Source organism: Gastrolobium bilobum, unplaced genomic scaffold (genome assembly GCF_033153095.1).
Source record: "Gastrolobium bilobum isolate Gb01-03AN ecotype WA unplaced genomic scaffold, APGP_CSIRO_Gbil_v1 utg2195, whole genome shotgun sequence".
NCBI classification, from domain to species: domain Eukaryota; kingdom Viridiplantae; phylum Streptophyta; class Magnoliopsida; order Fabales; family Fabaceae; genus Gastrolobium; species Gastrolobium bilobum.
Genome location: NW_026895782.1, coordinates 716,708 through 767,214, shown reverse-complemented (window position 1 = coordinate 767,214; position 50,507 = coordinate 716,708). Strand labels below are relative to the sequence as shown.

Here is a 50,507-nt window from a genome sequence, read left to right as displayed (position 1 = left end):
AGGACCAAAATAATATAATTCTAAACAATCAAACTGTAAATTATTACATATTTTTAATAATCAAATAATCAAGAATTTTGAGAGCTCAAAATGAATATTAAGTAATGTGAAGGGAACAACACATGTTACTCTTAATTATGTGTTGGGGTGCCACTTTTATTTTTTTGTCGGTTGGGGGTAGGTGCCACTTTCATAAAAAATAGGAAAGCTGGATGAAAGGGTCATCAACGTGCTGCCGGAGCCCGAGATTCGTGCAAAGTTAATCAAATATTATATGCGTTGTAACGGTTGCTTAATTTTGTTGACTTGATTAGTTTATGGCGGAATCTTTTTTGAAGGCTACCAATTTGGTTTATTTTGCATTGTCTATTGATTCAAGGAAACTTTTTTTTTTTTTTTTTTTGATAACATGATTCAAGGAAACTTACATGATATATGACGGGCATCTTCTTGGAACCTACCTAGCCTGTCCTTCAGCAAAGACCTGAAACAGATCAACTATAGCCACTCTCACTCCTCATCCAATGGCTTAAAAAAGGTCAAAATTTTGATATATATTACATCACATGCAGAAGGAGGATCAAGGAGATAAGCAAGGAAGAAGAGAGAAAGGAAAAAGGGAAAGTGAAAAACTATTATTCAACCTTCTGAGTCAATAGTCATACAACCATTTATGGTGATGTGTTGTCCGAAAGGAAAGTAACTCAAACCAGTAACTAACTTGGTTACAACTCAACTATACTAACTGAACAGTAACTAACTCAACTAAAACTACTAAACCATAGTTATTAATTTATTAACTATAATACTCCTCCTTAAGATGGAGAGTGAATGTCATGAATTCCCATCTTGGATAACCGTGGCAGTAATTTTGTTGAGGGCAAAGCTTTAGTGAAAAGATCAGCAAGCTGAGAATGTGTCCGTATAGGCATTAATTTTACTAAACCAGAAGAGACTTGATCTCTAATAAAATGACAATCAATCTCTATATGCTTCGTACGCTCATGAAATGTGGGATTAGAGGCTATATGTACAGCAGCCTGATTATCACAAAACAGTAGGGCAGGAGAATGAAGATTGCAGTCAAAATCTTGTAGTAATTGCCTTAGCCAACGTACTTCTGCAGCAGTTGCAGCCATGGCGCGGTACTCTGCCTCTGCAGATGACCTGGAAATAGTGGACTGCTTCTTTGTTTTCCAGGAAATCAAAGACTCACCCAGAAAAACACAATAGCCAGTGATTGATTTTCGTGAATCAACACAAGTTCCCCAATCCGCATCACTAAATGCCTTGAGTTGAATAGAAGAAGAAGATGGAAAGAAAATACCTTGTCCAGGTTTGCCCTTTAAGTATTTGAGTAAATGATATGCTGTCTGCAAGTGTGTAGTCCGAGAGTGAGAGACGAATTGACTCAGCTTATGGACAGCAAAAGTAATATCTGGCCTTGAGAGAGTGAGATATAGAAGTCTGCCCACTAAGCGATGGTACTGGAAAGAATCTTCCAAATGTTCACCCTCGATATTATTTAATTGTATGCGTGGATCCATGGGGGTCTGAACTGGTTTATAAGCCAGATAGCCAGTGTCTTCTAGGAGCTGCAATGTGTAATGGCGTTGAGAAAGACTGATTCCTTTCTGGGCTCGAGCCAGTTCAAGACCTAGGAAATATTTTAGAGTTCCTAGATCCTTGAGTTTAAATTGAGTGTGAAGGAAGGATTTCAGGGCAGCAATGGCATCTAAGGAAGGACCAGTGATGATTATGTCATCTACATAGACTAATAAGTCAACAAAGGAGGGACCATGACCCTTGGTGAATAAGGAGTAATCTGACTTGGACTGTGTGAATCCATGTTGCAAAAGGGCTGTGGAGAACTTATTGTGCCATTGTCTGGATGCTTGACGTAGTCCATAGATTGTCTTATGTAATCTGCATACAGGTTTTGTTCCTTGAGCAATGTTCTCCCCCTGAATTGAATAGTCAAGAGGCAGTTCCATATACACTTCTTCAATTAACTCACCATTGAGAAACGCATTGTTGATATCTAATTGATGGAGATGCCATTTTTGTATAGAAGCAACTGCAAGAAGAGTCTTAACAGTGGCAAGCTTTGCCACCGGTGAAAAGGTATCAACGAAGTCTATTCCTTCTTGTTGTGTAAATCCTTTGGCCACTAGACGAGCTTTACGTCTATCAATTGAACCATCAGCTTTAAGCTTTAGCTTGTAGATCCACTTACAGCCGATTGCATTCTTGCCAGGTGGTAATGCAACTATAGACCATGTCTTGTTAGCTTGAGCTCAGCATCCATAGCTTCACGCCCTTGAGGGAATTGGACTGCCTGATGATAAAAGTGAGGCTCATAGTGAGATGAAACATTTAAAATGAAATTTCGGTGATGTGGAGATAACTGATCATAGGATATGACTGATGACAGAGGATATAATGTCTCTGCTGCATCAGTGATAGTGTGAGTTAAGAGACTGCAATGATAGTCTTGCAGATATTGTGGAGCCTTAGATATCCTAGTGGATCTCCGAGTAATTATGGGTGTAGCAGGATTACCAGCTGTGTTTTGATGGAGCTGTGCTGGACCGGTTGTGAATGGAACCTGTTCCTGTTGAAAATCAAGATTCTTACAAGGTAAAACCAAGTCAGGAAATAAATCAACCTATGAAGAAACTTGGTCAACACCTTGAAAAAGGAAAACTTCTTCATGAAAAACCACATCACGTGATGTGAACAGCTGATGAGTGTTCAAATCATACAGCTTATAGGCTTTCATACCTGGTGGATATCCCAAAAAAACACAAGCTCGAGCTCTAGGATGAAACTTAATGCGATTAGCTGATAAAGTGGATGCAAAAGCAAGACATCCAAATACACGTAATATAGAGTAGTCAACAGGCCTGTCATATAGGAGCTCATATGGAGATTTGAAGTTAAGCACCGGTGAAACAGTGCAATTAATGAGAAATACAGCCGTGGACACACATGCTGACCAGAAGCATAAAGGAACTTTTGATTGAAAATACAAGGCACGTGCCACATTCATAATGTGTTGATGTTTCCTTTCAACCATTGAATTCTGTTGTGGTCTTTCTAGACAGGAAAATTGATGCATAACACTATTATACCTCATTATTTAAATGTAATTAGTTTTTAAATTAGACTCTCATGTAATTAGACTTAGGTTAGTCATTCTAATAGCTGTCATGACTTAGACAGTTAGTTACTATAGTTAGACGGTTAGTTACTATAGTTAGACGGTTAGTTACTATAGTTAGTTCTTAGAGTTACTTGTTTTACCTTGGTTAGTTTTTGAGTTACTTGCTTTGTTCACAGCTTGTATATAAGCTGATGTTTTACCTTCTATTCATAACTTTCGTATTCACTTCATTACTAAAATAATGAAATCCTATTCAGTATTCTCGCATTCTGTTATGGTATCAGAGCTCTTAGAGCTCTGATATTCGCCATTTTTTTTGGTTATCTCTTTCTTCTTCGTGTTCCATTAATTCCATATAAAGATTCTTGATCCTTTTCTGATAATCACAGAGAAGTAACAATGGCGAATCAGAGCTCTCATCAAGAAGAGAATAGTTCAAACACCACGCATGTGACAGAGAACCCTGGTGCTGGTGCTGTGCATGCATCATCCGAGAATCTTTCAGATCCAAATAGTGCTTACTACCTCCACCCGAACGAGAATCCGTCTCTTGTGTTAGTATCTACACTCATGAATGGAAGAAACTACCATGGATGGGCCAGAGCAATGACCATGGCGTTGATTTCCAAAAATAAGCTCCAATTTGTCAATGGATCTATTTCAATGCCAGATCAGACAGATCGAAGGTATGCTGCTTGGGAGAGATGCAACACCATGGTTCTTTCATGGTTGCATCAATCCATTACTGATTCTATTTCACAATCGATCCTATGGATGGATCGAGCCGTAGATGTTTGGAAGGACCTCAAGGAGAGGTTTTCTCAATCTGACATTTTTAGGATTTCTGATCTGCATGATGAAATTTTTCGTTTGCATCAAGGAGGAAATTCAGTTTCGGACTTCTATACTCAACTCAAGATTTTATGGGATGAGTTAGAATCCTTGCAACCAACACCTACTTGTAAGTGTGTTAAGCCTTGTTGCACAATTTCCTCTCAAGTAAGGAACATCAAGGATAGAGATTATTCCATCCGATTTCTCAAGGGACTTAATGAGCAGTTTACTCATGTAAAATCCCAAATTATGCTAATGGATCCTTTACCTTCAATAAATCGAGTCTTTTCCCTGATTACTCAACAAGAGAGGCAGATACATTTGGAGAATGTGGTTCCTGGTTCTGTAGTTGATGGAAGTTCAAAAGTATTTTTTAGTCCAGTGGAACATCAATCAGGAAGGGGACGTTTCATTGCTAGAAGTAGAGGACGTGGTCACAATGGTTACAATAATGGTCGTGGAAGATCCTACTCACCTCGTTTGTGCACTCACTGTGGTAGAACAAATCATACTGTGGATACATGCTTTGAAAAGCATGGATATCCACCTGGTTTCAGGGTTAAAGGCACAACAGCACCTAATACTCATAGGGCAAACTCAGTCAACACTACTGGTCCTCTTGAAGAAGTTTATTTGAATGGTGATTCTGGTAATGCTTCTCTTCTTCAAGGAAACAAAGAAAATTTCACTCAGGATCAGTATAATGCAATCCTTGAGATGATACAGCAGTCTATGCCACCTAGACAGCAAGAGCAAATAACACATCCTCATGCCAGCAACCTTGTGCAGACCAAAGCACTTAATGCAGAATCCAACATCCAATCACCCATTCCTGATAACCTGATGTCATCTTCAGGTAATAGCATGGTCCAGTGGATCCTGGACACAGGAGCTACTGACCATATCACTAATTCCTTCGAAAATTTGACCCTTGTCAAAAAGATTGATCCCATAGCTATTTCATTACCAAATGGGAACCAGGTTTACTCATATTTTTCAGGAACTGTTTTGCTTTCTCAAACATTAACCTTGTCAAATGTTCTGTTTGTTGAGAATTTCAATGTCAACTTGATATCAGTAACCAAACTAGCCAAAGATACTAATAGCTACCTTACTTTTCAGCCACTTACTTGCATAATACAACAACACCCTTCAATGGAGATGATTGGTTCAGCTGAGCTAGTTGGAGGGTTGTACATCCTTGCTCAAGTTCTTGATTCGAAGAAGGCATCACTACAACATAGAAACATAGTCAATACAGTATCTGGTCAAACTTTTCCTGATTTGTGGCATTTAAGACTAGGCCATTGTTCATCTTCTGTAATAAAGTCCATGATGACTCAATTTCCTTTCATATCTTGTAAGAATTGATACTCCTTGTGAAATATGCCATTATGCTAAGCAAAAGAAATTACCTTTTCCTTCAAGTTCTACTGTTACTGATAGAGCTTTTGATTTAGTCCACATTGACATTTGGGGTCCATATTCTATTCCCTCAATTCATGGTCATAAATACCTTCTAACCATTGTTGATGATCACACACGATACACATGGGGTGTGATGATGAAACTGAAATCTGAAACTAGAAACCATATTCATGCTTTTGTAACACTGATAGAGAATCAATTTGGTATAACCATTAAGGCCTTTCGTAGTGACAATGGCCCTGAGTTTTCCATGTCAGCATTTTTTGCCCAAAAAGGAATCTTGCATCAAACATCCTGTGTTGAATCTCCACAACAAAATGGTGTTGTGGAGAGAAAACATCAGCATATCCTCAACACAGCCAGGGCCTTATTGTTTCAAGGAAATGTTCCTAAAAACCTATGGTGTTTTTGTATTCAACATGCTATTCATGTTATTAACAGGCTTAACTCTCCCATTTTGCATAACAAGTCATCATATGAGTTATTATACAATAAGCCACCAGTCTTAATTCATCTTAAAACATTTGGTTGTCTATCTTTTGCTTCTACACTTCGAATTCATCGCACAAAGTTTGATGCAAGATCCCGAAAATGTGTGTACTTGGGGCACCAGCATGGGACCAAAGGTTATATCATGTATGACTTAAAGTCCAAAGAGATTTTTATTTCAAGACATGTTGTGTTTTATGAAAACAACTTTCCTCTCTTCGAAAATCAAGAATGTGACCACACAAGCTCTGAGCCTGCCCCTTTAATCTTACCCACACCTACACCTACCATATATGACTTACCACCAAAAGTGTCTTTTCCACCTGCTCTTCCTGTCCGTTCCCCTTTAATCACAGTTGACCCTATTCCTGCACAGTCTACTTCATCTGTGATCCTGCCATCCTTTCCACAACCATTAGCCCCACCCCACATTAATACTGATGCTGATCTTTCCCCAAATCTTCGAAGATCTACAAGAGCAAGGATGCAGCCACGACATTTAAGTGATTTTCACTGTAATTTCTCCAAAGTTTTAGCTGACAACCACTCATCTTCAGGTACACATTTACCTTTACTTAAAAATCCATCATCTTTTGTTTCATATACACACTGTTCTTCTTCTTATACTGCCTTGTGTCATAATCTGAGTTCATTTGTTGAGCCACGTACATATAACCAAGCTGTCCAATCCAAGGAATGGATTCTGGCAATGAATGAAGAAATTGAAGCTCTCAAGCGTAATCAGACTTGGTCCATTGTTCCTCTTCCCAAAGGCAAACATCCAATTGGATGCAAGTGGGTCTATAAGGTGAAACACAATCCAGATGGCACTGTTTCTAGGCACAAAGCCAGATTAGTAGCCAAGGGCTACAACCAAATGGAGGGGGTGGATTATTTTGAGACTTTTTCTCCAGTAGCCAAGCTCACCACAGTCAGATTATTACTCTCCATTGTTGTTGCTAAGGACTGGTTCCTTGAGCAAATTGATATTAACAATGCCTTTCTTCATGGAGATTTATCAGAGGAGGTGTATATGAAGATTCCTGAAGGCATTGAGTCAGCCAAAGGGAACCAAGTTTGCAAGTTACATAAGTCCCTGTATGGATTAAAACAGTCCAGCCGCCAATGGAATGCCAAGCTGACTTTAGAGCTGTGTAACCTTGGTTTTACTCAATCAAGTGCTGATTACTCTCTCTTCACTAAGGCAGATGGTGATGTTTTTACATGTCTCTTAGTTTATGTAGATGACATGATTCTGGCTGGCAATAATATGGATCAGATCAATTCAATCAAACAGCACTTGGACACCCTATTTCGTATTAAAGACCTTGGTCCTTTACATTTTTTCCTTGGTATGGAAATTGCTAGATCCAAGAATGGTTTGATTTTGAATCAAAGGAAATATGTCCTCGAGCTACTATCTGAAGCTGGAATGCTTCATGCCAAACCAGCTTCTTCTCCCATGGAGCCTTCTTTACACTTGCAACAAAATCAAGGAGATTTATTTCCTGACCCTGCTGTTTATAGAAGATTGGTGGGACGTTTATTGTATCTCACAAATACCAGACCTGATATATCTTTTGCTGTGCAACAGTTAAGTCAGTTTGTAGCTAAGCCAATGAATGATCATTATGTTGCTGCTACTCGGGTTTTAAGATATTTAAAAGCTTCTCCAGCCAAAGGCTTACTGTTTTCTTCTCAGAATCCACTGGCTCTGGCTGCCTTTGCCGATGCTGATTGGGCAACTTGCCCTGATACAAGGAAATCTACCACTGGTTTTTGTGTTTTCCTTGGTACATCTCTCATCTCTTGGAAATCCAAGAAGCAAAGCACTGTCTCACGTTCATCTGCAGAGGCTGAGTACCGTGCTTTGGCAACTGTAACCTGTGAAATTCAATGGCTCACCTATCTTCTCAATGATCTGCAAGTCTCTACTTCTCAATCAGTCAACCTTTATTGTGATAATCAGAGTGCAATCTATTTGGCTCATAATCCCTCCTTCCATGACCGAAGTAAACACACAGAGTTGGATTGCCATGTTACTAGGGAAAAGGTGGTGGCTGGTCTGATTCGATTGTTGCCTATTCATACCTCTCAGCAACTTGCTGATATATTCACAAAGGCCCTCAATCCAGCTTCTTTCCATGATTTTCTTTTCAAGTTGGGGTTGTATGATCTCCACCCACCAACTTGAGGGGGGGTATTATACCTCATTATTTAAATGTAATTAGTTTTTAAATTAGACTCTCATGTAATTAGACTTAGGTTAGTCATTCTAATAGCTGTCATGACTTAGACAGTTAGTTACTATAGTTAGACGGTTAGTTACTATAGTTAGACGGTTAGTTACTATAGTTAGTTCTTAGAGTTACTTGTTTTACCTTGGTTAGTTTTTGAGTTACTTGCTTTGTTCACAGCTTGTATATAAGCTGATGTTTTACCTTCTATTCATAACTTTCGTATTCACTTCATTACTAAAATAATGAAATCCTATTCAGTATTCTCGCATTCTGTTAAACACCATGCTCATTAAGAAAATCAGTAAAAGCAAGCTCATTTGCATTATCTGATCGTAACATTTTTATTTTCTTGCTAAATTGGGTGGATACTAAGTTAAAAAACTTAGGTAAAATAGCATTCACATCAGACTTGTGTTTAAGCAGGAAAATCCATGTAAAACGAGTGCAATCATCCACCAATGTCAAAAAATAGCGAAAACCAGAATAATCAGCAGTGGAGCAGGGTCCCCAAATGTCTAAATGAATAAGATCAAAAGGATTCTCTGAAATATGTGCTTGAGAAATAAAAGGCAATTTTCGCTGTTTGGCTAATGGACAAATGTAGCATGGCCTTTTATTGTTATTGGACTGTATATCAGAACATTGGAGTTTATCTTTCATGTGTACAAGACACCTATAAGATAAATGTCCTAATTGATGATGCCAAGTATGAACAGAAACATTATTAATAGCAGTATGAACCAATGCAGTACTAACAGGAGTCCTAGTATATAGAACATATAAACCTTCCAACTTGCTACCCTTGCCAATCATCTTGTTGGACTTCTCCTCCTGGATAGCAAATGCATTAGCAGAGAAAGTAATTGTAAATTGGGACTCAGTGGATAATGCACTAACAGACATCAAATTGAACTTGAATTGAGGAACATATAGAACATCTCTGAAAACCAATTGTGAATTAAAACGAACATCACCAACCAAGAAAAGTGGTATACTAGGGTGATTGGGTAATGTGACAGAGCAACCATGAACTGGCCGAAGAGACAAAAAATGATGAGCATGAGCAGAGATGTGTTTGGAAGCTCCTGAATCAACTATCCAAATTTCTTTATCAGAAAAAATTGGATTGGTGGAAATGGAAAAGCAGGTACCTGTGTTGAAAGCAGTAGCAGGACCAACAACTGCATCAGAGACCTTGTTAATAGATGCCATGTGATTGGAAAGCAAGCTCAGGAGTTGACCAAAACTATTGGAATCAATATTTTGCAGAACACTATTCAGTGGATTAAAAGCTTGCATGTGATGTGTTGTATCAACAGTTGAATTATGTGTTGTAGCCATATTGGAAGAGAATGATGTCTTCTTCTGTCTAGGCTTGAAGCCTGGGGGATATCCATGAAGCTTATAACACTTATCCACAGTATGTCCATGAAACTGGCAATGAGTGCAAAAAGGACGTTCCTTCTTGAAGCCTTTGTTCGGACCTTCAAGTTTGGCAGCAAAGGTCATTGTGTTGGTGGATTCAACACCAGAGCCATGAGGTAAGATTTGTCGTTGATGTTCTTCTTGCATCACCAACGAAAATACTTTGTTGATCGGAGGAAGTGGATCATTGAGGAGTATTTGGTCTCGAATCTGAGCATAGGAATCATTCAATCCCATGAGAAAAGCCATCGTATACTCCATTTGAAAATACTCCAATAATTTTCGAACACCACCACAGGTGCATGAGCCACATGTACAGGGAGGACGAAAAGTACTCAACTCTTCCCAGATAGACTTCAATCGAGTGAAATATGCACCAACAGCTTGTTGTTCTTGACTCAAATTAGCCAAGTCTCGTCGAAGCATGAAAATCTTTGGTCCATTTCGTTGTTGAAAACGATCTTTAAGATCGTTCCAAATTTCTGAAGCAGAATCAGAAATAAGAATACTAGCAGAAATTTCCTTGGAGACAGAGTTAAGAATCCAAGAAATTACCATATCATTGTTGCGAGTCCAAGATCTGAGAAGAGCCGGATCAGGTCCATCAGGTTTGGGAATGGTACCATTCACAAAACCTAATTTGTTCTTGACAGAAAGAGCTATGGTCATGGCACGACTCCAGGATGAGTAGTTGTCGCCAGTGAGAGGCTGAGAGACCAAAACCAGACCAAAACCCAATCACAGAGTGATTTAAGTTCCCACTTCAAACAAAGGTATATAGGCTTTTCTATCCCAGTCTAATCCCATACCACAATATATGGTCTGTTCAATATAGTCCTACGTGCAAAAATTACCAAAGAAAAAATATCAAGGCACGGGAAATCCCATCCCATCCCATCTTCCAATTTATAAGCATAGTTCCTCCTTTTCTTTCCTCTCCCTTTCCCTCCAAGCCCCAAACACATCTTTAACTGCGTACATATCTCATGAATAATCCACGGATAAATAAAGATTGTATGGAAACAGTCTATATAAACAGAATCTGCAATGATTTAATTATATCCGTCACAAGGCTTCATCATCTGAGGTCAATCAGGGAGCTTTTTGAAGGCATTGGAACATTGACCTCTCTTAACAGTTTTGGATACATTTTATTGTAATTTGAAAGGCACCCTCCCGGCTGCAGGTAAAACGCATTCTTCATTTGAACTATTAAATAACTTTGTATAATGCACACTCAGAGCATTCATCAGATATCTAGACTAGACTATTATTTCTCATTTTAATCTACAATCAACGCGATGTCGGTTTTTTTCTTTTTCTTTCTTTCTTTCTTTTAACTTTGTCGAAAATTTTCATTTTTCAGATTGGTTTATGCACAAGAAACTAGTAGTATCTAGGATATGACAAAATGCTATGGCAAAAGGCATTGAATCCAACTTAATTGAACTGATGCCATACATGGTTTGCAAATTGTAAGTGACAGACTTACCAGTCAGTCCCAAATAACATGTTAACCAATCAAAATATGTAGAGTATCCCCATTAGTTGTACAAATAAATACAAGAAGAAACGCACATGATTCCATAGATATCATCTTCTCAGGCTCACCCGACTCAAATGCAAAGCAAGCGCATCCCTTATCTTCAGTGCACTCTCTTCTCTCATTCCATCAAAAGCATGAAGATCCCCTTCCTTCTCCACACAACTCACCCCCTTATCTGGCAATGGCTCGTTGCACTTAACAAGAAAATTATGCAACAAACAACCAGTAACAATCACAAACGGCAAAAACTCAACACACTCTTGTTTCCATTTTCTCGAAAATGACAGAAGCTGCCACCTAGCACGAAGCCTTCCGAACGCATCACCAACCAACCCCATTGCATGACTATGTGCACAATTGAAAGCCCTTTCAACAGAACCAAAACTATCTTCCTCATTAACCCTATTATAGGGTGTTAAAAGCCAAGGCAAAAGGGGAAAACAAGAATCTCCCAAAACATACTGAGGAATCAAACTATCATCGCTGAGCTTATAAGATGGACCCTGCAACAATTCCTTCGAGTTCTCAACTCCAATATAAAGCTTACTCTGGTACAAAACGGTATCAGGCTTCATCGTACTAGGCCACCCAGCTGAAACATCCAAAAACCTACCTTCAGAGTCCACCAATGCTTGAACCATCAAGAACCCATTTTTACCCAATAAATCGCCATCAATTGCAAACCTAGCCAACCCCAGAACCCCAAAACAATTGGGAAGTGAACTCCAACCAAAACCCACCACAACCCTCTCCGAATCAGTCCGAAGCTCGAACAAATGCCCCAAATTATCAGTGACAGCTTTGCAAACCGCGAAGAACGCACGGCATGCGTCGGCCGGAGCCATCCCGAACCGCCGAGCCGTGGCTGAATAGCCGGCCCCGTGGGCCAATCTGAAAATTGCGGCGGCTAGGGCACAATCGGGGGCGATTAGGGGAAGCGCAGAGGCCAGAGAGGGAGAGAGAAGATCGAGGAGGTGGTAGTAGGAAGGCTTTGACATGCGGAACGCGTCGAGCCATTGGGAATCGGAAACGGAGGTGGAGGAAAGGAAACGGCGGAACCAGCACTCACGTTGAGGCGGAGAGAGAGAGAGTGGGTCTAAGGGTTTGGGGAGGAGAGAAAGGACTCTAGAGAGAGAGTGAGAAGTTGATGAGATTAGGGTTTCGAGAATGAGAGATTGGGAAGGAAGAAGAGCAATGTCGTTGTGAGAGAGGAAGGAATCTGCAGTGTCTTTAACTCTGGAAATTATGGCAACGAGGTTTTGGTGGTTCAAATGGTTTAGATTATGCAACTTCTTGGGCTTGCGCTTTGTGCCCCTTGCGCCAACCATTGCAGATTTGGAGCGAAGAGAGTGATGAGAAACAAAAGAAATGTTTTTGTTTATTTTTTGGTTCTTTTTTCATGTCATTTCATAGCTTTCGTTTAAAATATTCGATTTTTTAAAATATGAGTGATTTGAGTTTCTTGTTAAATTGGTCTGATTTGGTGTGTGGCACTGCACATCCAGTTTCCACACGTTCGATGTATGCCTGCGGGAGTTTTGCTAGGAAAAGTAGACATTATCAAGGGTTGTCTCATGTCTGGCCATTTTCCATTGCAGAAATGTACATGTATACAACTTCTCTGTAAAGATTTCTCGAAAGTTTGATGAGGGACTCTGCTGAAGTAGCAAGTATTGGGGTTTCAAACTGAGATTTGACTTTCTAGTAAAAAGGGGTTTACCAGATCGAAAGAATCCTGTAGCAAACGGGATTGATTCCATTGATGGAAGGGAAGAGAAAGAAAAAAAAAACAGAGAGAAAAGAAAATCAATGGTAATGAATAAAGTTTTTAAAAGTTTTGTTCTGTCTATTGAAAAGAAAATGTACATGTATGCACTGCACATTCTTGTTGTTGATGACAACTATATAAATAGTAAACACATTTATAGACGTGTACGAAGTTTATAATAGTTTTTATTCAAGTTTTCCCTGCTCTAGTTCGTTAATCCAATTAGACCCATCAACTTATTCTGGGTTGATTAACCTGGTTAGGCCCATCAAATTATAGTCCAAGGATTGGCCTAGGCCATGATCCTGGATTATAGGATTTTTCCCTGCTCTACAATCAGTAGGGGGCTAGGGTGGGCCTCTGTCCCTCTCTAAAATTTGAGAATTTTTTTTTATAATATATGTAAAAAAATTTGATGATGAAATTATTGTGTTGTATATGTTTTTCCCTTCAATTTCTCATGTTTTTGCCCACACTCTTACCCATATTTTTCCTTGAGAACATCAGATCATCTTCTCCCCCCTTTTCGTGTTTCATCCATCACCAACCTCCTTCTTCAGCTTTTCGATTTTGGCAGTGTAAATTCTAGAGCCAGGCAAAATCAACTTCCACCTTCCTAAGATCATTACATGTATGTATAGTCATAAACTAACTTTTAGATGGGTTGAAACTTGAAACCGTGAAAAAAAATATAATGCTTTTTTTTTATAGGTATAGGTATTGTAACGAATGGATGTTCACAGATATATTAGTATATAATATATTATCAATTGATTATCAATTGATTATCAATTGCAAGAATTAAATAGCAAGTTCATGATAATATTGTTGAATTACTTACTTTGAGCATGACTTTAGACCCAAAAAAACAGGTACATGTCATTTAATAGTGATGATATTTGCAAACTTGTTGATAAATTTTATTCTAGAAATTTCACATAACAGAAAAAATTGCATTTGAAGATGGATCTACAACATTTTGAGCTTAACATTCCTAAACATCCAGATTTGATTATTTTATCAACTACATCTGAATTATGTCAAGGGCTATCAAGAACTGAAAAGTCCATCATTTACCCTCTTATTGATAGAGTGATTAGACTTGTACTTACTCTTTCAGTTTTTACATCAACTACTAAAAGATCTTTCTCAGCTATGAAGATAATCAAGACCAGCCTTCGAAATAGAATAGAAGACCAATTTCTTGATGATTCTTTGATTACATACATTGAAAAAGAAATTATTTTGAGTTTTAGCACGGATTCAATTATAGATGAGTTTAATAATATGAAAACACGTAGAGCAAGAGTCAAGTGAAGTGATATTAATTTCTGTAATAGATTTCTTTCAATTTTTTATATATTAAATTTGTATTGTATTTCAAATACTTTTATTTATGATATAATATTTTTTATTTTCGCTCCCTCTTATTAAAATTCCCGTGTCCTACACTTTCTAGTATTTTTTACTTTGGTGAGAATAGCAAACACACAACAGTTGCCGTAAAAATGTAGTAGTGGATTTTTTCAAGACACATAGCAGTTAACAACGAAAATGAAAAAAAAAAAAAAAAAAACTAAAAAACTGCAGTGTTATGTCATTTAAAATGACAAATACTTTTTTCATACATGTATGACATAAAAATTATCTTCTAGAATATTAAAAAATATCAAACCCCTAATCTAATCAGATTGTCATGAATCATGATATCATACAATGATACAATGGGTTTAGTTCAAAATGTAAATATGGTATAATCCAATTTAATTTAAATATATTTTTATTGAATCGGTTTTCCAATTTTCTTTAATATTTTTTAATACATAATTCATTAAAATATAGAAATTCATCAAAATAAATTAAGTATAATTCTGAATTAATTCATTAAAATATACTAAATACAAGTTGAAATACATTCACCAAAATACGAATCTAAAATATATATATATACAATTCAAGACTAATTGTCAAATTATAATAAGAGATGAAATAAAATTTAATTGGAGGTACAAGAAAAAAGTTCCAAAAAAAGTAGATAATATGAAGATTTTTTAAGTAAAATACCATTTCAAATGACTAAAGAGTGACACTTACAAATATTCTATATTATGGTAGTGAGATATTATTTTTATTTTACATAAGATAATTATTTCATGTTATTTCACTTTGAAAATTTTATCTATTTTTTTTATTATTCTTTAATGATAGACTCTACATGACTTCTTTCTATAATATGAGAGAATTATTTTCATATAAAATGAGAGTAATATTTTTTATTATATTATTGATAAATAATATGAGATCTATCATTATTATTGATTTCCCGTAGGTGATTTTTGAAATTTTGAAGAGTAATGTCTGGTTGCGTCATTGACTGACTAATTGATCTGACTAGTTATCTCCGTCCAATTGGTCAAAAATCCTTTTTTTTTCATAAGCATGAGTTGGAAAAATATATATTAAAGAAAAGAAATTTGATGTTTGTCATTTTAAATGACATAAGTTATGTCATTTTAAGATAGATAAACACAAGAAAATATTTTTATTTAAAATTTAAATTAAAAAGAAAACCACTCACTTATCCTCGTGATTTCCACAAACACTTTTTCCTAAAAAAAAAAAAAACATTTATCGTCTAGTTGGTTTCAACCAAATTGCGTGTGTTTCCATCCGTTTCTAGTGCGGAATAAACAACGCCTTCTCTTTAATTTACGGTTTCAGTTAAAAGCATAAACTGATATATCATTTAAAATTATAAACATTGTATATATAAAAATGTATGAGATATATATATATTTTTTTTTCACGTGATTTCATATAAATCTCACATATTTTTATTTTGTAATAAATATATTTTATTTTTTACAATACGAAAAATATTAAACCCTCACGTTATATAGGTTAACTTTTTTCTTTAAAATCAATTCAACCAAATCCGAAAATACCTCTACTAATAACTTTTTGCAAAATATATAGGCTATTTAGGGGAAAGGATTTTGATAACTATTGATCGAAAAATTAACTACTCAAATTGCGGTAAAGCTTTTGGAGGTAAAATAGTAAATTAAGTAGTAATTCTAATTTTTTTTATTTATAAATTTTCACAACTAATAATATTTTATTTGATAGAATAAAAAATGTTGGAATTTTCGGTATTTTAAACAAAACTAATAGTGTTTTTAATATTTAGACCTCATATTATTAATCAATAACACACAACATATAGTACTTGTAAGATATAACTGTAAGTAAACAAAAACCTCAAATTTTACTTTAATGTCAAGCTTTAAGTTTTATTCTTAAAAATATACTTAGTGGGATTGAGAGATATCATATGGCCTCAATAGTCAGCATTATATCAAAGATTAATCTCTCACTCCAAGTTTAATAAAATTATCAAATCATAATCAAACAATAACTCTTAAAATAAAAGAAGATGCCATATTTACCATTAACTCTTTCATAACCGTGTGATAAAACCAAATCATGCTTGTCATTTGATACAAATTTTTTTTCTCTTTTTTCCATCATTTCCCCTTCTACTTCTCTCACATTTCTCTTTTTATCATGTTCTATTGGCCACTATTCAATGGTTATAAAATAAATAATAAGAGATGATATATTTATGATAAGTAAAATTTTCCCCTAAAATAAATTAGTTAATTTAAAATCTCTAAAACATCTTAATAAAAAAAACACAGATGAGCTAAAAAAAAAAAAAGAATGGTTATATTTACAGTTCCATTTTTCTACAGTTGTGAGTTGTGACAAAAAGATTTAATTGCTACAAACACATATTCACTAGATCCACCAACGAATTCTGATAAAAAATATGTATGTAGCAAATAAAGTATTTCTGCGAAAAAGACAGAAATACATTTATCTTATATTTATCACCATTTTATGTTTACCACTTGTTTGATTTTCGACGAATCAATTTGACGTTAATTTTAAATTAATTCAATGATAATCAAACATCAGATAATAAGTGTGATAAAGTATAACCTTCCAAAAAAAAAAAAAAATACAGATAAAAAAAAAATCTCAAATTTATAAAAAATAAAAATATCATTATGAAATACCCAACTCTTACTTAACACTAAGTCACTAACCATTCTTGATTTTATTTAACTTTTTAATAAATAAAAAAAAACGACCCTTGGGAAACTTGGTCAGAAAGAAACTTGTTAATAATTTATATCAAAATAAGACTACTTTTTTTTTTTTTTTTTTTTCCGAAACTTGTTGATTACGTAGTATGTGCGGTTTTCTGAAATTATATATACTTCTACATACATAGGACTCCTTGCATTTGCATAGAGATAAGTCACGACCCCCGAATCTCCGTAGTACTAGTAGTAGTCCAAACCCATTTGTGTGTGTGTGAGTGTGAGTGTGAGTGTGTGAGTGATGGCGAAATTGAAGGTTGGGGGTACATGGGCAGGGGTAATAGAGGTAGAGCTTGAGACATGGACGATACCAATGTTGAGGGAAGAGGTTGCCAAACGATCAAACTGCAACGCTGACTCCATCAACTTGATATGTGCCGGAAAGATTCTCAGAGACGGTGACGGTGATGTTGATGGTGATGATGGTGTTGTTGCACAACAAAGCTTGACCCAATTGGGTATTAAGAACAACGCCAAGATTCTCGCCACTCGTATCTGTCTCGAAGAAGGCAAATCCATCAAAAGGGAGATCGTCGCCGAGGAGGAACGCTCTCTCAGGCTTTCCAGGATCAAGTACTCAATTCTCTCTTTTAACTATTTTAATTTTCCCCCTATATCAATTTTCAGAAATTATTATGATCATCAATAATTAAAATAAAAAATTATTTAGTATAATTTCGTATTTTGTTTAAAATTTTTATAATCACCTTGGCAATCATACAGATTGTGGCAAATTGGGACTGTGCGATTCTCGTGATTTGAACTTCTATAATTTGGGAGTTGAGTGAAGTTGTGCAGGCTGAATAAATTTGAGTTTACTTGATTTTGAATTATTTTTAATTAATAATTTTTTCCTCATTAATTTATTTGTTTTGTCTATTTTAAGTAAGGATAATAAAATGAAATAGATTTCATTTATTTTAAGAATACTGTAAATAGAAATTAATTTTCCAATACTATTTTTTATTATGAACTCCAGACATGAGAATTGATTTCTAAATTAAGTCAATTCAGTTTGATTAAAATCGAGTGAATTTCTTATTGTATTTATTAAACATGATGTTCCTTATTCCTTAATTTGGAATTTCACCGCTGACCTACCTTCTTTGAATATGACATTTTTTCATAAATTCAATTTTATTTTGATTTTTAAGTTTTTTGAACTCACCGATTTTTTTCAAGCTAATCCATGATATATAATATAATGATTCGTTAATTATGGGGAGCTGATAATCTCAAACAAAGTTTTATTTGTACTCCAAGTCCAACAATGATCAATCTCTTACAGTCTCAGTCTTTACCAGTTTCATAGCCTAATAGCTTTGATAAGCAAAAAGAAAATTTGATTTTTCCTTCATTTTGATGCTTTGTCTGAATCTCTTTTTTATCTAAAGCTTACTTCCATCTGATGCAAACAGGGCAGCTGCCACTGCAATGGCTGAAAGGCATGCAGATGGTTCATTACCTGTTGAAGACTTCAACGTAGAAATTGAAGATCAAAGTGGAAAAAAAGTTCATTTAGGTTCTGAGACTGATCAGAGGTATTTATCCTTGTGGCATTTTCATGCTTTTAGATGCAGGCAGTTAAGAGCCTAGGTTCTGTTTTCACTGTTGAAGTAAAGTTTAAGCTGACATTTGACAGGGCCATAATGATGGGACTGATGCTCGATGCAAATGGAAAGCGTCTTATTCGACAGGGAAACTACAACGATGCACTAGAAGTGCTCACCATGGGAGAGGTCAGTTCATGATTTTCCCCGTGTTGTCTAGGGCTATTATTTGTTACAAATGTCTTTTTCAAGTGGTATAGTCCTGAAGGGGAATGGTGCTATCAATTTACCCTGATCACTGTGTTGCTCATTGTAATATTGATGAACAGGCGCTTAACCATTGAGTATTGTCTAATCTAAGTTAAAATGGCTTTATTAGGATATAGGCCATGTTAGGTAACAGACCGAGGACTTCATCATTCACTCTTAATTCCCAACAGGACAAGAATTTCCTAACTTCCCAAATATAATTTCCTTATTATCCGTAGCATCTATGCCTGTTTAGTCCTTGAGCACCTTCATGAAAGATTTTTTGTACTCTGTGTTTCTGTGGCTCAGAGTTCATGAGGCCACACTCATGACCGGACTCCGTCTTATCAAGTCCAGATTTTTCTCTTTCCAAAAACTGATTATTTTAGCCCTGAAATCAATGGTTGCATGATGTAGTCCTTTCCTTTTGTTTCAACATAGTAAATTTACAAAGTGTTGACCTTATTTCTTTTGCAGGAAGCATTCTCTCTTTGTGATCCGAAGTTCCTTGAGGTGAGTGATAAATCTATGTCTACATCTGGGTATTTGACAGAACTTATGGCAAAAATGTAGACTGTTTAAAAATCATGGGAGCAAACTCACTTCCAAAAGGATAGCTTGCTAATGTATAATGGGCTAAAAGTAGTGGCACTAAACTTTAATAAGGTGTAAGCCACTTGGACTGGGCTAGTGCTAAGGGTGTTGGGTAATTTTGTTGGGTAAATTACACTCCCCTCTTCTGAGAAATACTCAAATTATACTGCCTTCTATATTTTTAAAATTTACATTCCCTCCTTGAGAGCTGAAATGTGCTATAGTTTAGTCTAATTTAATGTAAACGAACCAAGAGGTGAACACCTATGAATAAATCTCCTAGTAGGGGTAGGGTATTTTTCATCTCTCTGCAACTTTGAGTGTCACCAATAGCTAATTTTGAATACCATATTATCAATTTTAGGACTTTAGAAGATGAAATAAAGTTTTAAACACCCCTACTATCAGTTTTGAAACTTCACCTAAAATCTTTATTTTATCTTCTAAAGCCCCAAAGTCTATATTAAGGATTCAAGACTAGCTGTTGATGATATTGAGTCATAGAGAGAGGTGGACAGTGTAATTTAATCACCTCTCAAGGGAAGAGAGTGTACTTTACGCTAACTTGTATGAGGTAATAGTTTCATACCTCAATGCTACTTATTGTTGACTTGTGTCCCTGAGCTCTTCCAAGATAATAAAAATTATTTGAGCCACCAGTATCATTAATGCCTGTTGGTTTCTTTTCATAAAATTCCATACATATTTCCTCATTGTGTGAATTTGAACCGATATCTGCCTTTCTGTCCATTCAGCTTATTGACAACGTTCCAATATTGCAAATAAACATGGTGTGGTGCTACTTTATGATCCGAGACATCAGATGGCTATCAGAGGCAGGAAAGCGTCTTGAAATGGCTAGGGCAGGAATTGAACGGGCTCATGGGAAGGATTCTCTCCGCCTCAGACTTTTACAGGGTGGTCGTTATCCTGAACTTGCATTGTGAGTTTTTACTTCTTTGTCTCTACTGTCCAGCTTATTTTTCCTTATAAAATCTTAAAAAAAGATTCTTAGGCTTCAATTGTAAAGTAGATTAATTTTTAGTAGTTATCTCGAGTTTTTAACTATATTAATGAATAGGACCTTTTTTTTTCCTTATGAATAATATTAGGACTTTGTATACAGGCATTTGAGACTGGAGTTGCTTGAAGGAGTGGTGGCCTATCATAGTGGTCAATTGGATAAATCAAGAGCAGCACTGACTTCTGCAAAAGCAAAATTTGTCCAGGTTAATTGAACTATGAAAACATATTGTGATTAATTATGAGTATAAAGAAGTCTTGAGTATCAGATTTATTTAAAAGATGAAAAGTTCTATGAGAAAAATTTTAGTGAAGTCCAAGCTGCTGTAGTATTAAGAAGCCAACATTAAATTTTGTTACCTTATATATTGCTAAAACATTCTTCTTAATTTTGATAATTTTAACATAACATATATTTGTTTACACGTTTTTTGGTCTCCTTGGAAACGACCTCCTGCTTTATTGCAGCTGCAAGTTTCAGATGAAGCCTTATCACTTGTTATGAGCATGGGATTCAAAGAACGTGATGCAAAGAGAGCACTGCGAATGAACAATCAAGATGTGGCCGGTGCCATTGATTTTCTTATTGAGGAGAAGGCAAAGAAAGAGCAAAAACGTGAGGAAGATATTCAGCGAAGAAATGAAATCATGTAGGTGACACTTGGAATTTATTTATCTACAGCTAGTCTCTTTCGTATCTCTCAGAATAATTCTAAATAACCTCCTCCCACAGGGAACAAAAGCAGTATGGGATGACCCCGCTAAAAAAAGCTGTAGATCTGCAGAGATTGGAGGAATTGGTCTCTGTTGGGTGAGTATATTTTGGTCTTGTTGCTACTTTGTGATTTAAAATAAAATCTTTGGCTTGTTGTATCAAGAGCTTGTCAGTAGCTATTACGATCCATTGCTTATGCTTATAATTTTTTTATGTTGTGACATCTGTCATTGCACATACATTTCTAATGTCGACATAATGCTTGTATTTATTGTCGGTTGCTGCTAATGATCTATAACTAAAAAGTTGCTCCGCAGAACATACTATATAAAGTAGTTAAACTTTATATTGCTGATTCTCTCAGGTTTGACAAGGAACTTGCAGCCGAAGCCCTTCGGAGAAATGAAAATGATATTCAGAAATCATTGGATGATTTGACAAATCCAGAAACCAATTCTGCTTTACAGGTTATAGGACTTAATATTACATGTCTCACTGAAGTTTGATATAATTTAAACAATATCTCCACTGACTCTCATCAACATGAAGGTTCATATCGAGTCAAGGAAAAGGAAGAGACAGAAACAAGCAACAGAATCTGCAATTGAAAGATTTGTACAGATGGGTTTTGAACGATCAAGAGGTACTGAAGTTATTTAGATTCAAGGCAAAACGCATGGTTATATAGTTGTGTACTGAAGTTATTTTGATTTTGCTTGTTGTTTGCAGTGGTTGCTGCTATTGAGGCTGGAGGCACCTCAGATGAAGAAGAAGTAATGCAAAGACTGATAGCACAACCTGATGCAAATTCAACCGCAGCTTCCAATGACAGTGCAAATTCATCTGCTGTTAATGTTAGTTCGGATACTGTAGGCCTAATTGATGATGTTCAAGGTCCATCCCATCTCAGTAAAGCAGAAGAGCGAGATGTGGAGATGGAAGATGAGCTTTCTGCAGATATAGCGAAATCAGATTCCTTGACTGATTATGACATCGAAGTTAACATAGAAGGGGAAGCCATAACTGAATACTTGTCTTTGGTGGAGTCAGCAGCAGGCAGCAGCGGGAAAATGTTAACTTCCCAGTAAGATAATGATTGTCATAAATAATCATCAGCTTCTGTAAATAGCAGAATGATATATGATATAGGTGATATATGTTTCTGCTTTTCGTTTTTGGGACTGTGGAGTGTTTATATATAATATCATGGGCAATACTTTTCTCATGTTTCATGAGAAAACATTCCTCATGCCACACACCCATAGAGATTTGGGCCTTTATTTTCTTTTTCTTTTTTTAAGTGTAGGACCCACTAAGGTTGTGTCTATGGTAGGAGATTAGTATCTCATATTGCATGAGAGTCTATCATATTAAATTCTTAGTTTGAACTTGCCACAACCAATGTCTCTTGGTAACAATCTACAGTTAAATCAGAAGCTTAAATAAAAACATGGGGGCATGTCATCACATAGTAAACATGAGTGGTGACATAAAAACGAGGTCTTATAGGAGTGCTTGCATAACGTGGGGCCATTGAAAGTGGTGTGTAATGAATATTTGAAATCAGTATGATCAGGGTAGGAAGGAATTAAAGTAAAAAACACCTATTTCATGTGATTTCATACTGCAGTCTCTCATAACTTGTTTGTTAGTGTATTGTTGAGCATGATACCTGCATGAACACCGTAATATACTATTTACATATTTATTTACCAAATGATTTATCATGTGAAACAGTTCTCCATGTTGAGCCCACTACGTACTTAGGCAACAGACACTACTAAAAGTTGCCTTTGAGATTTATATTTTGGACGAGGATCCTTCAATGTAGAAATGTCATAACTATTGCAACCCAAAAAAAAAAAAAAATGTCATAACTATTTTGGTTAAAGGCAGGTGCTCTTAGTAATACACTAACAAGAGGAACTCCTAGAAGCCAAAACAACCTGTATAATGCGGATTTTTTTTTTTTAAATTATTATAAAAATGACATTTTGATAATTGATTTTATTTTTTTATTTTTTCCGAAAGAATTCAAATATGGTATGTTGAGTGAATAATATCGTATGTATAGTTGGTAATTGCTTGAATGATAAAGCTATTCATGGAATGATGATTGCGAATCAAATATTTAAATTATTTAAAAAATCAATATTAAATTATTATTATTGATAAATCTAATAGTTTTAAATTTGTAATAGTTACAAAAATTGTGTAAGATATTTAGGAATTATTTATGGTGTTAATTATTATTTGTTTAAACAAATATAATATTGATTTCTAAAATAACAATGATTGTATTATTTATGATCATACAGTAAGTATTATTTATTTATGATGCTTACGGAAAGTGATGAAATAGAAATGAGAGAGGCAATAAAATTCGAGATGGGGTGTCAAGATTATATATCACATAGCGCAATTCCGTAAAACTCACTACAACTATTAATGAGAGCGTTCGCTACAGTAGCGAGTCCAACAGGATTATGCTAGCGGATCGATTTGGTTAGTGGGCGCAAGAATTTTCACTACATTTGATCGTTAATTTTTTTACAAACTATATTACATTAACTAATTGTCTAATTGTTTTGAAATCTGCATTACTTACATCGTTTTGCCACACTAAACCACCTTAAGTTGTCAACAAGGTATATATATATATATATATATATATATATATATATATATATATATATATATATGTTATGGAATATTTCTATATTCTAATCATCTACCCAAGGATCTCTTAAAGGATAATTCTTCAATTATCCTAACAATATAAAACAGTAAGACAGCTAAGGATAGAGTCCCTATTCCAACAAAAAGGAAGTTAAATCTTACTACAACTGGGAGATCTACACAAACTCAAGAGCTAACCCTTATAAATAAGAGGTTAAAGACCCCAGGTATACACTCTGAACTCATTTACTACTTCTGCCCACACTGTGCACACACCCATGTCTCGACTATAAGCCTATTGCTTGTGCGCAGTGATGGGATATTGGCTATAAGCCAACCAAGATACCTATACATAGGATATCTCTGAGCGCATACCCTTGAGGTATCATTATACGGTTTAATAGAACCAAACAATATATATATGGAAAAAATTATTTTACAAAAATATATTGCATTAACTAATTATTTTTTTATCATATACATTTACTAAAATACTCTTCATTAATTTACCTAAAATTACAAAAACACGCTTCATTAATCAAAACGACGTAGTTTTTGGATAGCTATAGATAATTTTATCTAAACTTCTAAAGTGGCTGTAGAAATATTTACCTATATATATATATATAGTTCACTTTTTCTACAGTCAATGTAGATAACTTATCTACATTGAGCTCAAAACGATGTCGTTTTGAGACAGAAATCAAGGTATTTTTGTAATTATAATTTATTTTAGGGTTATAATAGTCTTTTTTATTATAATTTTTTAATTTTTAAATTTAAAACGACGTCGTTTTGAGAGCGAATGTAGATAACTTATCTACATTCACTTTAGAAACGTTAAAGTCATATATATATATATATATATATATATATATATATATATATTTATATATGTATGCATTTACTATTAAACATGAATGTGTGAATTTACAAGCCCCCAATAATAATCTAGGAATCCACATTGATAAAAATGGAAAATGCTATATTGAGTATAGTCACTTCAATATTCATGAATAAAAAAACGGTAACAGTAGATTCATATCAATTACTGACTTGTACCGTCATTAAGTACCACATGGTAACATGGGAAAAATTTCTAAGCTCCCATCCCATATTAATTTCTAGTGGTCCCTCTACAGTCCACTGACCCAAGCAAAAGGGAAGTGTACTCATCGAATTTACCATTTCATGAAATTTGATTCCTCTCCTGCATATATTATTAATTTTGTTGAAAAGAGTGTTTGTTATTTAAAATAATATAATTTTGTGTCATTTTTAATAAAATTATATTATTTGGTGTGTTTTGTCATTTTTTTATAAAATTAGAAAGAAAGAAAAAATAGAGAAAAAAGAATATAAAAATATGCCAAAATAATATAATTTCATTAAAAATGACGTACCTCTGTGTCAAAGCATTTTTTTCTTTGTTCAAACTAAGGAGGTTTTTCACTTCTTTTTTATGACATTGCTCGCTTCAGAGATTCTTCACTATAAATAAAAAACTTTTAATGGTTAAACTTAATGTTATTTATGACCTGCACCATCCTTTACATATAAGCAATCATAAGATACTCAAGTTCAACAATCTGTATCCTTATAGGAAAAGGAATAAGATTCCTTTCAGTTTTAGAAAGAAAAAATAAATGCAGAGGTTACAATACATGGTTTAAGGTTTCTCTAGGTATAAATATATAAAAGAGTATGGATCTATATAAGATTATATGAAAAAAAGATGAGAAAAAAAAAATATGAGTCCATATATTTTTATATATACATAATAGGTAATTTTTATCTTTTATAATATGATAACCCAATAATAAAAGACTATTTATTCTGACTTTTTCTCTCTTTTACGGTAGGAAATGTGCAGCTGCCAATATTACTAGTAAAGTTATTACTTTCTTAAGGTGCAAGTAAGCTCACATACACGTCTGACAGGAACAGGGACCCATCAACACCAACATAGTTAATATTAATAATAGTTGGTTCCAATGGCTTTTTCTCACCTCACGTGGTTTTCCACTTTTCTTATCTTTTCCCGTCAGTGTTTCGGTGGCAAATGTGTTGGGTTCACCAAAAGGTTTTCCGCCAACCACTATCTTCTTTTCTATGCTACCACTACATATTTCGGGACAGTGAAGTGTTGGACAAAAAAATTATCACGTTCTCACGCTAAAAAATAAATTTTGTCAAAATGTCACGCGGCATAATTCGTTACACAGTGTAGTGAATTATGTATGCAAATAATTCGCTACACAGTATAACGAAATATAGTTCTGATGTGGCATATTTCGCTACAATGTGTAGCAAATTACTTGCATGCATAATTCGCTACACTGTGTAACGAATTATGCCGCATGATATTTTGACAAAATTTACTGTTGACGTAGCAGTTTAACAATTTTTTTGTCCAAACGTGACAAAATAGTCACTGTTCCACATATTTCATTACTTATTATAAAATTAACTAAAATGAGGCCAACGAAAGCCAGAAATAGTGGGCACCATCGAGTCACCAACGCTGTTGGGTTGGTAATGGAAATCAAGAATTCATATTCTATTTATAAAAAAAAAAAATCTTAGAGATACGAAAATACCATAACATACTTTGCCAATCTTCGCATGTGAATAATTCTCATTACTTTTTTTTATTCCATAACTACTTTTATATTTTATCAAAATTCTATTTTTTTTTATGAATTTTGCATTTGTCATGTTGTGTGACAAAAATTAAATTTTTTATATCTACATAGATATTTGTTATATTTTTTTCTTTTTCTTTTAAATAATTGTCGCTATAGCATTATATAAGAATTGTCATGCAACATGATATTTGTTTTTTTCCATTTTTTATATGTCTTTCCACCTTGTTCTTTTGCTTCATTTTTTGTCCTTCTTTTTATTTATTTTATCTACTATTTCTATTTTTTTCACACTCATTTTATTAATTAATTTTAAATTTTAATTTTAGAAATATACACAATTATGTTTAGTTGGAACAAGGCCACAATTAGATCACTAGTATAAAGTTTGACATAAGCTGAACAGTGCCAGTGACTTCTATTGGAAAATGAACTTCACTAGTATGTATGGTTAATATAATCTTTTCAATTAAACGATGGTTGATGCTTTAATAATTCAACTATCTAAGCCTGCAGACAATATCTATATTTAATGTGCGACAAAACTGAGTGTCACTAGATGATGTGAGGATCATGTATATTTGTGTGAAAATCATAACATAGTTTGATGAGAACTACATGAAAATCATTATTGCTAATTAAATCGAAGGAGGAAAGGAACAATTGAACACTTTATGAAACATCAACTACTATGTATGACTCAACGACCTCTCCCACGATGAAACTGTTAATTCATGAACAGTAGGATGGGACCCACCAGAAAATAAAAAAGTAAAAGGAAAAAGGAAAAAATATATATTGCCATATTGGATTTTCAGATTCTCTGTTCAGAAAAAAATCATGTTGTTTGATTTTATTTTATTTTATTTTTGATAAACCATTATTATCTTTTACATGAGCCAAATCCTATTGGAAGAGGGAATATTTATATTATGGATTTTATGTTTATCATGTAACATGATATAACATCATTTTTTTACACATACATTAAAGAGGTGGGGTCCACATGTTTTTCTTTCTCTTTTATCATTTCACTTTCTCTCTCCATTTGTATGTGTGTTGGAAACAACACTTAAATCATATAACATAACACTAATAAAACACTTATATTATCGGGGGATTGGCTAAATTTTTATATTTTTTAATAAATCACAACTATATTCGAGTAGAAAATATCCGCTTCATTGTAACACTAGCTCTCGAAATTTTTTTGCTTGACCAGAATCAAGGTTGTCCTCTTTGGCACGTTGTTTGATTTTTCTTCTCTGCTTTTGTGGCGTTAACGTTAAGGTTGTGAAAAGTGAAAACCATTCTTCTATGTGACAAAAGGACGGCACAACAACACCACTTGTTTTTCTTTCATTTATCATATTTCAAACTCTCTTGCTGTGTCGTCGTGTTTTTGGATTTTTCCTTGCAAAGTTTGAAGCTTTTTCCCATAATTTGTCATCCAGATAAGTTTCCCTCTCTTCCCAAATTCTGGGTTTTAATTTATCACATTTCAAACTCTCTTGCTGGGTCGTCGTTTTTTCGGATTTTCCTTGCAAAGTTTGAAGCTTTTACTTTCTTGCACCTGACTTATTAAAATAAAAAAAAATAAAGAAGTATCTTTCTTTCTTTGTGACTTGACTGGATTGAACTTTGAGTGTTGTGGTGTAACACAAGTCATTGCTTGAATTAGTTTCTTTACTATTGGATTGTTGGGTTCAAATGGGGAAGAAAAAGAAGCAAGTAGGAGAAAGAAGGGAAGATGGTGGAAATCAAAGCAAAGTGGGAGATAGCAGCCCCAAAGAATATGACAATGATACTATGGTATTTATATCCATGTCTCAAGAGTTGAAGGATGAAGGGAACAAGCTGTTCCAAAAGAGGGACCTTGAAGGAGCTATACTAAAATATGAAAAAGCCCTCAAATTGCTTCCAAGAAATCATAATGATGTTTCCCATCTGCGGAGTAACATGGCTGCATGTTACATGCAGATGGGACTTGGTGAGTACCCAAGGGCAATTCATGAATGCAATTTGGCTCTTGAAGTAACACCAAAATATAGTAAAGCTTTGTTGAAGAGGGCAAGGTGCTATGAGGCTTTAAATAGACTGGATTTAGCTCTGAGAGATGTTAGTACTGTTTTGAAGATGGAGCCAAATAATCTAATGGCATTGGAGATCTCAGAAAGGGTGAAAACTGTGCTTGAGGAGAAAGGATTAAGAGTAAACGATACAGTAATTGAGTTGCCTCCAGATTATGTTGAACCTCCTAATGCTTTGCCTCCAGAAAAGGTAGTGAAAGAGAAGACACGCAAGAAGAAGAGCAATAAAGAGGAAGAGAAGGCTCCTGATAACAAAATTTTAGAAAAGCAAGCCAAGGAGAATTTTGAAGAGAAGGCTGAGGAAAGTTTTGTAGTCATACAGGAGAAAAGCAATAAAGATGAAGAGAAGGCTCCTGATAACAAAATTCTAGAAAAGCAAGCCGAGGAGAATTTTGAAGAGAAGGCTGAGGACAGTATTGTAGTCGTACAGAAGAAGACTAACACATCCAAAAAGAAGAAGGCCAAGGAAAAAATTGATGAGAAGAAGGCTGATATAAAGGAGGTTGTAGAGGAAAAAAGTAATGGCAAAAGGGAAGATGTTCCTAAGAAAACAGTAAAACTTATTTTTGGTGAGGATATAAGATGTGCTGAATTGAATGTTAATTGTAGCCTGTTGCAGTTAAGAGAAGTTATTTATGACCGATTCCCAAGCCTAGGAGCTGTACTTGTCAAATACAGGGACCAAGAAGGTGATTTGGTCACAATCACTTCCGATGATGAACTAAGATGGGCTGAAACAGGATCTCATGGTTCTATCCGGCTTTACATAGTAGAAGCTACTCCTGAGCAGGATCCATTTTTTGAGACACTTAAAGGAAAGGAGGGAGAAATGGTTGGCCTTAATAATGCACTTGAGAATGGTTGTGTGGTAAAGGCAAAGGAAGTTATTAGCTCGTCTTGCATTGAGGATTGGATAATTCGGTTTGCCAAACTGTTCAAGAACCACGTTGGGTTCGAATCTGACAGATATTTGGATTTTCATGAACTTGGGATGAAGCTCTATTCTGAGGCTTTGGAGGAGACAGTTACAAGTGAAGAAGCACAAGGCCTATTTGACATGGCTGGAGATAAGTTCCAAGAGATGACTGCTCTAGCATTGTTCAACTGGGGAAATGTGCATATGTCTAGAGCAAGGAAGAAAGTATATTTCACAGAAGATTCTTCTAAAGAGCATCTACGTGAACAAATAAAAAGTTCATATGAATGGGCACAGAAAGAATATGCAAAAGCAGGAGAAAAATATGAAGCAGCCGTTAAAATTAAGTCAGATTTTTATGAAGGCTTCCTAGCACTAGGGCAACAGCAGTTTGAGCAAGCAAAACTCTCTTGGTATCATGCACTCAGTGCTAATGTAGATTTAGGAACATGGCCGTCCACTGAGGTTCTTCAGCTTTACAACAATGCTGAGGATAACATGGAGAAAGGAATGCAGATATGGGAAGAATCAGAAGAGCAGTACAGTAAAACCTCTAATTCAAAGGATGTTATATTACATTTGCAGAACTTGGGGTTGGATGGGCTGTTTAAAAATATATCGTCAGATGAAATTGCAGCGCAGGAGGCAAATATGAGGTCTCAAATAAATCTCCTATGGGGTACCATGCTATATGAACGCTCAATTGCAGAATTCAAATTAGGGCTACCGGTGTGGCATGAATCTCTGGAAGTTGCAATTGAGAAGTTTGAACTTGCTGGAGCTTCTCCCACAGATATAGCTGTAATGTTGAAGAACCACTGTTCAAATAATACTGCAGTAGATGGTATGATTTTAAGACAATTAGAAACTTCAAATAGATATAGTGTTATATATTCATATTTACTAACTCTTTTCACTAACAGGTCTAGGATTCAAAATTGATGAAATAGTACAGGCATGGAATGAGATGTACAAAGCTAAAAAGTGGCCAAGTGGAGTTCCATCATTTCGTTTGGAACCCTTATTTAGAAGGCGAGTTTCAAAAATTTATCATGCCTTTGAGCTTGTATGAGTTGCATCTTTTCTTCAAGTATGCATTTGAAGAATAACAGAGCCAACAGTCACTTAGGCTGCTTCTGTGCCTGAAATGCTATTGTCATCACAAGGTAACTGAGAGTCTGACACCCTTTACTTATAACAATCATTTTGTTGGTTTTCTCGAAGTAGTAGTTTTGGTTGTCTGTAACATTTAATAATCTGCTTGATTTGTTTTCTAATATATTCATCTGCATAGAATAAGTTTATGACAGCATCTTGTAGAAGTATCTTGCAGATTTTAGCATTCATTAGTAGCTTGAAAATATTGGCATCTATCTTAATGTTTTCGCGTTTTTGGTTTCAGGGTATTTTCTTGCTTAAACTTTAGTAGAACTGTTCCTTATGCAAATCCATTTTACAATGCACAAACTGCTCAGTAAATCCCTTCTTTTGGTAGCAGTAGAAAATGGTTGACCAAGTGTAGAAGAGGTTTTTAGATGATATCCCTAATAAATACACCCTTCATGTAAAATACAATTCTTTATGATTTTGAAACTGATATATGAAACCCTTTTTAAGATGTTATTTGATAGGGGAAGGTTCAACTTATAGCGGTATAACAATAACAAGTCTTGTACTCAATATTAGCCATCGACTCTAGTTGCATCTATTGACTCACATGGCTAATAAGTTAGAGCTGTTTCATGCAAGTGGAATCAATGGTAAATAAAGTAAGAATTGTTATTTCTACCCGGTGTAATTTAATCCTTCCCCTATTTGATAAATGAGTTTAGATTCCTACATCTTTCCCTCCGGGCAAAATAAAATGCTATTTCAGCAAAGCTTATTTTTGGAAAATAATTTTACTTCCATTAGAACTAATAAATATGTTTATAGTCCAAACTCAACTCTTCTTCATGGATATTTAGAAAATATAATATTTCAAAGAATTGAATGTTCAATTGAATAAATTGATGGAATTGGAGCAAACAAATTTGTATAAAAATATTTTTCCTAATCTTTTTATCAATGTGCAATGATGAAGATTAGTTGCAGAGATGATTTTTTTTAACATATATAGTTTGTATAATAATTTATTGCATTATGATGTGAATTCAAATAATAATTTGTTGGCAACAATGTTATGTGCATGACTGTTATTGCTTAGTTATATTGCTTACCGTCCTTTATTCCTTTCTATGCTAATATGCTTCCTTTGTTCATAATATGATTATAGTCATCTTTGATGACAATCTTTGTTCGCCTATATTCTGCAGGTTATTCTTGCCACTTCTAAGAGTTTGCATTCAACATTGTACTCAAAGAAGCTATTCTTTTCATTGCGCTTACATGTTCCAAGAACGGAATTCAAGTTCCTTTATACACTGGGAATATGGAGTTGCAGGAATGTTTCTGCCTTTGTTTCGTGTTGCCTTCCCTTTAACTATTAAGTTTCTATTGGTTGGTGGGATATTGAATTTGTACCAAAAGCAGCGGGAGAGATATGTAGTTTATTTGTCTTGTTTTCCTTCTTGTTCTGTTATTTATCCTTTTGTTACTATTCTTTGTTCCTTGTTGAGCTAGTCTTTCTAAATGAGATTTCCTCGTAATAGACTATTAAACATAAAAAAATTATTTATGCTTCTTGTCTATGAAAAGTCATCACTTTTATCGACACTGCATTTTATTTGCGGACATTACAATAACCTTTTACATTTAGTAAAGGTCAACTTGTAGAAGAATAGTGTTTGCACATCCCAAAATGTTTAGTTATGCATTGATGTATTATTGTCTATGATAAAATTCAAGTAGTCAAAACCATTTAGTGCAGTTCAATCTGCTAACTAGTAAACTTTACCTATTAAAAACCCAATAGAAACACCTAGTGAAAAAGGTTAAAGTACGCTAAAAGAGTGGGGCATGGAGTAACTGATGCTAACTAAATATCAGATGTTAATTGGAATAATAAAATGTCGAATGCCAACCACAAACATCACATATTAACACCAGCCAGTCACTATTGAGACAACGCAACTATAGCTATTAGTCTAGAATCAAAGCATTAGGTGGAACTGCAAAATGGACGCAGTCTAAAACTTGGTTAGCCCAGCCGAAAAATAAAACAACAGAAAAAATGGGTTGCAGGGAACGAAACATGGCACATAGGACCGGCTTGCCCTAACTGTTTCCCTGTATTGTAACATCTAAAATCTATGAACTTCTCAGGAACATTGTCATTATCCGTGGTCGCACAGCACAATAAAAGCCAGTCAACATAGGCAAAGCAGTCTGATACAATGAACAATTACCATACGAAGCTATTATAATAAGCACCGTCACCCTGGTTCAAACATTTGTATTACATACATCAGAATGTTATTACATAGTGCAGAGACAATATAGATAGCCCCGCTAGGCATCCACATCCCAGGAAGAAAGGAAAAAAGAAAGATTTATGTACAATTATTCTAAGACGGGGGAATACAAACATGTAAAATAAAGCATAATTACATTCTCGCATGCCCAATATTTTATGTACATTCTTCACAATCACCCCTCATCTTCTATTGCTTAATAGTCATTCATAATTATCCACAACGGTAGCTATAAATATGTACAGAGAATTGTTCACCAGGCAGATAGCAGTTCTCTCCATTCTACTGGTCTATTCTGGCCGAAAGCTTATTAAATTTGGAAGATCAGCTGACTGAAGCTTCTTAATTTCAGAAGCAGTAACCTTGCAAGACTCCAAGGAAAGAGTGCGTAAATTCTTTAAAGGCTTCAAATACTGCAGTCCCTCATTGGTTATACGAGAATTTGAAACATTTAGCGACCTCAGAGCAGTCATTCCTGTATTCAGATAAAGATACAAAAAGATGTGTTACACGCAGAACAACTTTTTTATTTAATCACTACGGGCAAAGACAGGAATTAAAAACTTAACAAAGAACTAATACTTTCCATCTATTTGTTCTCTTCTTTCAGTTTTAATTCTATTTCTTCAAGTGGTTGCCAATGATCAAACAGGTTAAGCGTGTTCCTTTAGTGACTACAGTTAATTTTTTTCCCGTTTTGCACAAAAATTAAACGACAAATGTCTAGTTGGCATACCAACTGCAAGTTCATTGCACGTGGAGCTTAATTAACAGCCAACTCGAAATTGCAAGAGGTAATAGATCATTGACTAGCCAATAAATGTACTTAATTAAAAATATTTTGTCTGCAAAACATCTGCCAAACCATTTAGATCCTAATCGTTGAAAAGAAGTTGCAAAGAAGATATAAAGTAATAAAGACAAGCAGAAAAATACCAGATATCAATTCCAAAGTTTTATCCGTCAAGTTGCAATTCTGGGACAGGTTTAGCAGTGTCAGGGACACAATTTCTCTTATATTTTTTACACCTACATCAGTTAATTCTCCCCCACATATTTCAAGGGATTGCAGGTTCTTGAAAGCTGCAGCATGAAACAAAAGGAGGAAATAACATATAAGCCAACAAGATAACTTTATGCACAAGGTCATGTAATTGTAGACCCATATTTTCCCATTATGTCAATCAGCACTCATTTCGTATATACTAAAAGAAATGAAAAATTAATAAAAAGTAAGCTGGGTATTGAATGGGATTTCTTAGTACTACAGCCATTTATTATTGTTTTTGTTTTGGGCCATAACACTTTTTTTGTCAAGTATAGGCACGATACAAGAAATATGAATTTATTCTATCGAAAAGTAAAAAGGTACCTAAGTTTACTGCTGATTTCACTAAGTTAAATGATGACATTATGATTAAAAGAAGAGAATTAGACAAAACTTAATGCACTCTCAATAGTTTCCACTAGATTTATATCAATTTTAGAGGGTAGCATGATAAGATAAGATGATCATCATAGTCTACGGGCAGAAAAAAATTCAATATTAAATTTGTAAATATGAGGGAAAACACTATAAACAGAAACCACTTGTTGAAGGAAAGATGGCTGAGCACCCCTTGTTTGGTTGACAAAGACTAGTTTGTCCAGTTCAGCAGTTTTAGATCTTTCATACACAATAAATATATAATAAAGAGCAGAAGCACAATACTTTATGTAGATTTATTTTTTCTCTTGAACTACTATTAACATTTTCATAACAAAACCAAAATATGCAGCCTAATACCCATATGATAAACATCAAATATCCTCAAAAATATAATGCCATGGGAAAATGCTAAGAATCCCCATTGTTACACATGCATTATCTTACAGGTTACACAGTCGCAACATGCAATCAGGTATGTTAAAAAAATCTACTGTAAGTACACACCAAAAAGAAGGAAGGAAATTAACTGTGGTCTAACGTCAGTATACATACATCGCAAATATGCAGTTCCAGAGTCTGTAATACGTGCTCCAAAGAGATCCAATGTTATCAATCCAATCAGACCTATACAAGACTAGCCAATCAGACAGCTAGAATTGAAGCTATTAACAGAAGCAAAATTAATTACAGCTAGTACAGAAGCTAATTACAAATTAATATGAACATTGAAACAGAAAAAAAAAAAAATGGGAGAAAAGATATACCTTACAGCTAGCACCTCATATAAAAGGGACACGATCCAGGTCAGCTCAGGGTAAACAGTATATGGTTGGTTTAGTACAGTTTTGGATGGAATTCACTATATACAGGGTTGTGTAAAAATTAGAACCTTAATTTCAATCAAATCACAGAACCAGTCCCAAGATTATGAACCAGAGATATAATGGTTGCTATTAAGGAAGGAGAAAACGAGACACATTTGGTGAATATGTGTTTCAACTATACAACAGAATTTGGAGAGAAAGACATCCAATTAAATAGGTAGCAAAGTAGTGAAAATGGCATCGTCCCAAAACCGGAAGGAACATTGCCATGGAGTAAGAGAATCTGAGTGGTTTCAATAAGATGATTTTTGCGCTCAACAACCTCATTTTGTTGAAGGATATGAGCACATGAAGTTTGGTAAAAAATGCATTGTAAAGAATTTTGGTAAAAAGGGAACGATAATTTTTCTGAATAATTCAGATTTCTTTCTTGCTTTTCATCAAAGGGATTAGTACAATATATAGTGTTAAGAGTGTTAGTGTTAATAGTGTAGAAGTCCCACATTGAGTGTGTCTCTTTGTATTCTTCAATTGGTTTGCTATATAATAGCACCAATGTTGTGTAGTTTAATACAACAAGGATTACTATCATTTCCTCTTGTATCTATGATATTCAACATGGTATCTAGAGCCTAACAAGAGGAATCTTAATCCGTTTAACTTAGTTCTATTTTCCATAATTTCAATATGGTTATAGAGATATATCATCCTCCTTGAGAGATTCTCGTTGCTATTTCTTTTTTGGGTTTTTCTTAGTATGCTCTGTGACTGCAGCTTAGACTGATCTGTCACATCAGAAAAGAATGATCCTTGGGAAGTTGTTGGGTTGACCACCGTTGTCATTGACCGACCACCGTTGACCGCGTCGTCCACCGTTGACAGCCGTCTCCGGCGACTTTTCCGGTGACTTTTCCAATGACTTTCTGGTGACTTTTTTGGCGATCCACCACCGTCTCCGACGACTTTTCCGACGACCCACCGTCGTCTCCGGCGACTTTTCCGATTCCACGAAGCTTTGTTTTTCTTTAATCTTCTTTCTTCCCAAGATGGAGTATTTATACTATTCATCATCCATCTTGAGAGGGAGCACTGTCCAAGTTGCTGATGTTGTCTCTGCTGATGTTAATTCTGACACTGAAGTTCCTCTTGAGGGGGAGCACTGTCCATGTTGCTGATGGTCATTCCAGCACAATTGTCTTTGCCGATGATAATTCTGGCACTGTTTAGAAGTTCCTCTTAAGGGGGAGCACTGTCCATGTTGCTGATGGCCATTCAAGCACAACTGTCTTTGCCGATGATAATTCCGGCACTGTAGAAGTTCCTCTTGAGGGGGAGCACTGCCTATGTTGCTGATGGTCATTCCAACACAATTGTCTTTGCCGATGATAATTGCGGCACTGTTTAGAAGTTCCTCTTGAGAGGGAGCACTGTCCATGTTGTTGATGGTCATTCCAGCACAATTGTCTTTGTCGATGATAATTCCGTCACTGTTTAGAAGTTCCTCTTAAGGGGGAGCACCGTCCATGTTGTTGATGGTCATTCCAGCACAATTGTCTTTGCCGATGATCATTCCGGCATCTTCCATGTTGATGTTCATTTCGACGCCATTTTTAGCACATTGTTGATTTTTGGTTTCTCATTTAGGAGATTTATTTTGATGTTATGTTACTTGGTCTTTCTTGTAATAAGCTTGTAGCATAGTCAAGGGTAAACCACGGCTGCTCACCAACTGTTAAATGAAATGTCTGAGAGGGATCTTGATGTTGATGTCTTGGTCAGCTCAGTTGTCTTTGCGGATGATAATTCCGGCACCATCCATGCTCTGATGTCCATTCCAACACTGTCTCTTTATCAGCTCTTCAGACTGATGGTCATTCCAGTTGATTTGTTATACTTAGTCATTTCATTTCGTTGATGTAGCATTGTTGTTTTTGGTTCCTAATGGGAGTATTATTTATGTATCAAGCTTGTAGCATATGATCTATATGCTACAGCTTGAGGGGGAGTGTTAAGAGTGTTAGTGTTAATAGTGTAGAAGTCCCACATTGAGTGTGTCTCTTTGTATTCTTCAATTGGTTTGCTATATAATAGCACCAATGTTGTGTAGTTTAATACAACAAGGATTACTATCATTTCCTCTTGTATCTATGATATTCAACAGAGAATAAAGGCTTTACATCAGATCAGCCTTTTTGCTAAGATGAAGGGTACAATCCCTATAAATCAGCTACACACTAATTAGGGAAGAAATCAGCATAAAAAAAAAGGGACACAAAATTGTAACAGATTAGGAAGAAAATAAATACTAATTCAAAAATAAATAACATCAGAATAATTTCCAGAAATCAAGCAACGATGGAGCGTATTTATTGGGGCGCAATCAATGGGGATCAATTATTGTGGTGCATAACAACACATTGAGATGCCATAAATATTTGAAATAGTTGAGATAATATTCGCAGCATTATTTACTTATAAAGTACAAATGGGGATACCAAAGTTTGGGCCACGTTTGATGATTAATATTGGTGGTTGTTCACCACAAGGAACTACCCCCTATACATATACAAAACAGTACATACAACAAAAGCACTGACTTGAAAAAAAGATCCCATGTGAATCCACATAAAAGAAACACACGGCTGGTAAACGAATATACACAAGGAAATGCTTACTCGTAAGATTTGCAAGGCCAGCATCAGTAATCTGCCGGGCATCTAGATTAAGTGATTTAAGATGTGTCAATCCCGACAGCCTTTTCAGGCCACCATCAGTTACTGAGGTAAATGACAGATTTAAATCTTCCAGTTTGTTTAAACCTGGATCAAAGCAAGAACCATATAGTCAACACACGCTTTTTAAGCACCGTCCCTAAAGATCTCTAACAAGAAATAATACGATACACGGATACATATAAATGTGTGTGCATGTATTGTAGATGTAACTGTAAAACAGATTTTTACATATTGACAGTGATTTTAAGGAAAGAAATTGTAAAACCACAAATGCGAGATGCTTTCAATCAAATTAAAATATCACAAGCAGCAACATCATCTAAGAACTGCAGCGGAAGATTGGTAAGACAAAAAATAAAATAAAAGCATCACTTATATTTGGGTAACTTAATGGGCTTCCTGAAATTTATCTTCCAACATATTATACAACAGTCAATGATCACATTCCAAGATTGAACCTCAGATTTAACGCAATAACTGTAGATTAAAGCATACAAAGTCAATTTTCTTACTAGAAGCGGACAAGAAGCAGAAACTGAATAACAAGGTTATTGAGCAATCAACATCACCTTTATCCCAAACTAGTTGGGATAGTTGAACAATATTACATAAGGGAAAACCCCGGTGCACAAGACTCAAACCCGTAACCTTCCGGTTACAAGGAGCAACGTTACTGCTGCTCCAAGGATCACCCTTATATATTACATGCAAAGTTAAAATTTAGAATACCTAGTAGACATAGCACGAGCACTTTAATAATTATCTAGAGTGAAACATACAATATAGAAAACTATCAATAATCTCATTTAAACTCTTGTCCACCAAAAATTCACACACTAATTATTGAGTTTAAATTCTTATTTGATAACTATATATAAGATTGTGTCCTTCAACCTGATATATAACGAAGCCCGCCGTTCCCAACTTGAGTGTCAGACAACACTAGACTTTTCAAGAGAGTGAGGCCTGAAAGAACAAATAACTACAAATTTCATACCGTTGGTGATACTTCAAATCCAAATATTTGATTCCTAAAATCTCATGTTTTCAGAAGAATCAGAACATGTTCCCCCTCAAAGAGAACATTATGGTAGAACAAACTGAATAAATTAAAGGAAAATTTACAACCAAAATGAATCAAAACCACCAGACCAACCATGGTGTGTACCTATATGCTAAACACAAAGTCAAGGCCAAATGCTTGTTTGATTTCCAATGATAATTTTATAATTCAAGTTAAAACCATGTTTTCCAGTTAATTTAAGCCAAGTTCCATGTGGCTATGTTTCATCCCAACAATTGAATGGAAAATACTGAATATTATTTCTGAAGAATATTTTACATGGGTTCATTCTAATTTATAGACCTAGCAAAATAATTACTTGCCTAAAATAATGTCTGATCTATGTTAACAGAATATTTTACAATAATTACAATGATTTACAGAAAATAGTATGTGGAGGATGCGGGAAAGATGTGGGACATTACAACAAAAACTTTTGTGATCTCACAAAATAGGATTTGAAACAAATTAATGCCATTCAGATGAAAATGGCATCAAGGTATAAAGACTCATTTCATATATCCCCACGCATATCAAGAGAACATCAAAAAAGTATAACAAGACTACATAAACATCAAATAATGAAATGGCGATTCAAATCTACACAAAGGAAAAATGTGAAATCACATGGTAAACCTGTCAAATTAGCAAGCCCTTCATCACCTATATTGCAAGAATCCAGATTCAAATACTCCAAATTTGTTAAACCTGTCAAAGAGAAACCAATTAAGGATACAAAGGGCAATTGGAAAAAATAGAATATACAAGTTGTGTGCTTGATGATCACAGGAGCATCAATGACCCAACTCGTGGAATTTGAAACAAGTTGTTCTCCAAATGGAGCTCAAGAATGTGAAGGGTAAGAAAGCATTAGAAACCAAATTGGCAGTTTTTTGGAGAAATTTAAATACTATATAATATGAATAATGTGTTACTAAACATAACGCACTAACTTTTATTTATACTAATATTAAATGCAATCCAAATTAAATAAGGAATCAAATCATGAAATATAAGAAAATACGAAAACCAATCCTAAGAGATAATCTAAGATACTCTAAATTACTCTAAGATACAATCAAAATAATATGAGATATTTTTCATATTCTTCTAACAAATAAAAATAATAATTTACATGTACCAAAAGATATTAGTGATCATAATTTTCTATTAAAAGTAGGTATAGTGAAAAAGATATTTGAGGTCAATACATACAATTTGATTTTTCATATTTGGTATTTATTAACATTTGCTTCATAGAACCTTTTGGAGAGGTATATTAGAGGAGAAACAAGACTAAGGCCCAAGACAAAGGAAGGAGTGACCACGCAGAGGAGAATCTAGAGTTGGATGAAGAGTTAGTTAAGAAGAATGCCACGTGGCAAGCTGTTAACGGAGAGGGTAATGTAGGAGGAGTGGAGAATAAAGAGGGAATGGGGAGCATTGTGGGGTAGGAAATTCTGTCATTGGTGGTGTGGTGGCTTTTGAGACGTGGTGTCTCATTGGCAGGGAATGGTGTGGTGGCTTTTATACTCTTCTCTGTTTGAATTACTGTGACTGTTCTGTGTAAGTTAGTAATAGGTGCCATCAGCTTCAAAAGTTGCATTAATTCATTAAACATATAATGGTAGATGAAGGACTCTTTAGAAAAGATGCATGGAGAAGATCACTTGGAATGTTAATGTAAAATTATTGGAAGGAAAAGGAAATAAAAAAACAAACGAGAAAGGTCATGTGTTTTCAGCATATGAAAAGGGAAAAAATTGAAGAGATAAATTCACATAAAGATTGTAAAAATCAAGTGTATTTTCAAAATGGAGGAAGCAGCACGTGGAAAAGATAATCACACCAATAAGAGTTATAGAGGTTTGAAGCACCTTTCAGATGAACTAAACATGCATCTGTGATGTTGTTAAACGCCAGACTTAACCTCTTCAAGCTTTTAAGACCTGTAGGAAAGGGAGTGCACACTGTAAAACCAACAGTTTGTTGCTTTGTCATCTTTCGAGCTACAAATACGAACATGGCATGGGAGGTCCTCAAATATGTCATTATACGTCTAGTCCAACTTACCAGAAAATTTCTCAAACCCATCGTCAAAGAGACCGCATCTGTTGAGATTTAAGCATGCCAAGGCGGCTAAGGCTGCCCGAGAAAGAAATATATGATTAAAGAACTTACCAGAAAATTTTTAGAGATTAGAACAATAAAAATATGACTTTCCAAGTTCAAACATAATCTTTGCAGCTTTAGAATCACTTGTATGCATGCCAGACTTGTCAAATCCTTAATTTTTCAGACACTCATGCATAACAACTTCTTACAGGAAAAGCAAAAACTTCTGTCTGAAACTAAGAAAATAAAATAATATAAAATGACATGTTAATGAATAAAATGAAAAAATTTGTGTACCGGAAATAGACTCTAAACATCCAGCAGTAATATTGCATCCTTCAACATTTAATGTGGTAAGCTTCTGCAAACCTGTAAACCAAAGAGGAATACCCAAGTAATGTAGAGAGCAGAATAACATAATACATGAATCAAACTGCATTTTGAACTTATTCAATAAACTAAACTCCACTTTGATGATAGCAAGAGAATGATATATTTTCACATGACAGTAAACATTAAATGACAAGTAAAGATGTGTTCATGTGCATAAAACAGCAGCAACAGCTATAGTCATGTTATCACACTTGTAACGGATGACACACACTAAGGAAAATACCTATTAAATAAGCAATCCCAATATCAGTAATGCTGCTGTTGGAAATTTGTAACTCCTTTAAATTTATAAGCCCTGAAACAGTACACAGTGACAGTCAAGTCAAACAGATCATGGCCTAACTTTTTGCATCTAAAAGCAAGAGAAAGAACTGACTAGATATACAGGGATAGATTTAAGGTGTAAAACCACATTTTCAGGTATAAACTCAACTATGAAAAAAAGTATCAAGCTTGAAAACATTTTACTATGAACTTATTGGGGGAAAAACTTCAATGCATAGCATTGCAAAAGCATGCAAATACAAATTGTCATACACAAACAGAGACAGAGAGAGAACACTTGCACAAATAATTGTTTTTTAAGGTAAAGCACAAAATACTAAACCATAAAAATGGCCATTCATACCTTTATGTACAACATCAAAACCTTCTCTTTTCAACAAGTATGTGAATGGCAATGAATACTTGTACTGTGATCATGTATTATCTAGCATATTTCATAATGTTTGCAGTAATCAATAATGAACAAGTTATTTAGAAGATGATATCGTTTGAAAATCACTACCATTACCAATATTAAACATATATTTGCAATTACAATTAAAACATTTAAATTAATCGGCACAAAGAATCTTGATCGTCTAAAATTAAAATTTATGATTAAATCCATTGATAAATATTTATGTGTAAAACATATATAATCATGCATTTAATAATAAATGAAAAAAGTAAAAAAATAATAATAATAATTGGGTGTGACCCCGCATCACTTAAAATAAGACTGCTGATTTAATGAGAACTCAAAAATGAAGTCATCTACACAGGCCAATAAGACAATTAGAATACAAAATATTGGGTCTTACTTATAGGCTATGGTAGTTATGCATTGACTTAAAAAAGATGGTATTTTTCACATGAAAGTTTCCTGATCATCCCTGCTACCCTGAAGGCCTAGATTATAGCTTAAAACAAAATAGTGATCCCGTGCGCAAAAGAGACATCAATAAATATTAGGGTATTATTTTGATAAATAAGGAGGCTAAAATATCATGGCATCTGTAGTTCAAGAACTTGTCTAGTGTATTTGTGTGAAGCGAAATACCCAAGTCTTTGTGGCATTTCTTTCTCAGTGGACACGTAAAAAAGGGTAGATTTTTTGTTTATGAATTATCTTTGGTGTTCCATACATAATAGCTTTAAGGGGGGATTCTTTTGACTGGCAGAGAGATTGGACAGGTCAGAGAGAGGAAAGCATACAAAAAAAAAAGTAAGTAAATTTTGAAGAACAATGTTCCTTCTTCAAGAAAATACTTATCACCCAGTTTTTAGTTTAGCCATCTCTATTTGCTACGTAGGACGTGAGTAAGAGCTAAAGCAAGTAAGACACCAGATATCATATACAAACACTGAGTTTGGATAATTAACTGAACGAGATACAATGCAAGGCCACAGTAATACTGCCATTTTACAACATAAATAAACCTAAAATGCAATAACTGAGATAAAAATCACACCATCTTATGATCAATACCTGAGATAGCCTTCATGTCTGAATCCATAACACATTTACAGCATCCAATATTAAGAGACTCCAGTTTTTTGAGACCTGTATTTAAACAAAAATCAAAGGAAATTAAATCTATTACCTAGTAATTCCAAAATCAATTTTCTATAAAAGGGAACCCTAAGCAGGATAGCATCTGATAATATCTAAATAATAAGGTTTCTTGAAGAAGCCAACAAAAGCTGGCTCAACTTGTAGGATCAAACAGCCTTGACTCAAAGGTCCAGGGGCCGGTTCCTTTTGGTGGTCCTTCATTGGTAAGTCATCCGTATCCTTCATTGGCATGCCACTAAGAACAGGCTACAGCACCAACCAGATACCCTCAACCCCAATAACAAATAATGATGATAATTCATCCAACATTAACTTTAAAGAATAATCTAACTTTAAGTACTTGATATCAGATACTTAAACAGGAGACATTGATTAAAAGAACATGATAGATTCATCATTGAAAAACCAAATAATTTTCTTATCTAAAGTACAAAAAGGTTGGAGTCTATCAAGAAACATAAAAGGAAAACTTGAGATAAAATAACATAGAATAATGATCATATTAATCTTTCTAGCCTGATGAAGTTTATGTCAGGGAACCCAATTACCCATCCATATCTCATACCCAACATATATTTATTAACAATTTTGTTTCATATTACCAGATATGAGGTTGGTTTTTAACAATGTTAAAAGCACAAGTTAACTTCTTACATATAACCGAGCAAGATATCAACAATAGAAACCTTTAAGATGAACAAATCCACCACGAATCTCTGAACACCTCTCAAGGTCCAACTTCTCCAAATTAATTAAGTTGGAGAAAGCACGCATTCCATCAGGCGTGACAGCGCTGCTCTTCTTGATACTCAAGGAAGTCAAGTTTGAAAGACCTATGCAACAAATTTGCATTGATTTTTATGTTAATCAAACAGGACTCTTGAAATTCTAGCAAGTTAAATAATATATTAATCCACCCCAGCACAAAGCCCAATCTCGTTCGAAAAATTTGTATGATCTAATTATGTTTGCAAAATAACAAATCGCATTCTGGTTAAAAAAATAAAAAATTAATAAGGGAAAGAAACAGTAACTCTACCACTAAAGTATTTGAGCCCATGTTCCGAAAAATGGTCACAGTAATTGAGAGTAAGTGCTTGAAGATTTGAACAATCCTTCAGGAGACGCAACCCATTATCTGTCACATGAGAATCAGAAATATCAACTGAAAGTAAAGACGACCCTTGTGAAGCGATGACATCCATCCAACCATCATGCATTCCAGGATATTCACCCAAGTAAACATCCTGCCATCGAAAAACACAGAACCATCATCTTTGTAACTGAAATTCTTAACTGATTAAAACCTAATCAACAAACTTTCAATTCAACCAAGCCAACTCGTGTAGTACCTGAAGAGCACAATCTCGAAAAGCATCAAGAGATGCTTCCGTGAGGCAATGAGAATCCACCAATTCATTGAAGATTTGCTGGCTTATGTCTCGTGGAAGATTTGAAAAGGAATTGTATTTATGAAAATCCTGTTCATGTGGATCAGTTACTGAATGAAAACAAAATTAAATAACCAAAAAAAATTAAAAATTAAAAAAAAAAAAAAATGTACCTCACGTATCTTATTTATGCATAAGTCCATGAGAGAGGGACAGGTACCCCCACCAGGGCAATGATTTGCCTTAGAACTTAAACTTCTGGCTCCTAACCATTTTGTGCTCCCACTTCTACAATACCTTCTCGATACTCCTCCTCTCCGCAAATCAACTTCCATTACTTGTTGATCTCTCTTCCTAGAACATATACCCCCCATCGCCTTCAATTCTTAAGTTTGTCAATAAACTGCAGCAACAAATAACTAAGATAAATAAATACTTCAAGTTTGGGGCAAATTTGATTATTGCGGAATTAATCATAATGATCAAACAAATAGAATAGCAATAATAACATAAATCATTAATATTAACAAAAATAAAAAGAAGATAAATAAGACATAATTGAACACCTGCTCTCATCTAACTTCTGAAAAATGATCGAGATGGTTCCTTCCTATAGATTTTTTTTTTTATTTTTATTTTTTTTATTAGTAGTGTACACAGCGACTGAACCTCTCTTTCAAAAGCAGCTTCAGATATTTATTCAAGCTTAAGATATTTTAACCTTTATTTATTAATCAAGTTTTAAAATCAGAATTACAGATGAAACATGGGGGAAAAAAAAAATAAAAAAGGTGTTGTTGCTTTGCATAGCTTTGATGACAGACCTCAGGGAAGAGAGGAATATTCAGTTGGGGGTAACAGAAAAGGAAAAAAGTTTGTTAACAAGAGATATGTGGGAAGATCAGAAACGGAGAACTAACAAGTAACAACCTGGGAAGGGAGTTTCAGAGAGAGAAACTGAAAGAGCGAGAAAAAAGAAGGGAAGGGGTTAGGTGTGTGCGTGTGTGTGTGTGTAAGTTGAGTTGTGTTGTGTAATGTCAGTGTGAAGTGCGCGAAGGAAGAAGAAGAGGAAGAAGCCACCTGATGGATGACACGTGGCAGTAGCGAAAGAGTGAAACTAGGAGGATTGAGATAAGAACAGAGAGAGAGAGAGAGAGAGAGGGAGTGGGGTCATCCATGCGGGTCCCACGTCCGCTCCTTCCGCTATTAGTCTATTACGTACTATTCTCTTGGATCGTTCCAGAGTGCCTCTTCATCGTCCGCTAACGCTGTCGTTTCTCCTTTTTCTTTATCCACATCTATTTCACAAATTTATTCTATCTACCTACTCTTTTTTTAATATAATCACGTGTTTTCTTTTTAATCATGTAATACGTATACTTTGATTGTTTATAACAAACTAAATTATTATCTTAAATATTTTATTTTTATATAAAAATACATGTATAATGTACAGAATATTTGCTAATTTCTTCTAATTCTTGCTAAATAAAGGAGTTGTTTATTTTTCCGATACTAAATCCTCATTTTTTTTTCAATGAGCACGTGATATTCTTTAATCTTCTATTAAACATTTATTAATTATATTTAATTTATTCAAAACATGAGAAGTTTTTAAATATATTTAGTATAAAATAATATTATTGTATTGCATGACTGGATTCACTTCATAGGTATGAAGCTTGTTAGTTAGTGCGTTGATATATAATTAATTAACATTATAACGCAATCTAACCATTTAATTTATTTTTTATATAATTTTTTAAAACAATACATTAAATAAAAGTAACATTCGTATAATTAAAAATTAAAAAATATAAATATTTTCTTAAATCGAACCTACACTGGATGTGTTCAAGTATATATTTTGCTCCTGATTAAATATAAATGGTTTGTTTCAGTTTCATCTCATCACCTCTAATTCATGAATATCCCATTTAAAGAAAAATACATATATATTGTTTTCCTACCACATGATGACGAAACCAAAGTTGGAACTTGAATTCAGATCGAAATCAAATGATTATGAATGATACACCAAATCCGCTCTAACTTTGAAAATGGCTAACTGCGTGATCTTCACTACAAAGTTGAAGCATTCAAACTCGTCATTATGTTTTTCCTTCTTTATTTGGTGCATGCGTGATATTTCATTTTTTTATGGGAAAAAAACTGTTGTTACTGTAGAATGTTCTTTTTTTTTTTGGAAATATACTGTAGAATGTTCTTCTTATGCGACCGACTAGCAATATTTTTCGTTGATTTTATTTTATTTATTTTTTTAAAATATGGTAGGTCTTACCATATTTTTGTATAAGTGAGAGAAGACAAAATTGTCTTGTCACTGCATGCATACAAAATTCTTTTTCATTTTTATAAATAATGAGTTATATATTACTCTCGTGTTATATAAAAAAAGAATTGTAAATTTATCGATTTTTGTGTTTTTCTTTTTTTTAATAAATAATGAGACACACTACATAATTATATCTATAATATGAGATAATATATCCCCTATTGTATCTTGTTTTTCGCTTATAGAAATCATTTCGTTTTTGTATCCTTTTTAGCAAATCAATCACAGTTTTGAAGTTGAAAATATCATAAGAGAGATCCTTATAACTTGTCATTTTCTCTACTAGTTGTATTATTTGTCATTGTCATTTCTCTTTATTATAATTGGAAAAATACTATATGGATAATTATAAGGGGGGGAAATAAAATGATTAATGTCACTCTCATACTTCATTATGCTTGAAATCATAGTTACCTAAAGTTTTTTATTTTATTGTAGAAATAACTATTAGTTAATGATTGTTCAAGTTTACACACATAGCTCCAGTAATCTAACTTGTTGGACCTGTTAAAACGAATTTATTTTAGGGTTACTCGTTTTTACTGTTACGTAAAAAGTTACAGCAAATATATCTATATTAGGATATGGAGTTGGATCTTGAAATAAAAAAAAATTCCAGAATACGGATTCGGATCCTAATAAAAATAAGTGTTCCTGCGAATTTTCTAGATCTGCAACGATAGCAAAGCTATTAAAGACTTTATTTTATTTTATAACTTAAACATTCACACAAAAATTTATAGGAAAAACACTTCTTATATTGCATGAGAATTATTTTTTCATGTTGTGCCTCTTCGATTTGCGTGTAAAATATATTTTTTAATAAATGTAGGGCTCATCATTAGTTGAATCACAATATGAAAAAATAATTCTCATGCAACATAAGAAAATGAAAATCCAAATTTTATTGGGACTTTGCATCAAACATTAAAAATATTTAATTTTAGAGGTTTGCATTTGTCATTTAATATAACACAACAAACTTTCCTACACACACAAAATTTGTAGGGCCCACACTTTTTGAAGAAAAAGAAAAAAAAAAGGAAATTACGGCACGCAAAACGAATCTCTATAAAATTGCACAATCATTTTTCCTACAACATAACTCTTATAAAACCCTTAATTTTAAAGAGGAAAGTTTCTCCGATTGCTTGAGAAACTATTCTTCCTCCCATTGACTTACCAGAAATTGTGCCTTATTTTTTTTGAAGGGAAACTATTTTCTCGTATGATTGAAAATTTCTATTTTATATTGTGAAATATTGAAATCTGTGCTATTTCTTGGCCTAACTACTTGATATGCCTAAGGCATGAGAAATATTACCTTATAATTAAGGGAAAATTGTTTATCCTTTTAAATGACACAACTTATATCTTTTTACTCTCACAAAGAGGTGGGACCCACACCTTTATTTTTTTTTCAACTCTCTCTCTTCATTTATCTATTTCTTTTTCTCTCTTAAAATGATACAACTTTACATCCTTTAAAATGACAGATACCTTACCCTACTATAACTAATAACATCAATATGAAACTCTTTATTTTTATTTTTTTTTAACTATCAACACGAAAACAACGATAATTAGACAGTAGAATGTAAAAGAGAGATTTGAGTACAATCTTGATTTCACCAAGAGACAGAGAGAGTAAAATATTGATATTATCATTATCCATAACTTAGATATCGTTTATTGCAAGGAATCAATGTATAATAGCGACCAGCAAAAGCAGACAGAAATGTCTATTTCAAACAGAATGGCCGGCAACAGTATGAAGACACGTACACAACGCAAATTTAACGCTATATGACAATCAAATATGTTACTTATTTTTTTGATCAATGAAAGATAAGTGCAGAGCAGAATTAGGACAAACTGTTAAACGATTCATGTTTTATATTATAAAAAACAAAATTATTTTATATACATACATAAAAATATGTAAAATTCATAAATTCATATAAAATGAAGAAAAAGAAAAAGAAATTCATACATTTTTATATGTATATAAAAAATAAAATTATCTTCCACAACATTAAAAAAAAAAAATAATCCAACTTTTAAATACACCATTGACGATGGATCTGTCCAGTACTTCAATTTCGTCTCAAGCATTTGAAAACACAAATCAGTAGGAGCCTCATCGAAAAAAAAAATTATCCGTCAATGGACGAGCTTACATTAGGCAATCACCAGAAAAAAGAAAAAAAAACCCTCTTTAGCAAATATATACGAATTTCATAATGATTTCAAGTCTTATCAGCTTTAAGAACGGACTCAAATTAGTTACAAAAGGAGAAAAACAGAGAGAAGAGAAGATGAGTACGATGTAACACAAAATTGAACATGGTGGGTATGGTAAGAAAAGGCCACAATAAATGGAATTAACGTAGACTAACCCAAATGAGTGCTTATGATACATTACAATTAGGTACAACAAGACATGTAAATATCATGATGATGGTGCAACAGATCTGGTGTTCCGTCCAAGGCCAAGACCTAAGCCCAAAGGAATGCTGTCATTTCTGGTTTTGCCATGATTATTATGGCTACAATGCGAAGAATGAACATGACCGTTTGTATGACCATGATGTGTTCTGGAGTTGGTAGTGTTGGAATTCACATTAATAACAACATGGCCATTTCCATTGCCCTTTGCATATTCAGAATGAGAATGTGACTCTCCATTTGCCAAGTTTGAGCTGCTTGCAACGTGCATCATTCCTATACCCTCAGACTGACCTAATTCTTCGACACACTCCACATCTTCATTGTATCCATTGATCAAGAAATCAGAACAGTTCTTCTTGACACCATGATCATATGGATTTCTGAATCTACCACCTGGACCTCTGAGGTAGCTATATCGCATTGCATTTGCCATTTCATTTGTTGTAATATTGCGTGATATCTGGGGAAAGAAAGAAAAAAAAAGTAAAAAAAGACATCCTTCAGATCAGAGGCAAAAGAATAAAAAAAAAAAAAAAACATAAATGAGGCTTCTAAGACATACCTGACTAGCCTGAATAACTGTCAAAGCAAACACGCCGAAGAAGAGGAAAAAATCAGCAATTAGAAATGATATTGCACCAACGTGATTCTTACCAACATACTGAATCCATGCCCCAAATGAATGAGGAGCAAGTGGGCCAGTTAAAACTCCTGCACGCAGAATTTTAGTTTCTATCAGCAGTTTAAATTGCAGAAAAATGAACAACGTAACTCTTTATATCTCAAAGCACACATACTTGTAAGACAAACTCCCCCAGTAACCAACATTGCTGAAATTTCAAGAACAAGAAAAACAAAGAAATCCCATTTGTTCTTCTGCAATTACAAAGTGTAACAAAATCAGGTCAATTCAATAAGTCAAAAAAAGAAAATAGCATATTCAAAATTAAGGATAAGGAAGAAGGGTGGCA

The 50,507-nt window shown here is 34.3% G+C and overlaps 5 protein-coding genes across 9 annotated transcripts in view; 2 read left to right on the top strand and 3 right to left on the bottom strand.

The window, feature by feature from the left end:
- Positions 1 to 11,042: 11,042 nt before the first annotated feature.
- LOC133295941 (protein ALP1-like) lies at positions 11,043 to 12,938 on the bottom strand. The gene has a single exon (XM_061494878.1). It carries the CDS (start codon positions 12,454 to 12,456, stop codon positions 11,176 to 11,178), a length of 1,281 nt encoding a protein of 426 aa, XP_061350862.1. The 5' UTR covers positions 12,457 to 12,938; the 3' UTR covers positions 11,043 to 11,175.
- A 4,284-nt stretch (positions 12,939 to 17,222) lies between these two features.
- LOC133295902 (uncharacterized) lies at positions 17,223 to 22,775 on the top strand. The gene is made up of 11 exons (XM_061494807.1): positions 17,223 to 17,638; positions 18,484 to 18,606; positions 18,708 to 18,804; positions 19,342 to 19,377; positions 20,214 to 20,401; positions 20,585 to 20,687; positions 20,950 to 21,131; positions 21,215 to 21,292; positions 21,561 to 21,663; positions 21,746 to 21,839; positions 21,926 to 22,775. Exons 1-11 carry the CDS (start codon positions 17,307 to 17,309, stop codon positions 22,282 to 22,284), a joined length of 1,695 nt encoding a protein of 564 aa, XP_061350791.1. The 5' UTR covers positions 17,223 to 17,306; the 3' UTR covers positions 22,285 to 22,775.
- Positions 22,776 to 28,230: 5,455 nt separating this feature from the next.
- On the top strand, positions 28,231 to 31,953 carry LOC133295947 (protein PHOX1). Its single transcript, XM_061494884.1, has 4 exons — positions 28,231 to 28,923; positions 29,113 to 30,370; positions 30,450 to 30,692; positions 31,842 to 31,953. Exons 1-3 carry the CDS (start codon positions 28,231 to 28,233, stop codon positions 30,596 to 30,598), a joined length of 2,100 nt encoding a protein of 699 aa, XP_061350868.1. The 3' UTR covers positions 30,599 to 30,692; positions 31,842 to 31,953.
- A 918-nt stretch (positions 31,954 to 32,871) lies between these two features.
- LOC133295912 (uncharacterized) lies at positions 32,872 to 45,800 on the bottom strand. Of its 3 annotated transcripts, none has more exons than XM_061494826.1 (16): positions 45,296 to 45,800; positions 44,903 to 45,132; positions 44,691 to 44,819; positions 44,378 to 44,585; positions 44,025 to 44,171; positions 43,252 to 43,326; positions 41,722 to 41,793; positions 41,403 to 41,474; positions 41,064 to 41,135; positions 40,868 to 40,939; positions 39,627 to 39,698; positions 38,822 to 38,893; positions 37,868 to 38,011; positions 34,921 to 34,992; positions 33,876 to 34,022; positions 32,872 to 33,414 (listed from the first exon to the last, which is right to left on the bottom strand). In XM_061494826.1, exons 2-16 carry the CDS (start codon positions 45,101 to 45,103, stop codon positions 33,230 to 33,232), a joined length of 1,740 nt encoding a protein of 579 aa, XP_061350810.1. In that variant the 5' UTR covers positions 45,104 to 45,132; positions 45,296 to 45,800; the 3' UTR covers positions 32,872 to 33,229. The 3 variants fall into 3 exon arrangements, with proteins under 3 accessions (XP_061350810.1, XP_061350812.1, XP_061350811.1); XM_061494828.1 differs by having other exon boundaries at positions 45,554 to 45,800; XM_061494827.1 differs by having other exon boundaries at positions 45,660 to 45,800.
- A 3,502-nt stretch (positions 45,801 to 49,302) lies between these two features.
- Positions 49,303 to 50,507, bottom strand: part of LOC133295910 (protein S-acyltransferase 24) — an 8,013-nt gene continuing 6,808 nt past the window's right edge. For 2 of the 3 annotated variants that reach the window (XM_061494823.1, XM_061494825.1), the window contains exons 11-13: positions 50,334 to 50,412; positions 50,099 to 50,247; positions 49,303 to 49,996 (exon numbers count right to left, since the gene is read on the bottom strand). In XM_061494823.1, the coding sequence (XP_061350807.1) occupies positions 49,538 to 49,996; positions 50,099 to 50,247; positions 50,334 to 50,412 (687 nt within the window). In that variant the 3' untranslated portion in view covers positions 49,303 to 49,537. The remainder of the gene's footprint in view (positions 49,997 to 50,098; positions 50,248 to 50,333; positions 50,413 to 50,507) is intronic. The other variant, XM_061494824.1, reaches the window with a different exon arrangement.

What these genes read in the sequence shown, in the direction of transcription:
- LOC133295902 (XM_061494807.1), top strand. Translation starts at nt 17,307, where the DNA reads ATGGCGAAATTGAAGGTTGGGGGTACATGGGCAGGGGTAATAGAGGTA. An exon ending in CAAAAGCAAAATTTGTCCAG is followed by an intron (nt 20,688 to 20,949) that starts GTTAATTGAACT and finishes GCTTTATTGCAG; the next exon opens with CTGCAAGTTTCAGATGAAGC. An exon ending in CAGCGAAGAAATGAAATCAT is followed by an intron (nt 21,132 to 21,214) that starts GTAGGTGACACT and finishes CTCCTCCCACAG; the next exon opens with GGAACAAAAGCAGTATGGGA.
- LOC133295912 (XM_061494826.1), bottom strand. Translation starts at nt 45,103, where the DNA reads ATGGGGGGTATATGTTCTAGGAAGAGAGATCAACAAGTAATGGAAGTT. An exon ending in AGACATGAAGGCTATCTCAG is followed by an intron (nt 41,794 to 43,251) that starts GTATTGATCATA and finishes GTACTGTTTCAG; the next exon opens with GGCTTATAAATTTAAAGGAG. An exon ending in AACTTTGGAATTGATATCTG is followed by an intron (nt 33,415 to 33,875) that starts GTATTTTTCTGC and finishes ATCTGAATACAG; the next exon opens with GAATGACTGCTCTGAGGTCG.
- LOC133295941 (XM_061494878.1), bottom strand. Translation starts at nt 12,456, where the DNA reads ATGGTTGGCGCAAGGGGCACAAAGCGCAAGCCCAAGAAGTTGCATAAT.
- LOC133295947 (XM_061494884.1), top strand. Translation starts at nt 28,231, where the DNA reads ATGGGGAAGAAAAAGAAGCAAGTAGGAGAAAGAAGGGAAGATGGTGGA. An exon ending in AGGCTGAGGAAAGTTTTGTA is followed by an intron (nt 28,924 to 29,112) that starts GTCATACAGGAG and finishes GATATAAAGGAG; the next exon opens with GTTGTAGAGGAAAAAAGTAA. An exon ending in AAATAATACTGCAGTAGATG is followed by an intron (nt 30,371 to 30,449) that starts GTATGATTTTAA and finishes TTTCACTAACAG; the next exon opens with GTCTAGGATTCAAAATTGAT.